At 39.5% G+C, this 69,103-nt stretch overlaps 4 protein-coding genes across 9 annotated transcripts in view; 3 read left to right on the forward strand and 1 right to left on the reverse strand.

The window, feature by feature from the left end:
- anxa6 (annexin A6) overlaps positions 1-2,541 on the forward strand; it is a 25,964-nt gene extending 23,423 nt beyond the window's left edge. The window contains exons 25-26 of one of the 2 annotated variants that reach the window (XM_089020625.1): positions 1,180-1,317; positions 2,232-2,541. In XM_089020625.1, the coding sequence (XP_088876751.1) occupies positions 1,180-1,317; positions 2,232-2,291 (198 nt within the window). In that variant the 3' untranslated portion in view covers positions 2,292-2,541. The remainder of the gene's footprint in view (positions 1-1,179; positions 1,318-2,231) is intronic. The other variant, XM_089020633.1, reaches the window with a different exon arrangement.
- A 3,787-nt stretch (positions 2,542-6,328) lies between these two features.
- Positions 6,329-25,087, forward strand: tnip1 (TNFAIP3 interacting protein 1). 4 transcript variants are annotated; one of them, XM_089020727.1, is made up of 18 exons: positions 6,329-6,435; positions 7,126-7,305; positions 8,285-8,428; positions 8,505-8,590; positions 8,700-8,759; positions 11,777-11,986; positions 13,629-13,723; positions 14,760-14,961; positions 15,504-15,596; positions 15,698-15,763; positions 17,178-17,309; positions 17,380-17,508; positions 19,048-19,170; positions 19,257-19,382; positions 19,457-19,540; positions 19,979-20,194; positions 20,710-20,797; positions 21,680-25,087. In XM_089020727.1, exons 2-18 carry the CDS (start codon positions 7,155-7,157, stop codon positions 21,793-21,795), a joined length of 2,121 nt encoding a protein of 706 aa, XP_088876853.1. In that variant the 5' UTR covers positions 6,329-6,435; positions 7,126-7,154; the 3' UTR covers positions 21,796-25,087. The 4 variants fall into 4 exon arrangements, with proteins under 4 accessions (XP_088876853.1, XP_088876870.1, XP_088876860.1 ...); XM_089020744.1 differs by having other exon boundaries at positions 20,069-20,194; XM_089020734.1 differs by having other exon boundaries at positions 14,760-14,925.
- Positions 25,088-27,240: 2,153 nt separating this feature from the next.
- On the reverse strand, positions 27,241-36,753 carry gpx3 (glutathione peroxidase 3). The gene is made up of 5 exons (XM_089020788.1): positions 36,628-36,753; positions 32,903-33,053; positions 32,691-32,808; positions 31,322-31,421; positions 27,241-27,714 (listed from the first exon to the last, which is right to left on the reverse strand). Exons 1-5 carry the CDS (start codon positions 36,712-36,714, stop codon positions 27,493-27,495), a joined length of 678 nt encoding a protein of 225 aa, XP_088876914.1. The 5' UTR covers positions 36,715-36,753; the 3' UTR covers positions 27,241-27,492.
- Positions 36,754-40,120: 3,367 nt separating this feature from the next.
- On the forward strand, positions 40,121-58,131 carry dctn4 (dynactin 4). 2 transcript variants are annotated; one of them, XM_089020766.1, is made up of 14 exons: positions 40,121-40,315; positions 40,933-41,003; positions 41,111-41,289; positions 41,377-41,420; positions 42,216-42,323; positions 45,357-45,377; positions 47,514-47,587; positions 48,672-48,784; positions 50,290-50,399; positions 50,502-50,575; positions 51,863-51,917; positions 52,064-52,171; positions 55,454-55,551; positions 57,742-58,131. In XM_089020766.1, exons 1-14 carry the CDS (start codon positions 40,181-40,183, stop codon positions 57,959-57,961), a joined length of 1,410 nt encoding a protein of 469 aa, XP_088876892.1. In that variant the 5' UTR covers positions 40,121-40,180; the 3' UTR covers positions 57,962-58,131. The 2 variants fall into 2 exon arrangements, with proteins under 2 accessions (XP_088876892.1, XP_088876901.1); XM_089020775.1 differs by lacking the exon at positions 45,357-45,377 and having other exon boundaries at positions 40,126-40,315.
- Positions 58,132-69,103: the final 10,972 nt, after the last annotated feature.

The raw sequence follows: 69,103 nt of genomic DNA on the forward strand, positions 1-69,103 counted from the left end.
AGATAGGATATTGAATATTTAAATTTGAATGTAATACTTCCAAATTAAAAATTCCAAAAAAGCAGGGAAAGTAAATAGAAAAGGATAGCAAACTTGAGGAAGACTTTGAAAAAAAATATGAATACAGTGATACCTCAGCCTACGAACTTAATTGGTTCCCATAAAGTGTGTGTAAGGCGAAAAGTTCGTCTGCCAAACATTTATTTCCCATAAGAAACCATTAAAATGAGAATAATCTGTTCCCAGGTCCCCATAAAATATAATTTTGTACTAAATAAGACTTAAAACTACACAAAATATACCTTATTTTATGTATAGTAAATGTGCTATTGTATTGTAATTAAAGAAATAAAATGTACTGTATAATAAAGTCATTTTATTTACCTTTGTGATGGTCGTTGATGAAGTTGCCTCTTGATGATATCCGAGTGAAGTTGTCCTTGCTTTCTCAGCGATAATACCCTCACTCACAATGTCCCCTGCTAGCTGCTTTTCATTAATCCAAATCAACATATTTGTTTCAACCTCTTCTATTGCCTGAGACCGTTGCTTAGACAACACAGAAACATCCTTAGCCACACGTAGCAATGGTCGACTTAGCGTATTGGTACTGGGACGCTCAGTCACACAAACGCATACCCGGTTGGTGTTTTTTGATGATCTCCTTCTGCTGCTCGACCGTAATTTTCTTTTGTGCCCTCTTCGGTTTAACACTAGCCTGTGGTGGGGTCTTTTTCGGCCCCATAATAGCAAAAGTACTCCACTCGATAACAAACCACGTCTGCACTCAAAGGGGGTGGGGAAAACTAGTCCGCCAGGCACTGTGGCGCTGTTCGACCGTGTGGTTTAGTGTTCATCCGCCGAAAACTAGTCCGCCAGACACCGTGGCGCTGCGTGGTTTAGTTCGTCCGCCGAAAATTAGTTTGTATTCTTGCGAATTTAATGTTCGTGAAGCGAAAAGTTCGGGAACTAAAGTTGACGTATAACAACATGGAAAAAAACATCTAGTTGATTTAGGTCTTATTTCTCCCTTCTTGCCTCTATTACTCCCTGGTGCTTTCTACTATCTTTGTGACTGCTTTATTTCCTATATAGGAAATTATATACAGTATGTGTATCTGTACATAGCTGATTTGAATCAAATTTGACGTCTGTTCTGTTGTAATTGTTTCTCTGCAGGGTCTCGGCACGGACGACAGAGCGTTGATCCGCATCATGGTGTCCCGTAGCGAGGTCGACCTTTTCAACATCCGTAAAGAGTTCAAAGAAACGCAAGACACATCGTTGCATGAATTCATCAAGGTAGAGACAATGATCGTAAGTCTGCATGATGTCCACTAACATGCCTGCTTGGTTTTTACGTTTCTCTTTCTTTTGTTTTGTTGCATTGTGTTGTTATGTTGTCTTAATGCTAAGTCCATGGAGCCACGGTAACCAATAGGTTCCTTGTGGTGGACTGTCGGTCTGTGGCTTCTGCACAGCTGTTTAGGAATTTCCCTTGGGTGCTCAACTTCCTTTCTGTAGCTATTGCATGATTGGCTGCGGGTCTACAGACAGGAAGTACCCAGTTACATATGTATTATGACTTCTTACCCCGTAACATATCTATTATAGGTTCCACATGAAATGACTGTTAATAAACGCATCATTTCCAGTGATGAATGCACTTTCAGATTCCGCGACGTATATACAGTAAAGTCTCGTTATATCGATATTCAAGGGAGTCCGAAAAAATATCGATATAACAGGGACTATCGATATATCCGACCCTGTTTGCGTGTAATTTTCTCCGTGCGTGCATAGAAATAGTATCGATATAACCGGGACTATCGATATATCCGATATCGATATAACGAGACTTTACTGTATATACTTTGCTATAAAACGTTTTTCTGATGTCAGTTAGGTAACAAAAAAATGGTGTCGGTTGTCCTTTAATGTCGCAATTAGTTTTTAAGCATAAACAGTAAAAAACGTTATTCACCATGGAAGGGGAACATTTTCAAGTCTTTCAAGTCTCCATACAAATTGCGTTCAAATCAATATTTTTTACCCTTTTTGTAACAGTTTTGAACTGTTGTTTTTTAAAAATGGCTTGTTTTTAAATTTTGCATGGTGTTTCAGATGAAATGCTTTGACCATGACTAACATGATTTTTTTTTTGAAAATACTCAACAAGAATTTAGATTTATAATTAAAAATAAGTATCTGTATGTCTATTGTGTACTCAGGGTGACTCATCAGGAGATTACCGCAAAACCCTGCTGGTGCTCTGCGGAGGGGAGGATTGAAGATCTCCATATCCTCTCAAAGTGAAAATGTAGTGGTCAATACCAGTTGTCAGCACACAAAATATTTGCTGCTCGTCTGCCACAATTAACTTTATGTCGTCATATTTTCAAGATCCTTTATCAGGACATTAATTTTTTTTTATCACAAAGCCAAGCCAATTTGAAGGCAAATCATACATTTTCCCATAATAAAATGCCATTGAAAGCATCACTGCGATTATCCAAAACTAAATAAAAGTCATTCACATGTGCTGTCTTTCATGATTCATATACCCAAACGTATACGACAAATGTTTTCAGATCTCCCTGTATGTGTATTCTATTTTCACCACTTCCTATGTGAACAAAAACAAAGCATTCAAAATTTGCAACTTCGCAGTCAGTTCATTAAAAAGAACAACCGACGTCCCCGGACAAGTTGTGTCCATAATTTGTAAAATGGCTTCAAATGACTTCGACTGAGCGTATTTTACAAAGATTCCACCGAAAAAAAAAAATATATATATATATATATATATATATATATATATATATATATATATATATATATATATATATATATATATATATATATATATATATATATATATATATATATATATATATATATATATATACAGTAACGTCTCGTTATATCGATATTCAAGGGAGTCTGAAAAAATATCGATATAACCGGGACTATCGATATATCCGACCCTGTTTGCATGTAATTTTCTCCGTGCGTGCATAGAAATAGTATCGATATAACCGGGATTATCGATATATCCGATATCGATATAACGAGACTTTACTGTATATATATATATATATATATATATATGTGTGTGTGTGTGTGTGTGTGTGTGTGTGTGTGTGTGTGTGTGTGTGTGTGTGTGTGTGTGTGTGTGTGTGTGTGTGTGTGTGTGTGGAAAAAAAATTGACCCAACAACAACAGTTTATAATAAAATAAATAACAATTATAATACCATAGCACATGTATTATTATTATTATTATTGTTATTGTTATTATTATTATTATTATTATTATTATTATTATTAATATTATTATTTAAGGCTTATAGAAAGTAGAAATTTATGTTTTAGGGATACCCGGGAACGGATTATTCTCATTTTAATGGTTTCCTATGGGAAATTAATTTTGGGGATACACACTTTTCGCCTTACACACTCTGTCTGTGAACCAATTAAGTTGGTAAGCCAAGGTATCACTGTAAAACCAAATATTTGTTTATTTTCAGTATGTGTTTCCTCACTGCCCAAAAAGTAGGAACTCAAAAATTGGTGGCATGATAAATTGTCTAAACACTGAAGGCGACTGTGTCAGGCCATTTCGCTCGGCTATGGGAATTCCCCAAGTCGCAGAGTGAAATTGCTTCCCCCGCTATTCACCAGTTTCCTTAAAAGAAAAAGTGCATGCCTCTCCGACACAAGCCAAACGAGTGGGTGAGTTGTTTACGCCGGTTGAATATTTTTAAACACTTTAGCATGTTTTCTAATTCATGTTTGTAATCTGTAATATTTTGTGCTGTCTTCGGAGTTCTTCACACGTGGCAAGAACTCACATGCTGTTGATTTTTTTTACTCTTTTCTTTCACATATGATGCATACGGTAGAACAATGTGTTAAGGAAATACTGTATGTCCTTACCGTTTGTTGTACTTCATTAGAAAGCTTACAATTGAATTGTATTCATTTTTTTAATAGATACAGTGAGGCCTCAACTTACGAACTTAATTGGCTCCCAGACAGAGTGTGTAAGGTGAAAAGTGTGTATCTCAAAAAAAAATATCCCATAGGAAACCATTAAAATGGGAATAATCCGTTCCCGGGTTTCCATAAAATATACTTTTCAACTAAATAAGCCTTAAAACTACACACAACATACCTTATTCTATGTATAATAAATGTGCTATTGTATTGTAATGAAAGAAATACACTCCATTGTATCATAAAGTCACTTTATTTACATTTGTGATGGTCATTTATGACTTGATGGAATGGCATTGGAGGTCGAAAGTCAAAGGGAATTGCTGTTTAGAAAGAGAGGTGCATTACATCTCATCTCATTTTCCGTACCGCTTATTCCTCATTAGGGTCGCGGGGGTTGCTGGAGCCTATCTCAGCTGTCTTCGGGCACGAGGCGGGGGACACCCTGAATTGGTTGCCAGCCAATCGCAGGGCACACAAAGACATACAACAGTCACTCTCACACTCACTCCTAGGGACAATTTGGAGTGGTCAATCCGCCTGCCATGCATGTTTTTGGAGTGTGGGAGGAAACCGGAGGACCCGGAGAAAACCCACGCGGGTCCGGGGAGAACATGCAAACTCCACACAGGGAGGTCAGACCGGGACGCGAACCGGCGACCTCTGCACGGTGAAGCCGGTGTGCTAACCACTCGACTACCGGGCCGCCCAGGTGCATTACATGACGACTGTAATTAAAGAAATAAGGACTGTTGGTAACTTAACCTCTGGTGCTGTTCGGTCGTGTGCTTCCACCGAAGATCACTCCGCCAGCCGTGGTGGGTGTGTATTATGAAAATAGTGCTTATATAAGGTTTACTATTATTATTGTTATAAAAATAATAATGAATTCTATTTAATAATAATAATAATAATAATTATTATTATTATTATTATATTTATGAACAAAATGATAAAAACCCAAGGTAGTGAAAACAACATTAAGAGAAAAATCTGCAGATAAATAAAAGTTCTTATCCCGTGATTGTAAAGTGTCCTTGAGAGTTTTGAAAGGCACTTAGAAATTAAATATATTATTATTATTATTATTATTATTATTATTATTAGTAGTAGTAGTAGTAGTAGTAGTATTTAATATTATTATTATTATAAAATGGTGGCACCAGAAACAAGAACGTGAAGGTCAACTGTAGTTGTACATTGGACAGTGTTGAAGATTGAATGACTGTCTGTGTCTTTTGTATTATGTCAAATTATTTGTTCTTTGTTGTTGTGTTTTTGACTACAAGATGGCGCCGCGAGATTGGCTGCTGCTCCTGTATTTTGTTTCTTCCTTTATCCTTCCGTCTTACTTTCACAAATTTCCATTTGAAAACGTGAAACAGTACTGTATTTACATCTGTTTAAAATTGCATGCACAGTTTAGTTTAATCAGCTTTTTTATTATTTATCATTTTATTGCACAATGTCAATTTCTTCACTGCGGGACTAATAAAGGCTAATCCGATCCAATCCAACGAACTCCATTTCAAGAACCGTAACTCCCATAACCAACTTCCACACATTATGACAAAATGATGGCGGCGGTGGGAATCTTGAAAATTTGGTGACGTTGACCATAATGCCGTAATAATACAATACTGTACAATATCTCGCAATCGCTATCTGGCTGGCTGGCTGGCTATTAGCTATGCTCTTTTTCTTACTATTCTACTTGACTTACTTCCGGGTTGAGCGAAAGGTGGTGTGTCTGGCTGCCGCTGCTCACCCGCAGAAAAACTTATCCTGTGATTGTAAAGTGACCTTGAAAGTTTTCAAAGGCGCTTATGAATGAAATGTATAATAATAATAATGATAATTATTATTATTATTATTATTATTATTATTATTATTATTATTATTTTTATTATTATTATTGTTCTGTTGTTTATTGTTCTTTTAATTGTGAAGTCCCATTCAGTGCTTTGAAAGGCGCTTGTAAATGAAATGTATTATTATTATTATTATTATTATTATTATTATTATTATTATTATTATTATTACATGCGGATCAAACCTCTAAAGATGGAGGACACTGATTTGCTGTGGCGACACCTTGAAGGGAAAAGCCTAAAGGAAAAGATTATCATTATTATTATTACGTATTATTATTATTAGTAGTAGTAGTAGTAGTAGTAGTATTAATAGTATTATTATTAGTAGTATTATTAGTATTATTAGTATTAGTATTAGTATTAGTATTAGTATTATTAGTATTACAACCGAAGGCTAGTTGGCTCCACCTTTATGCTCACTGATTGGTCGCTTTGACTGTCTATCACCGCTGTTTACATCAAACGTTGCAAGGTGGAATTTCCCATGTTACGGCAGCGAGCAACAAACCACTTCCGCAGTAGATGTCTAAGTACAGGAACGGGAGGCCGCTGCTAGCGGAAAGGTATATTCAGTCTAATGACATCGCTTTATTTTGTGCTTTTTGTCGGTTATCCCTACGCTTTCTGACGAACGGAGTACTAGGGCAAAAGAGTATGTGTTGAGGGATTTAGAAACAAAACGATAGCTATCTGCTTCCTGTCTCCCATTGTTATCTAGCGTTAGCTAGCCGATAGCTAAATGTTGCTACATTTGCATGACAACAACGAAAACTAACAATAGCCTTCTTTAACAACCAACGTCGCTATCACTTAGTTATTCTGTTTCGGGACTCTTTGGGGTATGTTCTTTTGGAGCTATTTGTATAATATAGAAGTAGGTATTTTTGTAGTCAATATCCTTCGCCGTGAATGCTGTTGTGCTCCTTTGTATTAAGAAACAATGCTTACAGTGCTACCTTCGCATTGCGTAATGTAAATACTGTAGTGCAAACAATTTCAAAAGTATATATCAATGATAACTAAAAATACTGCTCCCAATGCCTTTAAAGTTGCCCCAGTTGCAATGAACAACATTTTTGTACATTGTTTTTCATCGTGATTATACATAACAGTCACACACAAAAAGTGAATTAATCCACTCGTGTATTTTATGCCAAAGGAATGGACAAACGTTGTTTTATTTAGTCATTTATTCTACTCTGTACACATTGAGTTATTATTTAAATACTTTTTTTTAATCTATCTCTTTTAAGTTTGGAAGATCATGTTTAGCAAGTGAACAATGATGGAAGGAAAAGGACCGTACCGCATTTACGATCCGGGTGGGAGTGATGTCAAGTCCAGGGATGAAGCTGCAGGAGGAAGCAGCTATCGACAGCTCCTGGAGGAGAATAGCATGCTGAGAGAGAGGATGAAAGGTCTTAAGAGCCTCGGTAAGGTTCTATAAGTATCTACTATGGATGTCTACTGCTCATTGATATCTGCTGTACTTGGATGGGCCATTCAAATTAATTGAATATTTACAATTAGCGCTTTTTTTAACAACTGATTTAAGTTATTTCTTTACTCGTTTAAATCCAGACAGTGCTGACTAATTTAGCCTTAAAGGACAACTGACGCCTCTGGACAAGTTGTGTCCATAATTTGTAAAATCACTTCAAATGAATTCTACTGAGCGTATTTTACAAAGATTCCATGGCATATAGCTATATTTTACGTTTTAAGACTCGCGCTGAATATTCAGCAAGTCTTGTTTTTGAGTTGGTGACGATACCTAACGTGACATCACGGTAGGTATCGTCACTGACCGAGAAAGCGACACACAATGCATTTTGCAGTACAGTACTTTACTTTGTTTGGTCTGAAAACTTCGTGTTGATCCGTGTTGATGGCGAAATTAGAAGGAAAACACATAAATAACGCGATGGTGAATCGGTGTGTGTTGCACCAAGACTACTATTTGATACTACTTGACACAAATTCCCAGCAGACAAATCAGGCCATTTCCAACGGAGCTTGGGCGCCATCTTGTGCATTTTCTGGGACGCTACATTGGTGTCATTGACGGCTCGAATAGATATGGGAGGACTTTTTGGGTGAGAGATTTTCCCCCAATGTTGCCTCAAAATGGCCCAAATAAATTCTTTAATCGATTGCAAACATTTATGCTTTCCTCTTCAGAACTATTTGAACAGATTATCTCATGTTGAAATGATGGAGCGACTGATATGCAGCACGTAAAAAAAATGCAGCAAAACCTGAACACGGCTAGTTTGTGACTAATTTGTGACTCATGTTAGGAGTGTTCCTTGTCTTCAAAGCATCATATTCTAGTCATTACTCACTGTGACATACTTCAAAGCTGGCTGCAATGTCCCTTTATTGAAAACTAAGCAACCATCTCTCTACCAGGCGACTTACTCGAAGAGTCTCAATTAGAAGCGTCGAGGCTTCGTCAACGCGTCGAGGAACTTGTGAGAGACAACGAAGCCCTCAAATCCTCCAGTTTTGCTGCCAGTCTGTGCGCGGGTGTACATGCTCAGACGGAAACGCAAAGTAGGTGTCATTTATTTTCACATTTGTGGATGACTATAGCTATTTTTACACAACAATGGTGTTCCCCTTTGCTAAGGTAAACATTGTTTGCATCCCACCGCTGAGCCGAAAGAAGCAGATGCAAGCTGTTTAGCAAGGGCCATGCAAGCCAACAGACTTAACGTAAGTGTGAACTTTTGTGACCGTTGCAACGTTACATTTCGACCGGTGGGAGTTTTTTATTGATGGGGTGCGTCGGCCAGTGTTACCTAACGCGATGACTTTTTGACAGGACGCCTTATCAGAGTTCGAAGCGGTCAATATGGAAAGGAGGACGTCAGATGCCTTGACTGTATGTACCACTCTTTCTTTGACGCTTCCATTTTAGGAGTAGAATTTAAAGCTCCGATAAATGTGTCATCTACTTTACGCTATACTTACATCCCTTTCGAAATATCAATTTTTCCAAGAATAGAAACCTGTCCTGGTGAAGTAACCTGATAAGTCATTCAATCCTGGCAGTTTTAGGTCTGAGTCAACCAGGGAAAGTCCAACGATCATGATTGACATGAATCACACATGATTCAGTCACATGTTGTATCCTAAGGAATGCAGTCATTAGATACTGGACCAGAATACAGTGATACCTTGGCTTACGAACTTAATTGGTTGCCAGACAGAGTGTGTAAGGCGAACAGTGTGTATCCCAAAAATTAATTTCCCATAGGAAACCATTAAAGTGAGAATAATCCGTTCCCAGGTCCCCATAAAACAATGTTCTACTTTCTAATTTTCTAAGCCTTAAAACTACACAAAATGTACCTTATTTTATGTATAATAAATGTACTGTGGTATTATAATTAAAGAAATAAACTGTACTGTACAATAAAGTGGTTTTATTTACCTTTGTGATGGTCGTTGATGGCTTGGTGGAATGGAGTGGCCGGTTTCATCAGCATTAAACACTTGATGAGGAAAGTAGCCTTCTTTCACCATCTTGAGGAATGATCCCTTGTAGGTGCTTTCTCTGCGATAATTTGACCTAGTTCCTCATCAATTGTGTTCTGTTTAGCTGGGTTGATAGCTTTTTGCATCAAATGTACAGATGGCTTGTGCAGGTTATTTGTGGAGCCTGATTAATGGGAATTTTAACCTTGCAGTCTACACTTTGCCTTTGAACTCTCAATGTTGAAACGAGTCCAAATGTCACTGTTTTCTATCCATTTTGTCACTCTCCCTCTGTCGTCTGCCTGTCTCTTGAATGTCTAAACCACCTCCCCTCACTGCTGCGTTCTTGACCAATCACGTGGCTTTAAAACGACGACTGGGGGCGGGGAATTGAGGACCAAAACAAGCCGGCTGCCATTTTATTGTTAGGAGAACGGGCTTGTTCGCGGACGACACATCACTCATTGTAGCAGCTCCGTGTGGATCCCGAAAAATAGTTCGTATGCCAAGGTAAAATTGTCATAAATTTAACGTTCGTTAACCGAAAAGTTCGTGAGCCAAGGGGTTCGTAAACCGAGGTATCACTGTACTATTGAATGTCAATGTGGTCGTATTTGGAAAAAAAAACAGACGACCACATGTGATCTGTGTATTTGTGGTTCGATTGTAAGTCACTATCTCTGGTCATCTTCCATTATCTGTTTTTTTTCTCCCAGGCTAGCTCCACTGGTTTAACCAAAGTTGTAGCACAATGATTCCTACAGTGTGATAATTTTTAAACAATCTTATCCCCTGACTGTAAAGTGTCCTTGAGAGTTTTGAAAGGCCCTTCGAAATAAAATGTCCAGACACTTCCCACCTTAATAAATGGGATATGTTCCGAACGCTCATTCGTAAGGTGAATTTGATCGTAAGTTGCCTTCAGTGCTATATTTTGTATGGAATGTATGTTTAAGTTAAATACTGAATGGCGAAGCATAAAACGCAGACACTCCGACAGTCAAAATAAATTCACACCTACTGTCGTACGACGCCATATATCCTTGGGTCTTCAGTAAGCCATTATTGATGCTGCTGGCACGTAATTCAGTAATTACGTGCCAGCAGCCATTACTTTTTAATGTGCATTGCATCCTCCTGGAGCGTTAACTGGAAAGAGGGATTTCCTCCCCGCCCAATCTTCAGCATACATCCAGGCGGCTATTGGTCAGCCTTGGTGTCCGTCGCGTAAACATCTAGCATTTGAAACCTCTAATGTGTCTGGGAGGCACAGTACGCAGCCAATCGTAAGATAGCACGGCCCGAAAAAGGCGCTCAATACAAAATCTAACTTAGAGATCTCTGTCCATCTTCATTTTTCGACATACTGTACCTGCAAAATGTTCGTATGTACCGTTATTTGTAACTCGAATGTTCGTAAGTTGGGGAGCGTCTGTATTATTATTATGATTATTATTATTAGTACAAGATGGCACCCGAGTAGGCAGCCTCAGCAAGTGCTCTCATGAGCCTTGCTTTTTTTTGTCTTGTTTTGTGTTTTCTTTTGTCACTTTGTGGAACGGATACAGATTGTTTTTCAGCATTTTTGACCACGACATTCATCAAGGAGGAGACTGTGCTGAGCGGTTGCGCCTTTTCGGCAGCATGAATATGCCAGTACTGTTTTTGAATGGGAGGAATGTCGGTGCCATTCGACTGCCATCGCTGGACACCAAAGGGGCCATTGTGCTTTTTTTGCGCCTGTAATGGGCAGCATCTTCACAGCCCCGCTTTGTTTAGCGGAAAGGTCAGTGCTGTTGGACAGTCTGCGGCTGGATGGATGTGGAGCGCGGATGCGTATGTGGAACCGTTGCGGCTTGGAATTGAAGCAGATTTATGTGGGACAGGAGATGTGAGACAATCTCTTTTTGTCAATGGATGCTACAGCTGCGTGTTTGTTTTCAACATTTAGCTTGTAGTCGACGTGCACATTCCACCATGATGTCCCTGATCCACTGGTGGAAAGACGCTTTGATCCTCTCCTCTTTCATCTAGAACTGCTTCATGTCATCACAAAGAGGGTACAGCAAGTCCTGAAGAATGAATGTCTCTCTGTGTCTGTGTTTTGTCATATTGTCTCTATGCTGTCATATTATTTGTTATTTAGTTTTTTTTTTGTTCTTTTGACTTCAAGACGGCGCCGGGAGAGTGGCTGCCTTTCCAGCAGCTCATGTATTTTGTTTTTCTACTTTCATTCCTTTCATCACTTTGCTGCTGTGAAATGTAAATTTCTCCACTGTGAGACTAATAAAGGCAAATCCAATCCGATTATTGTTGTTGTTGTTATGATGATAATGATGATTATTATTATACATACTGATTCACCTTGAAAGACAAGTTTGATTGACTAACTGTTAACAGGGTAGATGTGTTTAATTTCAGGCCCGGTCTGCAATAGGAGTCGTCCCTCACTTGCCTCAGGAGAACGTCGAGCTAGCCAGCCAGCTGAGGAAATTGGAAAGTTCCTTCAGCATATTCGCAGAAGAGTCCAATCCAAACCAGCTTTTAGCTCATCTGGGTCGAATGGCTGTCGAATTTCACCATCTTTCCTCGAAGGTCCAAAAGAATGAACTGAGAACATCCCTCCTACAGGTATGTGACCGGTTTGAATTGGGACAAGTATCATAAATACAGGTGTTTTTTTTTGTGTCAAAGATGAGAATTTGCATGCTGAGCGAGCACCAACATTAAGCTTCAAGAAAAAAAAATGTGGCTCATATTCTCACTGGAAACGTTTGATTGGTTTGGAAATCCTGTTTTAAATGGCACCAACATGGCAAGAGTATATCTGACAGTTTTCTGCTTTCTAAGGTACGAATTAAAGCCAAAACAAAAGACAGGATGTCACCTGTCTATAAAGGGTGAGGAGTTTAATCGTCAACATTCAAACAAATTGCTCCTTAGATGCAACACCCTCTGCGGCATTTGCCTATGATGTCTGTAACGTTTTAACCATCCTTTGTGATCCTCATGGATTTTTCTTTGTTTGGCATTTTGGCGAAAGACGAGGACAGCACGGTTACTTTAAAATCCAATAAAATTAGTTTGATAGGTTAATCATAGGCAAATCAAGCATTAATTCACGTGAAATACTTCAGTTAGAGTTGTTCCTGAAATATTTGCTGTGTTTTCAGTGCTGAATGTGGCAACTTGATAGAGAATAGACAGAATAGAATTATCATATTTAAAAGTTTCATGCTTCGAAGGCCTACAATGGAAGCACAGGAAATCTGGGGTCGATCTGTCCTGAGACTAATTTAAGACTTGGTAAACTCCTTCACAGGAAGAGGTCGTTAGCCAGGTTACAAAGCTATCAGTTTATGGAAAGGACAACCAATTAAAATGTCTATGTTGTGTTGTTGGTGCTTGGCACGTCCAGGGGCGTGATATTCAAATCAAGAAGACTTGCTTTACTAATGTCTCACTGAAATTTGCATGTAGTCTCAATAAATAGCTTGGCTGCAGAAGTTGGCCGTCGGTCATGAATTGCTACTTCCCCTGCCGGCAGTAAAAGATAATCTTCCTGTGTTCGAGCCTTTGTTCACAGTGTCCCAACAAACATCTCTGACACAACTACACAAAATTCTACCATCCATAAATATAAGCCAATGCATTGTAAATGACAAGTTACAAGAATACTGCAAACTAATCTGTGGCTTTATAACTTTAACTTTTGAATGTTTCATGAAACTGAAATGGGTAAACATGTAAACTATATGTAGACTATTGAGAGAAAAAAACGACCAACCGACTAAAATTAAACACATTTCCCAAATCTGAACATGTGCGTTATAATTCTCCTACATTGCTATATATTAATTTGAATTTGAAACCCATAACTGTTTCGCCTTACTTAGGATGTCTTTTTCTTTTGTGAATACATTTTTGGGACAGATAGTCAAAACTATTAGATTGGCTGATTCCATATTTTTTTTTCTTGTGGCAAGATTCATCCTGTAATTTTTTTTTCAGTGCTTCATACTGCAGTTCTACACCGTTTGCTTTTTTTATGATTGCACAATGGATTTAGCTTGGCTATGCAAATTAGAGAGGTAAAAAAAGAAATTCCACGTCACATAGGAAGGTTGGTGTTTGCACTTATATGTACTTTATAAGACTAGGTGGCATTTCTTTATTCTGTTCCCATTCACCGAAACAGCCATCTCTTAGAGTGTTGGCAATGAGATGACATCAAATTTATTTACACTGAATGTAAGCTCTTTTTTTCATGCAGACTCTCTGTGAACAGCTCAGAGAGGAGAACAATGAGCTGCGGAAGAAAATGGAAGAGGATCATCATATCAGGAATCGAGACTTGGAACAGCTGAGGTAATATTTTTATTTACAGTAAAGTCTCGTTATATCGATAGTCCCGGTTATATCGATACTATTTCTATGCACGCACGGATAAAATTACATGCAAACAGGGTCGGATATATCGATAGTCTCGGTTATATCGATATTTTTTCGGACTCCCTTGAATATCGATATAACGAGACTTTACTGTATTTATCCTTTTGCCTTTACACACAAACCCATCCCTGATTTGATTCTTGGTAATTTTCTTTCATACACTGGCCTTAAAAGACAACCGACGTCTCCGGACAAGTTGTGTCCTTAATTTATAAAATGACTTCAAATGACTTCTACTGAGCGTTTTTAATAAGATTCCACCGCATATAGCTATATTTTACGTTTTAAGACTCGCTCTGAATATTCAGGAAGTCTTGTTTTTGAGTTGGTGACGAGTCCGTACGTGACGTCACGAAAGGACCGCCCCCTAACCGAAAAATGACACATTGTAGCAGTCCTTCCATCACGTCAATGTATTTTGCTGTACATGTTTGGTCTGAGAACCATGTTGCACCCAAAAGTCGCCAGAAGAGGGTGTCCAAGCTCCATATAAGGAATTTATCAGCCTGTGTGTCAGTTAAAAAACAAAAAAGTGACGTCAGTTGTCCTTTAACTCATCGTCATTTTAAAAATCAATGATGAAAATAATTCTCAAGGTATTATGTAGGTATTGAATTGTAATTTGTACAGCCACCCCCATTTCAGACTCGGATAATTCCAGACCCTTATACATTCAGAGTTATGTTTTTTTACTGATGCAATAAGAGAGTCTAAGGTTTCTAACGCTGTATTGAATGTTGATGTAGTCCTAAAACTCAATATTCTGTGGGTTCTGGAATTTGAGTCACAATGACAAAAACCCTGGCACTGGAGTCGACACATTTTTGTTCATCGTCTGGCAGTGAATGGGTTAATGATGGTGTTGAACTGCCCTTTGACATTAAGGCCTTTCTTGACAGATATTGTTAGCAGGTCCTGCTCAATAAAATGTTCATTCTGCTGGTGCTGTCAGGCAGGAAAATCAGAAGTTGAAGGAACTTGTGACAGGTGGCGCAGCAGCGGCGTCAACATTAGCAGCGGCAGCTGCAGGCTCATCGTCATCATCGTCATCTGCGGCAGCGTCTGACACTGAAGCTCCCAACACCAAAGATGAGACGGTTAAAGAGGAATGTACCACGGTGAGATCGAAGATCGAAGCCTCTACCCCTCGGAAGGTAGCTAAAATGAAATAATCAAGCTGTATTTTTTCTTCCTTTGAAATTGCATGAAGCCACTTTGTGTGCGCTTCTTTGACCGACGCCTAACGTCTACAGCCCTCTGCCAAACTATTTATTGAGCATATATGCCTATTTAAGTGATATATTAGTAAAACACATTCTTCTTGATTTGAATACCACGCCACTGGATGTCCCTTGGTACATGCACCAACATCCATAAACCAATAGAACATAGTCATTTTAAAGGGTTGTCTTTCCATGAATTGATAGATTTGTAACCTGGCTAATGGTCTCTTCCTGTGAAGGAGTTTACATCGTCGTCAATTAGTCTCCAAGGCCAGATCTCCTACATGAAGATGACAGTTTAACAGGCTGTGTCTATTCACCTCAGATTGACCGCAGATTTTCTGTGCTTACATTGCGGGCCTTGTGTTCAGCCAACTAAGCATACAACAGAATAAACATTTTGAATATGATAACTTCTATTCTCTGTCAGTGGTGTACTGTATGTAATGTAAGAATGTTCGGTGTGTCTCCAGAGCGGAAAAGCCGCCGAAAAAAGTCCAAACAAACCATGTGACGTTGACGTTTATGAAAAGAAGATAAAGCTCCTCGAGAAGCAAAGAAAAGATGTACGTTTTTTTTCCTCTTCTTGATACCAGTCGTACTATTTGATAGTGCATTCAATGACTTTCTTATATGACCATTTGTTTTGCCTCATGTTTCTACACAGGTACTGGAGGTGAATAAGCAGTGGGACGTTCAGTGGAACTCAATGAAGTCCCAGTTTGAACAGAAGGTGCAGTCATGACTTCAGAATACGTACTATGAGAGTGAAATGAAACATTACTGTGCCCTCAAGTTGGAGCCTGTAACAGCACGTCCATTTTCATTTTACCACAGCCCAAGTAGTAACACACTAAAATTCGCCTTTATGCCCTAATTACAAAATATTGATTTGTTTACCATAGTCCTTTTGAAACGACAAATTGCGTTGTTGCAGCTTTTGGCTGTGCGCTGTTGAATGGAAAATACGGAGTCTTGCAAGAGCTTGCATATCTGAGCATACTTACCACATGAGCTCTCAGTGAGAATTCCCCTTAACCACTGTTGGATCTGCTGTTATGGTGCAATCAGTGGTGGGAACACACACATACGTTCGCGCACAGGCACATGCTATGATCACACCTTCAATCACAAACAAACTTGCCGCTTCTTTGTACCAACATACTATCATTGTTCCACATCCATTTGCGTCAATCTGCATCCTGCGATTTCACAAACAAAGGTGTCGGACATTTCGCTTCTTATCCAAGATGCTTCTTCAGCGAACTAAAGTCTTGCTGGTAGTATCGGCCCTATATATATACAGTAAAGTCTCGTTATATCGATATTCAAGGGAGTCCGAAAAAATATCGATATAACCGGGACTATCGATATATCCGACCCTGTTTGCATGTAATTGTCTCTGTGCGTGCACAGAAATAGCATCGATATAACCGGGACTATCGATATATCCGATATCGATATAACGAGACTTTACTGTATATCCCTAATGTCCAGACATGGCGGCGCCGCACACTGCTAAGATAGGTCCCTACTCTCAGGTTGGGGGGAGCAGAGGACCACTCCCTACGGCCCCACCGATTGCTCCTACATTCCTGACTACATTCAGGCCAGTCGTTAGTCAGGAACGCTCATCCACATAACTAAGCCTATGTTGCCTAAGAAGTTGGTTGTAGGAACGATCCAAATTGAACCTCACCCCAACATGGCGATTTAGTGAAGGGTTTTTGCTTTTTTTTATGTAAGTAGCTTCTTTTACTCCCCTTTCAAACCATCAATTTTCTTTTGCTAAGATTTTAACCCCATTGTCGTCAAATGAGTGATTGCTAGCTTTTACGTGCTTATGTACTGCAGAATGAGGCCCGCTAGTATTATCCCTGCGATGTTGATGAAGTCTATTTTTGAGAATTTTTTTTTAGTCAAATAGTTTTTTTTAATTTGCAATTTAGAAATATTGTGCTCCAATGAATGTATTTTGGTTTATTTGAATCAGGTTTGTATACTTTGGCATTGTAGTTAAATCGGGCCCATTGATTTTAGAATTTGGCCCCCTTTTCAGACACAAGGGCACCCTTTTTAATTTCCCAGATGCATCCCTGTGGATATTATGACAGTCCCTGAAAATGCTTTTCACTTAAACAATGCAGATCACCGACCTCAGGCAGAGGCTAGCCGATTCTCAGAAAACCGTGCTTGAACTGGAAGCGGAGCGAGAGCAAAGGCAGCGCGACTACGACAAAAAACTGCTGCTGGCAAAGTCCAAAATTGAAAATGTACAGGTGAGCAGAATTGGTTTCAAAATGCAAATTCAAATAAGAGGACGCTTATTTTGACAAACTGTTGTTTCAGGGTGAGAAGGAGTGTCTTAACACGGAGACGACGGAGTTGAAACAGAAGGTTCGCTACTTGCAGGACCAGCTTTTGCCTCTCAGCAAACAACGGGAGTACCAGGAGAAAGAAATTCAACGTCTCAACAGGGTCAGTCAGTGCAAGGGACATCAAAAAGGGTCGTCTGGAAGTTTTTTGGGGCTCAATAATTTTGAATTTTAATCCAATTAATCCCGCAATATACAATTCGTTTTTCACGGTCCTCTTCACATTTTTTTTTAACAAATGCAAGCAGTAAATTAATCTGTTTTAAAATAATATCTGATTTATAACATGTAAATGCTTTGGTTTTGACAATTATGCTAAAATAAAGGCTAACAAACCACAAATTCATATGAGAGACAATTTGTGCACTTCAATTCGAGTCAATTTACAAAACAGTTTGACTTTCAGTTGCAGTCTTTTAATTGAGACAACTTGAGAAGAGTCTACCCAACAAATGAAGCGTAAACATTGCAAGTCATGAACAATTTGGTTTCATGGACTTATTTAGGGACTATAAAAATAAATATAGAAGAAAATAATAGTTCAGGTCTTTTTTTAGAAAACATGAAAAACGGAACCACATACTGACCGATTTATTGATTTCATCGTTTCATTTCGAGATGGATTTAATCTATTGAGCAAATCTGGAGCTGATGGTAGCAGCCATTTACAGCAAAAAAACTATATTTTTTGGGGGGTTAAAATACGACTGAGGCCATTATTTTGAGGGTCATCCTATGCACGCTCTGTAAATAAACACGCCCCTCCTTACGAACATTCAAGTTACGAACAACGGAATATACAAACATTCTTGTAGTAACATGTAGTATTCTCTCCAGTTGTACATGTACATATCTTTATAGAGCATATATTTTATGATTTTTTTTTTCTCACTACAGACCAATACAGGTTACTTATACAAACCGTAAACATACTTATATAAGCCTTAAACATACATTCCATGCAAAATATAGCACTGAAGCAACTTATGAACGGATTCACCTTACGATTGACAGTTCGGAAGGTACAAACGCTCCCCAATTTAAGAACGAGATACGTTCCGAACGGTCGTTCGTAAGGTGAATTTGTTCGTAAGTTGAAATTGGTCATAAGCTGAATTCGCTCGGAAGTTGCTTCAGTGCTATATTTTGTATGGAATGTATGTTTTAAGGCTTATGTAAGTATGTTTAAGGTTTATATAGATACGTTTAACGCATGTATAAGTAACCTGTATTGGTTTGTACTGAAAAATAAACTTTTAATAAAATATATGCTCGATAAAGATATGTACATGTACAACTGGAGAGAGTACTCCATATGTTACTACAAAAATGTTCGTATGTACCCCGTTGTTCCTAACTCGAATGTTTGTACGTAGGGGATCATCTGTGTCTCGTATCAAATTCACCTTACGAACGACCGTTCGGAACATATCTCGTTCGTAAGTTGGGGAGGGTCTGTAACAAATAAAGCCTACCAGCAGATAGAAATGAAACACTTGTTTTTGTCCTCCATATTGCAGCCTTTGCATTTTTGAACGTTTGTATTCCAAAACATTCCAATGTCAATTTGAATTTGGTAAATTGTTTAACCCGAGTGTGAATTTTACAAACGGGGAAAAAAATGATGTTTTCATTTTCCCAGGCATTAGAAGACGCCTTAAATTTACATGCTCCATCATCCTCGCAACAACAACCTGGCCAGGATGCTGCCAATAACCTGAAGAAGCAAGAACTACTCACCCAAATTGCTGTTCTAAAAGAACAGGTCGGACAAAAAAAGCATTTCAAAATAAAATGTTGCTGCAGTTATGCACTCAACTCCTCATCCACTGTAATTCCGGTATAAACCAGGTGAAAATTTTTGAAGAAGACTTCAGAAAAGAACGCAGTGACAGGGAACGAATGAATGAAGAAAAAGAAGACCTGAGGCGGCAGGTGGAGCGACTCCAGATTCAGATTACCAATTTGACCAATCAGGTAAGAGACTCCATGATGACTTCTTGAATGAGAGTTGACCGCCTGATTTGGTGCGTCCTTTGTGTGTCCTACAGCTGCATCAGGCGCAGAACGAATGTCAGCGAGAGCACACGGAGCGATGCAAACTGGAAAGACTTCAGATGCAGCATCACAAGCAGGTAGCGTGTAAAGTCAAAGTCAGCTTTATTGTCAAATACGCTAATATGCATGACATACAACACAGGTGAAATTACTGTCCTTTCGGACCCAGCGTGCAAGGCACTTATAATTACTTTTAACAAACATAATAAACACGAAAATGCCAATTTGCCGGGGGAGAGAGGTTACAAACAAATGTAACCGTTTCGGTGTGCATGGAAAAAGCTTGCACAGGATAGCGGATTTTATGCCTACAAACTTAGTGCCCAGTTGCGACCAGTCGGAAGTCACTCTCATCTTAAGAGCCTGACTCCACTTCTCATGTTTGTCAGTGCATCCGGGCAGGGGGGGTCAGCGGTTAGCCACGCCTTAACCGAGGCCCACGTCTTGCGCTCGCTCCGTTTTCACATCCGTGCACTGATCATGGGGATCACATGTGTACTTGTGATCCCTCGTAGGGGCAGCAGCAGGAAAGACGTACCTCAGACCCCACGTCGGGCTCAGTGAACGGCCCGCTGAGCCCCCCCTACTGTGGTCCCTTTGTGCAGGTGGCACCGCAGGGCATTGACGGCTGGCCCGCGCACTTCCATCCCCGGATGCCTAATGCAGGAGGTGCCACGGCAGCAACCGCCACAGCTCCGCCCCCCATAAGAGACTTCCAGCCTGTTACGTCGGTAAGGGTCCTCAAAGGGTCCCTACGTCTGTCTCACTGACAGAACCAGGCTCTCTCCTTGAAATGACGGATTTACCATATTTTCTGGTGTGTAAGGCGCACCCAAAAGCCTTGATTTTCTTCAAAAGATGACGCTGCGCCTTATACGCAGGTGCGCCTTGTAGACGTCTTGCCGTGACACCACGAACATGGGGGCGGGACCTTCTGAAACTGGCCACTTCCGGTTTCAAATTGAAGTACTTTTTAGACACTTTAAGTCATTTTTATTGATGTTTTGCATTTGACTAAAAATATCATACTGCGTGGTTTGGGTATTTTAGATGCTATAAAACGTTTTTCTGATGTCAGTTAGGAAACAAAAAAGTGACGTCGGTTGTCCTTTAAATAGTACTTAGTGACGAGGCTCTGCAGACTGTTACTACATTACGACAAAAGACATTTTGGACTACTTGTTTGCGGTAAACTTTTTTTTTCCTATATATATAGTCGCTTGAATGAGATGTCGTTGTCTTCCAGGGTTTTCCTTGGCAGTCCTCGTCATTTCTACAGCCCAGAGGACCCAGAGCGGTGGGGGAAAGTTCACGACCAGCGCCAGAAAATCCAGGTAAAACAGTGGAGCACAACTGTAACTAAATGCGCATCCAATCCGCAAATGTAAATACATTAAGATTCAGTTGCGAGTTTGTTTCATAACTTGTCAGAAAATAAGTAATAATAACATATCAGGAGAGCACTCACAAACTGTGGTTACCGTGTGTTACCAGTGGTCTTTTAACAAATGTCAAAAGGAAAAAATAGGGAATGAAACCAACAATTCTGAAGATACTAAAAAGAGAGGAGTAGCAGTACTTTGCATTGCAGGAAATTACATTACCTTATACAGTAAAGTCTCGTTATATCGATATTCTCGGGAGTTCGAAAAATATCGATATAACCGGGACTATCGATATATCCGACCCTGTGCGCATGTAATTTTCTCCTTGCGTACATAAAAATAGTATCGTAATAAGCGGGACTATCGATATAACCGATATCGATATAACGAGACTTTACTGTATTTGGAAAACTTTTATATACAGTGATACCTCAGCTTACAAACTTAATTGGTTCCCAGAAAATGTGTGTAAGGTGAAAAGTTCTTCTTCCAAACATTTATTTCCCATAAGAAACCATTAAAATGAGAATAATCCGTTCCCAGGTCCCCATAAAACTTACTTTTCTACTAAATAAGCCTTAGAACTACACAAAATATACCTTATTTTATGTATAATAAATGTGCTATTGCATTATAAAAAAAGAAATAACCTGTACTTTATTAAAGTCGTTATATTTACCTTTGTGATGATAATTGTCAATGGATGGTAGCAATGGTCGACTTCGCGTAATGTTACTGAGACAGCTAAGTCACACAAACGCACCATTGCTGTCAGGAGGAAAATGCACTGAAGCTTTTTGGCAGTACTATTTCTTATATCTGTTTTTCCAGAGCAGTCCACGGCGGCGGCGGCAGCAGCAGGAGGAGGAGCGGTAGCTGGAGCAGGAGCGGCAGGGGGAGGATTTGGAAAAAGAGAGCGTCCCAATATAGATCCCGGAAAGCATTAAAGTGTCAGCGCATAACGGAACTTGGGCCGTAGCATGAAATCAGTTAGTTTTGCTTTTTTTGGAAGGGTGTGATTTGATCTATCATTTTTCCTACTGAACTGTAGATATCCTATTGTAATGTTGTTTATACTTGCGTTTTATAAGGCTATTTGTGGAACACTTGGCTTTTCTGAATATAAACATGAACAATTTCAAATTTTTTTTTAATCATTGCATCTTTTGTTCACTTTTTTTTGAGAAAATTACATTTTTGCGTTGTAATCTACAAGAATTTGACTTGGCAATTTGTATGCTTACAGCAAACAGTTTCCTTGATGAGCAAAACTACAGTGATACCTCGGCTTACGAACGCTTTAGCTAACAAGCATTTCACTTTACAAACGTTAAATTTGAGACAATATAACCTTGGCATACGAACTATTTTTCGGGAAACACACGAAGCGCCACAATGAGTGATGTCATTCGCGAACGAGCCGGTTCTTGGAGCTCCTGAAATGGCATCTGGCTTTTTTTCCCCCTCTATTCCCCGTCCCCAGTCTTCGGTTAAAACCGCATGTGATTGGTCAAGATCCGTGGTAGAGGAGGGAGGAGACACACGCAGCAGTGAGTGGGGGGAGGGGTTACAGAAACAGAAACACACACACGAAAGAGAGGCGACAGAGCTTGAAACAAAAAAACAAAATTGAACAAAAACAAAAGTGAAATCGTGAGAAAATGTATAGAAAACACAGTGAAATTTGGACACGTTTCAACTTTATTGATAGTTCAAAGGCAGAGTCTAGACTGCAAGGTTAAAATATCCCATCAATCAGCATCCACAAATAACCCACACAAGTCATCTGTACAATTTGAAGAGAACATACAAGCAAGGAATCCAGTTATGAATGAAATTTCCAGTGTGTCTGCCTGCACCTGTTGCTCTTGCAAGATCACAACTTCTAAGATTTACAACCCAGAGCTCCTTGAGACACTTTATGCAAAAAGCTATCCATTCAAACAAGCCATCAACGACTATCACAAAGGTAAATAAAACGACTTTATTATACTGTAGTTTATTTCTTTAATTACAATACCATAACCCATTTATTATACATAAAATAAGGTATGTTGTGTGTAGTTTTAAGGCTTATTTATTTGGAAAATTATGTTTTATGGGGACCTGGGAACAGATTATTCTCATTTTAATGGTTTCCTATGGGGAATTAATGTTTGGAATACACTTTTTGCCTTACACTTTCTGGGAACCGATTAAGTTCGTAAGCCAAGGTATCACTGTATTTTCATTCCAACAAACAACAAAACGTAACGTGACAAAACGTAGGTGAATTCAATCACTGAATTTACAAAGTAAAATGTTCAATTGACCTGAGAAGACTTCCACAGTACATTGATGTTGATAGAAACGTGTAACCCGGTCAAAATGTGGTTGTTGCATCCAAATGTTTTTTTTTTTTTTTTTTTTTTTTGGGGGGGGGGGGCTGTTGATGGAATTTTGACGTATCATACCAAAAAAAACATATTTGTGATTGATAATTTATTTATAACCTGCTGTTTTGATAGGTGCATTGACTAAGTGTGAATCATTTGTCTTTCCGTACTGCTGCTTAATGTTGTGAATGTATTCCTGATATATTGTAGCTTTCAGTGACGTGCGGTGAGGTTCATGGCTGGTGAGGCGCTGATGTCATCACAGTCAGATTTACAAACATATGAACTCTACAGAGTACCTTATTCACCATTTGATTGGCAACAGTTAACGTGTTTTGTTTAAAATGTCATGTCAGCATTCTTTATATAAACTGTAGCATAGCAAAAAATAATTTTAAAAAAAACTTTATCGTGTTACCTTTACAGTGAGACCTCAACTTACGAACTTTATTGGTTCCCACACAGAGTGTGTAAGGCGAAAAGTGTGTATCTCAAAAAAAAAATCCCATAGGAAACCATTAAAATGGGAATAATCTGTTCCCGGGTTTCCATAAAATATACTTTCAACTAAATAAGCCTTAAAACTACACACAACATACCTTATTCTATGTATAATAAATGTGCTATTGTATTGTAATGAAAGAAATACACTGCATTGTATCATAAAGTCACTTTATTTATATTTGTGATGGTCATTTATGGCTTGATGGAATGGCGTTGGAGGTCGATGGTCAAAGGGAATTGCTGTTTGGAAGGAGAGGCGCATTAAATGAGGACTATAATTAAAGAAATAAACTGTGCTGTAAAGTAAAGTTTTATTTACCTTTTTGATGGTCGTTGATGGCTTATGGAAGAAGAGTCACCTTCCATAAGGACTGTTGGTAACTTAACCTCTGGTGCTGTTCGGTCGTGTGCTCCCGCCGAAGATCACTCCGCCAGCCGTGGTGGGTGTGTAGTATGAAAATAGTGCTTATTATAAGGTTTAATGTTCATAAATTTGACGTTTGTAAGACGAAAAGTTTGTAAGATAAGGTGTTTGTAAGTTGAGGTCTCACTGTACTTATAAATGAAGTACATGTGCCGCTCCTTCTGAAGAAATGCCTTCTTTGTAGAAACCTTCCTTATCTTTTTTCAATTTTAAAAGTATCTCTATTTCTTTCAATTTCGATATGTAATCCTCCATTCTGAAAATAAGGCCAAGCAACACGAAAAAATGACAGGATGGTTGCACTTGCTAACTGTTTACTGTCGCTTGAGTCTCACTAATTCTATTATTCTGCAGCCGAGGAGGCGCAAGAAGAATCTCTGTAATCATCAGCGCCCCCTGTCATGAGGCAGGAGAACTGTGTGCCTCACCTATGCACAGTTTTGATAAAAATAAAATAAACACTGTTGTACAGTGTTTATAATGTAAAGCGACTCTACATTATATACACCAGCTAAACTAATTTAAATTTAGTTCGTATACTAAAAGTGTTTGAACATTTTAATAGCGATATGCAGAGGGACAGCAATGCGGTCTCACTGCAGAGCAAGCAAGCACAGTTAGCATAGTCATTGTCTCTACTTAGTATTTGAACGGTAAATGTGAAAATTTAGCGATTTTGAGAAAAAAATCCAGTTAAATAAAAAAACATTAAAGTACAAATCACTAAATAAATATAACTGTTTAATTTATTTTTTCATTTGATATTTCCATGATGACAGGTGAGGCACGGCCTCACCTGCCTCCCCTGACTGCACGTCACTGGTCGCTTTGGACATTTGTGTCAGACACAACATAACATACACCCAAGCCTTTCTTTTTTCACCATGATGATGGACCTAATCTCATTAAACAACACTTTATGTGACTTTATTTGAATTTTGTGTCACTATCTTACCTTGTGCGCATTCTTTTTTTCAATACACGGTTAAAGGACAACCGACGCCTCCGGTCAAGTTGTGTCCATAATTTGTGAAATCACTTCAAATGACTACTACTACTACGAAAATATTTTGCTGGTAGTTTTGGCCCTATAAATGCCAGAAGCACATGTTCAGTCATTTAGTAGAGACCAAGGTATGTGATAGAGAATAGAAGCTATCATGTTTAAAAGACAACCGACACCATTTTTTTTGTTTCCTAACTGACATCAGAAAAATGTTGTATAGCATCTAAAATACCCAAAACGTGCAGGCTGATATCTTTAGTCAAATGCAAAACTTGACTTGTCCATCCGCGAAGTGATGAAAATCCGCAAAGTACTGTGGGGCCTCGGTTTACGAACACCATGCCTTAGGAAGTTTTCGGTTTACGGACGTTAAAATTAGGAAAATTAAACCTTGGATTAAGCACTACTTTTCACGATACACACCCCTCCATCATGGCGGAGTAATCTTCGGTGGAAGAACACCAAAGCACACGACCGTACAGCGCCCCAGCCGGCCTACCTTTCCCCACCTCCTTTCTATGAGCACACGTCGATCGTCTTCAACGATACTTTTGCTGTTATGGGACCGAAAAAGACCCCACCACAGACTCGTGTTCAGTGTTTATATATACAGTAAAGTCTCGTTATATCGTTATATTCTCTGGAGTCAGAAAAAATATCGATATAACCAGACTATCGATATATCCGATCCTGCGGCATGTAAATTTTCTCCTTGCATTCATAGAAATAGTATCGTAATACGCAGTACTATCGATATAACCAGACTTTACTGTATATATATATATATACAGTAAAGTCTGGTTATATCGATATCGGATATATCGATAGTCCCGGTTATATCGATATTTTTTCGGACTCCCTTGAATATCGATATAACGAGACTTTACTATATATATATATATATATATATCGGGCCGAAACTACCAGTAAGACTTTAGTTTGAAATAGATACATAGATAAATACATATAGATATCTAGCTAGCTAGCGCTAGAAAGCTAGCTAAAAAGATCTCTGGCTTGCTATATTGTCTATCTGGCTAGCTATCTATTAGCTAACTAGCTTTGTCTGGCTATATAGCTTTTTTAGCTCACTGGCTAGCTATCTAGCTCACTGGCTATTAGCTGGCTGGCTAGCTATTTGAGTTACCAGTAAGACTTTAGTTTGCTGACGAAGCTTCTTGGATGGGAAGCGAAACGTCCGAAACCTTCAAAGAAGTACAGATGACGGCTGAAGAAACCTTTTCATCGATGGACCATTCCTGTACGACTGAGCGCTTACACAGACAAACATGATGAATGATAATGTGATGCCTCAGTTTCGTAAGACCTTAAAAGTCAGAAACCAATAGGTGTCAATTAAGAGCCATCAACAACCATCACAAATGTAAATAAAGTGACTTTATTATACAGTGCAGTGTATTTCTTTCATTACAATACAATAGCACATTATTATACATAGAATAAGGTATGTTGTGTGTAGTTTTAAGGCTTATTTAGTTGAAAAGTATATTTTATGGAGACCTGGGAACGGATTATTCTCATTTTAATGGTTTCCTATGGGAAATTAATTTTCGCTGTAGTTATATTACCTTTCATGTTCACATATTAAAATAACTAGCAAAAATGTTTTCTAAATTTGACGTAGCAAAAAAAGACAATTTCACTAAATAGTGAAATAGATACATAGATAAATACATAGATATAGATATCTAGCTAGCTAGCGCTAGAAAGCTAGCTAAAAAGATCTCTGGCTTGCTATATTGTCTATCTGGCTAGCTATCTATTAGCTAACTAGCTTTGTAGCTCACTGGCTAGCTATCTAGCTCACTGGCTATTAGCTGGCTGGCTAGCTATTTGAGTTACTTCCGTGTTGAGTGAACGCTGCCATGTGTTTTGCTGCCGCTGCTCACCCACAGTAAAAAAAAATATCCTGTGACTGTAAAGTGACCTTGAGAGTTTTGAAAGGCTCTTATGAAATGAAATGTATTATTATTATTATTCATTTCATGTAGAAAGATGCCATCATTCCCACACACCCTTCACAGATGATCTGCATTCCAGTCAAAGATTCCAAACAAGTACATAGTTGCCATTCGTTTATTAGAAGTAGTTGACATTTAGACTGTAAATGCCAGCAGGTTCCCGTTTGCGAAGATAACATGTTGCTGTGAGATATCGCAAGACAGCTTGAATGCACTAAAAAGCTGTCGTTGAATCTCAGGATTCCAAAGAGGCTCCACAGACATTGTTTTCAAACCTCTTCTTCATTTAGCATGCTACCTTCAAGTTAAGAGGAAACTGCAAGATTTACAAACGTCACGACATATTGGACAACTTAGTTGATAACCTCCTCTGTGTAACGCAGGAGTAGGTATTGGCGGATATCAGCTCGCACCTGGGAAACATTGACAGACGGGTGCCATCTCATCACGGGTTTTCCATCCGGGCCAACCAGGAACTTTTCAAAGTTCCACTTGATATCGCTGACTTTCAACGGATCCCAAAAAAGCCTATTGGTGGGGTTACCAAAGTCTTCCGAGACCGGAGGGCAGGAGCTCTATTGAGAGGTCATACAGTACAGATAGGTGAGGAATAAAGGCGTTCTTCATTGACAAAAATATTACTTCTGTTTTGTTTTGGTTCTGAAGGAAAATCTGGGTTATTGGGAGAGAATAGATAGAACAGAAGTTATCATATTTAAAAGTTTCATGAACACAAGGCCCACAATGGAAGCACAGAAAATCTGGGGCCAATCTGAGGTGAACTGCCTGTTAAACTGCCATGTAGGAGATCTGGCTTTGGACTAATTTAGGACTTGGTACCTATTAAAATGTCTACATTCTGTTGGTTTATGGATGTTGATGCTTGGGACGTCCAGGTGGACTATGTATTACTAATGTATCACTTAAAGGACAACCGACACCATTTTTTTTTTTGTTTCCTAACTGACATCAGAAAACGTTTTATAGCATTTAAAATACCCAAAACATGCAGGCTGATATTTTTAGTCAAATGCAAAACACCAAGAAAAATGACTTAAAGTGTCCCACAACGCCTTCAAAATGACCCCGAAAAATGGCGAGTTTCAGAAGGTCCCGCCCCCTTGTTCGTGACGTTACGCAAGGACGTCTTCCCTTGCTCTAAAATCAAAACAATGGCTTCAGATTCGGAGAAGATTCTTTCTTGTTACTCATCCAGTTATGAATATGATTCAAATAGTTCTGAAGAGGAAAGCATACATGTTTGCAATCGATTAAAGAAGTCTTTCTGCATCAATTTGTTTGATTTACCTTTGTGATGGTAGTTATCAATGGATGACGAACTTCCAGGTTGCCTCTTGATCATATCCGAGTGAAGTTGCCGTGCTTTCTCAGCAATAATACCCTCACTCACAATGTCCCCTGCTAGCTCCTTTTCGTTAATCCAAATCAACAGAAGTTTCAACCTCTTCTATTGCCTGAGACCGTTGTTTAGACAACACAGAAACACCCTTAGCCACACGTAGCAATGATCGACATAGCATACTGGTACTGGGACGCTAAGTCACACAAACGCACACCTAGTTCGTGTTTTTCGATGATCTTCTTCTCGACCGTAATTTTCTTTTGTGTCCTCTTCGGCTGAACACAAGCCTGTGGTGGGGTCTTTTTCGGTCCCATAATAGCAAAAGTATCCTCGATAACAAACCACGTCTGTACTCAAGAAAGGGGGTGACGAAAACTACTCCGCCAGCCACCGTGGCGCTGTTCAATCGTGTGGTTTGGTGTTCTTCCGCCGAAAACTAGTTTGTATGCCAAGATTATACTCTTGCGAATTTAATGTTCGGAAGGCGAAAAGTTCGTAAACTAAAGCATTCGTAAGATGAGGTATCACTGTACATCACAGGTGTGAAAGTCAAGGCCCGCGGGCCAAATTTGGCCCGCCACATCATTTTTTTCGGCCCGCGAAAGCAAATCAAACTTGTTAAATTCCATGATGATTGCTAAAATCTGAGCTAAAATTTCATATTTTTGGATGTCAACCACAATAAAAGTCATTATTCTTGACTTCAGAGTTGAAAATGAGTTATTCATTAATTTGCTGTGTGCTCTATATGTAATATTTGAAGGGATTTAAACATTCTAATGGGTTCCCCAAATTCATAACGGCCCTCGAGAGGAAACCATAACTACAATGTGGCCCACAGCAAAAAATGACTGACACCACTGTTATAAAGTATTGAAGACGATTTTAAGAAAAACACACAAAGGTTTGCATAGAAACGTTAAACATTTCTACAGAACAACAAGAAATAAATTATATTTTTGTTGTCATGGCAAATGTCAGAGATATGACAGTCAGACATTGTGGACAAAGAGCCATTCATGACAGACGTCTGAATTCCGCAGCCCTCTGCCAAGCTATTTATTGAGAGTATATGCAAATTTCAAGGACAACCGACGTCTCCGGAGTTGTTGTGTCCATAATTTGTAAAATGGCTTCAAATGACTTCTACTGAGCGTATTTTACAAAGATTCCAACGCATATAGCTATATTTTACGTTTTAAGACTAGTGCTGAATATTCCGGAAGTCTTGTTTTTGAGTTGGTGACGAGTCCGTACGTGACGTCACTGAAGGAACGCCCCTGACCGAAAAAAAGGACACATTGTAGCAGTCCTTCCATCACATCAATGCTTGTTTGGTCTGAAAACCTCATGTTGCACCAATAAAGAGCCAGAAGAGGGCGTCCAAGCTCCATGCAAGGAATTTATCAGACTGTGGAAACAGTGGCCATTTTCTGCCTCTTTTTGGGTGAGACATTTCCCCCCAATGTTGCCTCAAAATAGCACGGAATAAATTCTTTAATCGATTGCAAACATGTATGCTTTCCTCTTCAGAACTATTTGAATCATATTCATGACTGGATGTGTAACAAGAAGGCATATTCTCCGAATCTGAAGCCATTGTTTTGATTCTCCAGCAATGCAGGATGTCTTGGCGTGACGTCACGAAATGGGGGCGGGACTTTCTGAAAATGCCCAATTCGCAGCTCAATTTTTTGCAGATTTTGGACACTTTAAGTCATTTTTATTGGTGTTTTGAATAAAAAAAAATCATACTGCGTGTTTTGGGTATTTTAGATGCTAGAAAACTTTTTTCTGATGTCAGTTAGGAAACAAAAAAGTGAAGTCGGTTGTCCTTTAAGTGATATATGAGTAAAACATAGTTTTCTTGATTAGAATACCACGCCGCTGGAACGTTCTGAGCCCCAAAAGCTGTAAGCAATAAAACATTGTCTTTTCCATGAGCTGATAAATTTGTAAACTGGCTAATGAGCTCTTCCTGTGTAGGATGTTCAATTCGTAAATAACTTCGGTGATAAAGGAGTATCCAAAGTACTAAATTGTGTGCAAGGCCAGATCTCCTAGATCACAGGTGTCAAAGTCAAGGCCCGCGGGCCAAATCCGGCCCGCCACATCGATTTTTTCGGCCCGCGAAAGCAAATCAAACTTGTAAAATTCCATGATGCTTGCTAAATTCTTAACCAAAATTTTGTATTTTTGGATATAAACCACAATAACAGTCATTATTCTTGACTTCAGATTTGATAACTAGTTATTCATTCATTTGTTGTGTGCTCTATATGTAATATGTGGATCGGATTAAACATTCTAATGTCTTCCCCAAATTCATAACGGCCCTCGGGAGGAAACCATACCTACAATGTGGCCCGCGGCAAAAAATGACTTTGACACCCCAGCCCTAAATGAAGCTGACAGTTTAACTTGCTGTGTCTGTTGACCTGATTGACCCCAGGTTGTTTGTGCTTCAATTGTATATTTAGTCTCACGTGTTGGCTAAGCATATAACAGCATGAAACTTTTAAATATGATAATTTCTTATTCTGTCTAATCTCTATCAGCAACCAATGACAATATACCCGTCAGTTACAGTCAGTTTCTCCACAAACATATTAGGCACGTTCATTCTAATTGTCTGTTGAAAGAAGTTGTTGGTATTTAATTCGGAGTATGACAAGTTTATCAAGAAGAGCAAATAAGGTTTGTTGTGGTTCTTGATATAAGGAAAGTCAAGTCTCGCATTAACCAACTCTTAAAATTAATAATTCATTGCTGTGAGAAACACAGGATACATTTTAGCAAGTTGCAAAAAAAAAACTCACCTTGAGGAACGTATAGACGCCGTGCTCGTCTTTGCCATTCACATCACCTTTCTCAAACAGCAGAAAGTTTGGAACAAACTCATTCCCGGGTCTGACATACCTGGAATTCAAACAAGGGAAGCTTATCAGTGGTGAGTCTTTCAACACCCTTGGTAGTTGGCCTGAATTCCTCTCCTAGCTGCAGTCCGCTAAAGAGGACATGTCCTCGCTATGAGATGACTGAGCTGCGAATTCTCCAGTGACAGGTCATCAAAACAATGACCAATTGTAAGCAGGCAGATTAAATAAAGTTTTGCTGACTGACGGGATTTATAGTTACAGAGAACCAGAGAACCTTACATTCCAAAAAAAGAATACGTTTGTGTAGGCTCTCAGTCGTATAGGAGTGGTCCATCGAGGAAAAGGTTTCTTCAGCCGTCACCCGTCGTATTTGAAGGTGTCAGACGTCTCGTTACTCATCCGAAGAGCTTCGTCAGCAAACTAAAGTTTTGCTGGTAACCCTGCCCTGACAGTATATCCCTAATGGACAGAGATGGCAGTGCAAGACCCCTGCACTGATAGGTCCCTGCTGTAAGGTTGGGACCACTCCCTGAAGCCAATCTGACCTCTATTGTTCAATCCCTGGCTCTGGTCTCACCTCATTAGCTAATCCTGGCCCTATATCCTTCATGGACAGAGGTGGCTATGCCAGATCTATAATCTGATAGGTCAGTGGCAACCCTGTCCCTCTATTTAGACTGTGCTTACAACAGACTTCTTTGATATATGCCACATAGGTTTAGTCATGCTAATGAGGTGAAACCAGAGCCAGGGATAGAACATTATAAACCGATTGGTTTCAGGGAGTGGTCCTTTGCTCCCCCAACTTCAGAGCAGGGACCAATCAGAGCAGGGGTCCGACACAGGGACCAATCAGAGCAGGGGTCCGACACAGGGACCAATAAGATCAGAAGGATAACCATGATGATTCATGAACACCGTGAAGGATATAGGGCCAGGGTTAGCCAATGAGGTGAAACCAGAGCCAGGGATCGAAAAATAGAGGTAATCAGATTGGCTTCAGGGAGTGGACCCAATCTGAGCGCAGGGACCGATCAGAGCGGGGGTCTGGCACTGCCATCTCTGTCCATTAGGGATACACTGTAGGGGCAGGGTTACCAGTACAACTTTAGTTCGCTGACGAAGCTCTTCGGATGAGGAGCGAAATGTCCGACACCTTCAAAGAAGTACAGATGACGCCTGAAGAAATCTTTTCCAATAATTATTTTTCAACATAATACTCTGCTATAGAATTAAACCTGTTTTTCGTGCAAATGTAAATTTGGCAAGATGTACAGACATGAGCCTAATTCCAAATTTTAGATCTTACTTTAAACCTGGCAGGATTTCATAATTTTCCCCTGGTTCCTGCTTATGAAATTGATTGCAAGGGAAACCAAGAATGATGAATCCGTGAACATTCATCTCCTCTTGAAGTGCATTCAGCTCTGCGCAAAGACAGGAGATACATTTCCACACAGTTAAAATATCATCCTTTATATCTTCCGCGCTCGCATTTTATTTGCGTGAATGGTCACTTACCGACATACTGAAAAGTGTACCCTCAGTACGTAGCCACGTTGACAAAAAGGACGGTCTTCCCCAAAAAACGACTGAAATTAATCGGGTCACTGCCGTTTAGGGGCCTGGCCTGGTATTTGTAGATGGTGCCATTTATGGATGGGTAGCACCGCTAGGAGGTAACACAAATGTTAATTAATACTGATTGACGAAGGGCGTGCGTAGAGCAGAATAATTCCAAGCCGAAAAACACACAATTCATGACAAAAAGACAAAATAGAGTGTAATTTGTACAGTATTTTCGTGAAATATGATGAGGAATGGGAGGAAAAGGCCATGATTTTTTTTATAATGGCAGTATTGATCTTGGGAGGAGGCAGAGTCGCAATCTGTTGGCTATTAGCTATCTACTAGCTGGACCTAGATAGCCTGCCACCCAGATAGCTATATAGATAATAGATAGCTACATAGACAGTAACAGATAGCTTATAAATAGCCAACAGATAGCTAGCCAGATTTCTAGCCACCTAGATAGCCATATAGCCAATAGAAAGATAAATAGAGAGAAAGCTAGCAGATAGCTAATAGATAGCTAGCCAGCTAGTAGATAGCAAACAGATAGCTAGCCAGATTGCTAGCCACCTAGATAGCCATTTAGCCAATCGAAAGCTAAATAGAGAGAAAGCTAGCTAGCCAGCTAGTAGATAGTTATAGATAGCCAACAGACAGCCAACAGATAGCTAGCCAGATTGCTAGCCACCTACATAGCCATATAGCCAATAGAAAGCTAAATAGAGAGAAAGCTAGCTAGCCAGATAGTAGATAGCTCACAGATAGGTGGCCAGCTAGTAGATAGCTAACAGATAGCTAGCCAGATTGCTAGCCACCTAGATAGCCATTTAGCCAATAGAAAGCTAACTAGAGAGAAAGCTAGCTAGCCAGCTAGTAGATAGCTTATAGATAGCCAACAGATAGCTGGCCAGATTGCGAGCCACCTAGTTAGCCATATAGCCAATAGAAAGCTAAATAGAAAGAAAGCTAGCTAGCCAGCTAGTAGATAGCTAGCCAGATTGCTAGCCACCTAGATAGCCATATAGCCAATAGAAAGCTAAATAGAGAGAAAGCTAGATAGCCAGCTAGTTGATAGCTAAAAGATAGCCAAGAGATAACGAGCCAGATTGCCAGCCACCTAGATTGCCATATAGCCAATAGAAAGCTAAATAGAGAGAAGCTATGTGTTGGCTATCTATTAGCTATCTACTGTTTGGCTAGCTAGCTTACTATCTATTTACGTACTTCCGGGTTGAAGGAATGCTGGCGCGTGTGGCTGCTGCTGCTCACACACAGAAAAACTGATCCTGTGACTGTAAAGTGACCTTGAGAGTTTTGAAAGGCGCTTAGAAATGAAATGTATTATTACTATTATTATTATTAGTAGTAGTTTTTTTTGAGAATTGTTACAGCCACTTTCTATTTTTAGCGCTTTAGTCTTATCGACTTCCACCTCTTTCTCAAGTGTCTTAAAAAGTGACAAGAACATTTTCATTCTGTTGAACTAATCCACGTTCCAGACGATACATTTTGATTCCATTTGTGAAGCAATGAATCACAATTTCTGTTCGAGCGAAGACACATTGAAAGTACAGCACGGCGACATTATTCTAAAAAATATGGTTTGGAGTTATTATCTGGTCTGACTCTTAAACCAGAACTAGATGGTTGTTGCTTTATCGTCATTCTGTTCAAGACGATACATCGGTATTTTATTGCTTGTCGCTTTGCTCAATTGATCTGAGAAAGGAATGAATCAGTTGCTGAATAAACCTTTTTAGGGGTGATGTGGGGGCTAATCTGATGTATGAATCTGAATATTTTTCAGGGTACTTACACTGCTGCACAGCACGTACTGGTATATGAACATCTCACGATATATATTGGTATATATGTTACTGAAAGGACAACCGACGCCGCTGGACAACTTGTGTCCATAATTTGTAAAATCACTTCAAATGACTTCTACTGAGCGAATATTCCACGGCATAGAGCTATATTTTACGTTTTACGACTTGCGCTGAATATTCAGGAAGTCTTGTTTTCGAGTTGATGACTATACCCCATGTGACGTCACGTTTGGACTGCCCCTGACCGAGAAAGCGACACACAATGCATTTTGGGTACAGTCGGGCCTCGGTTTACGAACACCTTGCCTTACGAAGTTTTCGGTTTACGAACGTTAAATTTATGAAAATTAAACCTTGGATTAAGCACTACTTTTCGGGATACACACAGAGCGCCGCCCCATCACGGCTGGCGGAGTAATCTTGGGCGGAAGAAGACCAAAACATAGGACCGAACAGCGCCCCAGACGGCCTATCTTTCCACACCCCTTTTCTGTCAGTGCACACATCGAACGTCTCCACTGATTATTTTACAGATACTTTTGCTGTTATTGGATCGAAAAAGACCCCAGCACAGGCTCGTGTTCAGGCGAAGAAGCCACAAAACAAAATTACAGTCGAGGAGAAGAAGGAGATCATTGAAAAACACTAACGAGTTGTGCGTTTGTATAATTTAGCGGGCCAGTACGGATATGCTAAGTCCACCAATGCTACCATCCTTCGCAACAGAGAAGCTATTAAAGGTGCGTGTGTTGCATGTTAAATTCACTCTGATATCGTCATGCGGCAACCTGGAAGTTCGCCATTTAGTGATTATTTTAAAGCGAGCAACAGATTATTACTCGTCATGGTGAGACAGCCAGTTCTGATGCCGAAGCCTACAAGGGATCATTCCTCGAAATGGTGAAAGAAGAATGCTACGTACCTCAGCAAGTATTTCATGCAGATGAGCCTTTTTTGGAAAAAGATGCCTAACCGGACTTTCGTGACACAGGAAGAGAAGTCTGAACCCCATTCCATCAAGCCATAAACGACCATCACAAAGGTCAATAAAACGACTTTACAGTGCAATGAATTTCTTTCATTACAATACAATATCACATTTATTATTTATAAAATAAGGTATATTGTTTGTAGTTTTAAGGCTTATTTAGTTGAACATTATATTTCATGGAGACCTGGAAACGGATTATACTCATTTTAATGGTTTCCTATGGGATATTAATTTTTGGGATACACACTTTTCGCCTTACACACTCTGTCTGGGAACCAATTAAGTTCATAAGCCAAGGCCCCACTGTACTTAACTGTATTTAACTTTTGAGTGTAATTGATTTGCAATTCTTTTTATAATTCTATCTGTGGTTTTATTTATGTGCCTGTTTTGTTATTGTAAAGTGTACTTGAGAGGTTTGAAAGGCGCTTATAAATGTAATGTATTACTGTATTGTCATTATAATTCATAGGTAAAGTGTATACATGTAATTATTTTAAGAATAAAGCGTATGCCTCGTTTATTAGTGAACGCTTTTACCTCCTCCGCCTCATTATAATGTTGGTCACGAACGTGCTACTTGCGTATTTTTATTAGGTCGTACAGTACCGCATAAAAAAACACATCGCTGTTACTGGGTATACAACAATGAAGAGAAGTACTGTTTAAATCATGTTATTGTATTTGTGATACAGGGCGATGGTTTTCCTGGCTTGGATAAATGTTATATTCAAAAAGTGCCATGTGACATTGCTGATTATCCCGACGCAGGTCGTTTTAATTAACACTGGAAAGTCGCCCACACTTCAAATCCGTTAAGGAGTCACACTAATGCAACATTTACCAGAAAGTACCTGAGTGAGCGGGATTCCATCGGCGTTGCAAGGCAACTGCGGTTTAAGAAGCAGCAAAAACAATAACGGAGACAGCGGCTGCCACATCGCGTCCACCTGCACGCTGGGGAAATTCAGAGTACGGGAGGAGGGAGAGGCATTAAGTAATGGGATGAGGACGCCCTTTTATGACGTCATTGACTAGGACGAAGCGCAAATATCAATTATTTGAAGTTGATTTTAATTATTAATGAACATTGTTAGGTTAAAATATTACAGGTTAATATTAGCATTTTGAAGTTATCTTTAAAATTGTAAATATCATGAACGGAATTAAATATTTACCTTATTGCTCATTGCTGGAAAGCAAAATGGCGGCCAGGCAACCACCTCCAAAAACTTTGGATTTTCAAGTATGTGCGTGTGGTTCTGTGTTCCCACGCCATATTAGCATATTTAATTAGTCTGTACTTTGCCCATTTTACGGTAAGATCAGAGCATTGTCATCAAATTGTGAGTATAAATGGTGAGTTTTTGCTTTTTTGAATGTTGCTGTGCCGATGACCATTTTGTGTTCAGGAGCCTTGTTCTGTAGCCACAAAGGGACATATATCTTCTTGTGCCGGTCCCAAGCCCGGATAAATACAGAAGGTTGTGTCAGGAAGAGCATACGACGTAAAAGCTTGGCCAAAACAAACATGCGGATCAAACCTCTAAAGATGGAGGACACTGATTTTCTGTGGTGACCCCTGGAAGGGAAAAGCCGACAGGAAAAGAAGAAGTTGTGAGAGAGATTGTGGCGTCACGCGGAAGTGTGCCTTTCAACCCTTTGATGTTAAAATCTTATCGAAAAAACATAGATGGTTTGAAAGGGGAGTAAAAGAAGCAATTTTCATAAAACAACTAAATCCTTCAAAAAACCAATAATCAAATCAATAGCCTGCTAGGGGCAACATAGGATTAGTAATACTGATGAGGTGATACCGGTCGAAATGGGGCAATCAGGCCAGTCGTTAGTCAGAACGACAGGAACTATCAGTGGAGCAGCTGCAGTGGGTAGTCCTCTGCTCCCCCCAACCTGAGAGCAGGGACCTATCATAGCAAAGTCCGGCACCGCCATGTCTGGACAGTAGGGATATATATATACAGGGCCTAAACTACCAGTAAGACTTTAGTTTGCTGACAAAGTTTCTTGGATAAGAAGCGAAATGTCCGACACCTTCAAAGAAGTACAGATGACGGCTGAAGAAACCTTCTCATTGATGGACCACTCCTGTACAACTGAGAGCTTACACAGACGTATCTTCTCCCAACATTTGGCAACAAGAAAAATGTGGTGTTGTGGCACAGTGAGGCTCATTCGATTGGTCCGCAAGCTAAAAGAAATTGAGGTTCTTTTCCCTCTGATGTTATTCGGTTTGATAGGTGCAACAGGTGCAAGCATGGCACATGCTCAGGGAAAACTAATATGTACTGCAAATAATGTAATGTAAATCTTTGTTTGAATCATCACAAGAACTGCTTTGCATTATTCCATGGTTATTAGCTAGTTGTCTTATCTGTAAAGGAACTATGTATTTTATGTAAATATTTTAAATAAATATTTATGTAAATTATGTATGTATTTCATATGAATATTTCATGTATTTTTTATGTAACTAAAAAAACTGTCATATGGTAAAAGTCTAGACTTTGAAGTTGCATTTGACATATGTTCCAAAAAAAGGCACCCACTCAATTAGGCACATTATCAAATTTTCTTTATTTTTGGAAAATACAAAAAAAAATTAAGCTACTAGTATGTTTTTATATCCATCAATAACCATAAAAACTGAACACATTTTTTAACTAGAAAATAATTCAGGCAGTAAAGGGTTAAACAAGCACGCTGTAAGCAAAGAAAAAAGTGAAAAGGTGAGAAAATGGATAGAAAACAATGACATTTGGACTCATTTCAACTTTATTGATACAGTAAAGTCTCGTTATATCGATATTCTCGGGAGTCGGAAAAAATATCAATATAACCAGACTATCAATACAGTGAGACCTCAACTTACGAACTTAATTGGTTCCCAGACAAAGTGTGTAAGGCGAAAAGTGTGTATCTAAAAAAAAAAATCCCATAGGAAACCATTAAAATGGGAATAATCCGTTCCCGGGTTTCCATAAAATATACTTTTCAACTGAATAAAATGGCACACTCGCGTCTAACAATCACCTCGTGCAAAGCAAACACTTGAAGCACAAGCAAACATTTGGAGCACAAGACGTAGCGATGCACTTTCGTCGTAATCATGTCACTGGTGAGGTGACAGTGACTCGACTCAACTTGATATCACGAGACTTTACTGTAGTTCAAAGGCAGAGTGTAGACTGCAAGATTAACATATCCCATCAATCAGGCTCCACAAATAACCCGCACAAGCCATCTGTACAATTTGGCTCCCTATTAAGCGGCTCCCTATTAATATCCGACTCCAGTCGTTCACTTCAAGTAACCGGCTCTTAAAGGCGTTTTTTTCGCAAACGACACATCGGGTACAACACAGTAGTGATGGGAATTCCGGCTCTTTTTAGAGAGCCAGTTTGTTTGGCTAGACTCACTAAAAAGAGCCGGCTCTTTGGCTCCCAAATGTCTCTTTCATTTTTTTTTGCTTACACATTAATTAATGACCAAAAACCATGTACAATCATGTGAAAAACGAATTACTCATATAAAAAAATACACTATATCAAACATTTTTATTTATATGGCTTGATGTATATGTGCACAGAGAGCATTCACTGACATTTGTCACAATCTGATTGGCGACCAACGGGTAGCGCTGTCGGCCCTATCTGCAGCCGTGCAGGTGTTGGTCGTTCCAATCAGTCCAGTCAACAGGACTCCTGGCACGACCATTCGGTGTCGGGTCATTGCATTGTGTAGTGTGTATGTGTTTGCTGCACCCTGTCATGTTTGTTTCATCTTGGCAGATTTTTACTCATGGTTTTCTTTGATACTTTGTATTTTTCTGTTCGGATGATTTTGATGTTTTAGATTTTGTTCCTGCTGATTTTATTTGAATACGATTTATCAAATACAACCTCCTGCTCCCCCCTGTCTGCCCTTTGGGATCCACCACGAACGTCACCTTGCAAACCGTGACAACTTTCACTTTCCCTGTGGTTACTTTGGTCTGATGATCAGCTGTCACTAATTTGCTTTTCATATTAATAATGCCATCATACATATACTACAATATAATAATAACAACAGCATAATGTTTACATTATTATTATTAATATAATTATTATTACATTATTGCATAATAATTACATTTGTCCACCTGTCTACCCTAATCCCCCTTCTCCTCACTTCTGTGTGTGTCTGTAATTCTCCCCTCCCTCTTCTACCACGCATATCGACAAATCACGTGCGGCTTTAACTGAAGACTTGTGGCGGGGAATAAAGGGAAAAAAGTCAGCTCCCATTTCCGGCTCCTTGTTCAGAATCGCATTCTGTTGGTTCACTTCAGAGATCCGGCTCTAAAAACCGGCTCATTTGCGAACGACACACCACTACAACACACAGATGGCGTCGCTTCTGCAGCCAGATAGAGTCGTCTATCTGGTTCGGGGAGAGAAAAAGATCCGGGCTCCTCTATCCCAGCTGTATTATTGTCGTTATTGCAGTGAGCTACGATCCCTAGAATGTGTATCTCACGAGGTACGTTGTCTGGTTTTCTTTAGTTTTCATTGGTTTTGGCTTTAGCATCGTACCATCCTTATTCTGGCTACTGTCGTTAGCTTGCTTGCTAACTAGTATGACTAATAGGTGGGCTCAAGGGGTGCTATCTCGTATTTGGATTGGTTCTTCATACTGCCAGTCAGGACGTGTCAAACTATCCTTTCATTTCATTGGTTGTTTGTGTGCGGTTTAACTTCCGTATATGTTCTGAGTGCTCGCGTTGATGGGCGTTTTAAGCTAATTAGCCTTCCGTTTGCTAACTGTTCATCGTTGATGAGTTTATTAAATATCGTGACCGAATGGTTTCAGTAAACATTTATTTTACTGCATTATAATTTATCATACACCCTGGTTCTCTTCGATTTGTCCACGAAACCTGTTAATTTCCGCACCGATAACAAACACCACACCCAGAAACGCCAACATTGTGCTCCCCTAAATTTGAGAATTTCTGAAGTGACTTTTGCTGTCACCGGCTTGATATCTTTGCGCTTTTATAACAAAACTCCAAAATATGCATTGGTGTGTGCCGATATATTATATAATTGATCTCGTTTTTCTTCATTTCTAACCCCAACCAACCACTCTCTAATCAGGTGGACTCCCACTATTGTCCAAGCTGCTTGGAAAACATGCCATCTGCAGAGGCTAAACTAAAAAAGAACAGGTTAAGTTAATTTGACATTGACCTCTACATATCTCCACAGTAGATATTACAATTGATCTTTTTGTAACAGTCAGTTGATTTACTTTCTTCCAATATTGTTGCGGCAGGTGTGCCAACTGTTTTGACTGCCCATGTTGCATGCACACCCTGTCGACTCGGGCCACTAACATCCCGGCTCCTCTTCCTGATGACCCTACCAAGACTACAATGAAAAAGGCGTACTACCTGGCCTGTGGCTTCTGCCGTTGGACCTCTAGAGATGTAGGAATGGCTGACAAGTCAGTGGGTGAGTGCTGATTTGTCACATGTGGTACATGTGACTATTCTCATGTTGAAAGATAATTTTCTTTTGTTTTGTTTATGTTCATTGCAGCCAGCGGTGGGTGGCAGGAGCCAGAGAACTGTCATAATCAACGGGTATGCCTCTCCCCTTCTGTTGGCAGTTATTTACATTGCCTTGGGTGATCACAATTTTTCATGTGCTGAATAGATGTCTCTGACGGGATCCTTGGAACAGTCAGCAGCTCAGAGTGTATTTTTGTACAGTGGAACATGTGTGGTTGAGCATAATCTGCTATATAATGAAATTGCAATGTACTCAGCCTTTCAAATATAAATTTATATATTTATAATATAGATGAAGATAGCGTGTAGTAGGGATGTGTGAGTGGTACTACTGTGTGTCCTGTATGGCAGTGTTTTTTAATCTTTTTCGATCCAAGGCACGTTTCTTTCATTGAAAAAAAATCCCGCAGTATAAACCATGACCTGAAAATGTGAACTCTAACAATTGATTGTCAAATTGTCACTATGAACATTTTTGAACATTAACATAGTATTAGAACACCTTGATTAGCAATCAAATCATCATCAATCCAATATTTAGTGTGTTTATTTTAATCGCAATTAAAATATGGCCAATTAGAACTTTAACTTATTTTTTTCTGTGTGACCATCGGTTCTTTTCCTCCAGTAATATTGTATCAATCCGTTTTTCCATTTTGAGTCTTTCAATAATTCCAACATCCCTCAAATGACTTTTCTGATGAATGTGTCAATTTAGGTAGTCGATCTTCCATTTGGTCTATATTTTTCCATCAGAAAATTTACTTACAGCTTAAGCTTTGCTGAATATTTGGCTGAGCAGATCATTCTCACAAGAACATGTCATTTTTCGAACTGAACATTAAAAAGTGTATCTCTCTGCCTCAGATAAACAAGTTATTGGAGTATTACCAGCAGCTGGCTCACAAAGAGAAGCAGGAGCGTGACAGGAAGAAGCTGGCCAGGAGACGACAGTGCGCGCCTCTGGCTTTCTCGGTACGCACTTTCCGCTGAGACAAACAAAAAAAGCCATTTAAAAAAATCACAGTATTTTTGGGGAAATGTTAGCAAAAAAAATTCTTGCGACAAGGAATGAGGAGATTGATTCCACACATTGCTCACAAATATGGCTTCGGCCATTATTTTTCTAGTACAGAGTGACAATGTACAGGTAACATCCAAGTTACGACCGGGTCCCATTCCGACAAAACGGTCATAAATCAAACGGTCGTAAGTCGAAATCCATTCAAAATGACCGACGTGATGTTTACACGACAGGATAGTATATGATGTCAATCTGTTGTTTTTAAGCAACATTTTCGACTAAATACTATTATATACCAAACTGTTCATTTATAACTTTTAGTGTCATTTTTATCATTTTATATTTTGTATTATGAATTTTTATTACTGTATAACTACCTGAAATGTATGCAAAACTATTTACTGTACAGTTCATTTATAAATTTTATACTTACCGTTTAGTGTCGTTTTTATCATTTTATATTTCATTTTATCAATTTTTATTACTGTACCTGTAAAGTGTACAAAACTGTTTATTGTACTGTTCATTTATAAATGTTATACTTACCCTGCTCTCCCTGCTAACGGCCAGAAGAGGTCGCCCGACACACACACTCGGACTCAGGCGGACGCCCCGAAGGAGGAAAAAAAAAGCAGTGCAGAGGAGTACTACAGGAGATAATAATAATAATAATAATAATAATAATACATTTAATTTCTAAGCGCCTTTCAAAACTCTCAAGGACACTTTACATTCACAGTATAAGAACTTTTTTTTGCACGGGTGAGCAGCGGCAGCTATTCCCGCCAGCGTTCACACTACCCGGAAGTAACACAGCAGCAAAGTTATGAAAGGAAGAGGAAAGAAAGAAGTAGAAAAACAAAATACAGTTTATTCGGGAATTTAAAATTTGACGTGAAGATGTTGCCGAGACGGTATCTGCATTGTATAACTACTGTAGTGAGTGTAGTCACGCTTTGCTGTGCAAGTGTGTGACATGCTGGCTGGCCAAAATTGTAGTACGCGTTGCCGGCTGCTTGCGCGTTGCGGTGCTAGGTGTAGAATTAAAAAAAAAAGGGTCGGGCCGTCATGGTCGTAAGTATGGGTGGTCGTAACTCACGCCGGTCGTAACTCGGATGTTACCTGTATAATAAATATATAAAAAGTTTAAAAGCAAGTATTTTGTGACAACTGCTTTACATTTTGTTACATGCTGTGCCCAACAAATTCTCTGGGTGACCATCCAATGTTAAAAAAATATTTAAATTATTTGGTTCTACAATAATTTTCCATTATATACTGAAAAAACACAATTTATAAAAGTGACATTATTCCTCAGAGTTGAATTGCTTGTTGAGTTTGACTTCTCAGACAAGCCCAGTCCACTGTGTCAAATTTGGGGGATAAAAAGGTGAATTCAGTGAGATGTTTCTCATTAGTCACTGTGAAACTTGGAGAGCTCCCTAAAATTCGAAGAATACGCATCAGAGCAAATGATGATGCTGAATGGTCTCTTGCATGCAAATTCATCATGCATTTTAGTTGTGTATGACACATTCTCTCATATCCCATCACATAATGCTACACAAGTTAACTTTTTCATGTCTTGACGCATGGTTAATGGGCAACCGACGTCACTTTTTTGTGTTTTAACTGACATCAGAAAAATGTTTTATAGCATCTAAAATACCCAAAACACACAGTATGATATTTTTATTCAAATGCAAAACACCCATAAAAATGACTTAAAGTGTCCAGTTATGAATATGATTCAAATAGTTCTGAAGAGGAAAGCATACATGTTTGCAATCGATTAAAGAATTTATTCCATGTCATTTTGAGGCAAATGGGCGGGGGTGGGGGATGTCTCACCCAAAAAGAGGCAATAAAATGGCCACCGATCTGTGAGGAATGAATCAGCCCGTTTCCACAGGCTGATACATTCCTTCCATGGAGCTCGACTCCCTCTGCTGGCGGCTTTTGGATGTAACACAAGGGTTTAAAAAACAGTACAACAAAATGCATTGACGTGATGGAAAGATGCTACAATGCGTCTTTTTTACGGTCAGGAGGCGGTCCTTTTCTGACGTCACGTGAGGACTCATCACCAACTCAAAAACAAGACTGCCTGAATGTTCAGAGCGAGTCTTAAAATGTAAAATATAGCTATATGCGGTGGAATATTATTAAAATACGCCCAGTAGAAGTTATTTGAAGCCATTTTACAAATTATGGACACAACTTGTCCGGAGACGTCGGTTGTCCTTTCAAGGACAATCGACCGCGTAAGCGACACACAATGCGTTACATTGTGTTGATCCGTGTTAATGGCAAAATTAGAAGGAATACACATAAATAATGCTTTGGTGAATCGTTGTGTGTTGCACCAAGACAAATCAGCCCATTTCCAACGGAGCTTGGGCGCCATCTTGTGCATTTTCTGGGCGCTACATTCGAGTCCAGACGCCTCAAAATGATACGGAAGGACTTCTTTAATTGATTGCAAACATTTATGCTTTCCTCTTCAGAACTATTTGAATCATATTCATAACTGGATGAGTAACACGAAAGCATCTTCTCCAACTCTGAAGCCATTGTTTTGATTCTTCAGCAAGGCAAGACATCCTGGCGTGACGTCACGAACAAGGGGGCGGGACCTTCTGAAACTCACCAATTCCGGGGTCATTTTGAAGTAGTTTTGGGACATTAAGTAATTTCTATTGGTGTTTTGCATTTGACTAAAACTATCGGCCCGCATGTTTTTTTTTTTTTTTTTTTTTTTTTTTTTTAGATGCTATAAAACATTTTTCTGATGTCAGTTAGGAAACAAAAAAAATGGTGTCGGTTGTCCTTTAAATTGTGATATCCTCCATTCCAATCCAGAAGTTGCACTGTTTATTGCTGTTGCACGTCAACTTATGTTTGCCCAACCTCTTCATGCATCTTTATTCTCTCCCTTTTCATTTGCTAATGCATCCCGGTATTTTGCTTTTGACCCACACCAGCAACACACTATTCATGTGGTGGTGAGTTATATTTGCCTATTTGCTCTTTAGTGTGCCACGCCGACTTCTCATTAGTTAGTGTGTGACCTCTCTGATCACATGAATGCCCCTGTGGGGGAATCATAGCCACACAGCAGAGTCTTTTTGTGTCTGGTTAGCAGGGGAGAAGAGCCATTTTAGTGTGTTATGAAATGTAACGTCGAAAACAAAGTGCTTATCAACATTCCAACAACCTATTCTGTATCAATTTTCCCCCCCTTATTTCACAAAGCCTCAGTTCAATTTCATCGAATTTCCCGAAAATTTGCAGATGACGCTACAATACAATACAGAATGATTTATATAGTGCTTTAACCACAGTTGAAGCTGTAACAAAGCGCTTAACATGGACAACTATCGTATACAGGAAATAAAGCAGTCACAAAGATAGTAGAAACATACCTGTCAACCGGGTGTATTCTGTACGATTTTTGCACATTTTTAGACATTTTTAGAAAATTTGTACGGGAAACTGAAAAATTCTTAAATATAATTTTGAGATTCTTTCAATTCCGTTTTCATCATTAAATATTAGCAGTAATGTTAATTATAACAAGTATTGCTACTCGTAAAAAGCAAAGGCGACAACTGAGAAAACAAGTCCATGCGAAAAGTCTCGAAGAAACAAAGGTTTGGAGAAGACAAGTTCCGGATAAGTGGAATTTCGATTTTGAAATCAGTTAAATTAAAAATTTGACCTTGTTTTTTGCCATTATATCATTAATATTTTTTAATCAACATTATACATCGTAAGAACACAAATACAAATTCATTTTTTTCTGTGGTCCACGGCAAAAAAAAGCTACAATGCTCTACAACACAGGTGTCGAAGTCAAGGCCCGCGGGCCAAATCTGGCCCGACACATCATTTTTTTTCGGCCCGCGAAAGCAAATCAAACTTGTTAAATTCCATGATGATTGCTAAAATCTGAGCTAAAATTTCATATTTTTGGATGTCAACCACAATAAAAGTCATTATTCTTATCTTCAAATTCATAACGGCCCTCGAGAGGAAACCATAACTACAATGTGGCCCGCGGCAAAAAATGACTTTGACACCCCTGCGGTGCAACAAAGAACGTACTTGATTATTGCTAGAAATATGTTATAACTTGTTTACATGTGAAATTTTGTTCATAAAATTGCGCGATGAAATATTACATACGCATGTTTTTTTTTCTCGGTAAGTAAGGAAAAAATTAGCCGTTTGTAAGGTCGCAGTGTCTCGCAGGTTAACAGGTATGGTAGAAAGCACAAGGGACATACAGTATATCTTGTTCAAACTTATGAGAATTGAACTGAGATTTGTTCCGAAGATGACATAACGCTGAATAAAAATCAACACAGTGTTCAACACAAAATGTATGTGTTAATTCTCTCCTGCTTATCCTAATCTGAAGCATTTTTGTTTCATCATATAAATTCATTGCTTCAGAGTCTTGACATAGTCGTCTTGCTACAGTTGTTTCTCCATCTTGTCCATTTTATTTCACGCTGCACACGTCGCCTTCCGTTAAAAGTAGCCTTTAGAACAGGGGTCTCAAACTCAATTTACCCGGGGGCCGCTGGAGGCAGAGTCTGGGTTTTCCACAAGAAAATCACAGATAAAACATTCCAATGTTCTCAAAAGCTTTATTTTTAACACACAAAAAATTAATTAAACAAATAAATGGAAAAATGAATAAAAAAATAAATGAACCAGTAATAAATAAATAAAATAATGATCGTAAGGCAGTTACAGACGACTGAAAAAAAAACCACAGTAAAACTAATTATTGTAATGAAGTTTCAAATGTCTGTATTCATAGTTCTTTAATCTTTAACTTTCTTAACATAAAGAAAATATTGAACATTAACTGTCCTAAACATTGCTTATCTTGCCTACATGTTCAGCTCCACACACAAGTTTCATTCATATCAATCATGCGGGCCGCACTAACATTAATCTTTCATATCAAGGCGGGCCGCAAAATATTATTTCGGGGGCCGCATTTGGCCCGCGGGCCGTGAGTTTGAGACCCCTGCTTTAGAAGGAAACGAAAAAAAAAGTCGCTGTAGAATAGGTAGCCTTACTTGTGTTGAATACCTAAAAAAATATCTGTATATAATCTTGTGCAGGAAAAATACGGCCTGGGGACACGACTGCAGAGACAGAGGTCTGGAATGCCCATTTCTACCCTGGCAAGGCTTTCGTGAGTTACATTTTTGCATCATATACCGAAACAAACCTTTTTTTATTAACTCATTCACTGTCATTCATGAATTTATTCAGCGATTGAAAGTATGATGTAGAGCACCATTCCCGAATTTGTTCGGGTTTTGTTTTTTCATGCTTCGGCACCGATAAAGCACTGGCCATGGTCTCTGGCAATGTTTTTTTTTTCTTTTCCACTAGGGGGCAGCATTGTTCCTGCTTCAGCTGTTATTAAAGGGCTATATAAACCAATACAATAATAATATCATCACCATAACCATAATCATAATAACCACAATTATAATCATAATAATAATAATACATTTGATATCTAAGCTCCTTTCAAAAATCTCAAGGTCACTTTACAGTCACGGGATAAGTTTTTTTTTCTGTGGCTGAGCAGTGGCAGCCACACTCAACCCCGAAGTAACTCAAATAGATAGGAAGCCAGCTATCTAGCGAATAGATAGCTAATAGCTGGCGAATAGATAGCTATTAGCTAGCGAATAGATAGCTAATAGGTAGTGAATATATAGCTATTAGCTTGTGAATAGCTAGCGAATAGATAGTCAAAATACAATACATATTGATTTATATAGCGCTTTATCAACATGTATGTTTTGTATTGTATTTTGGACAGCCGCCTTCATTTCAATCTCATATAACTCCAGACCCATATAATTTAGGAATTAACTTTTTTTTTTCTGATGAAAGAAGATAGTCCAAAGTTTATAACACTGTATTGAATGTTTATATAGTCCTAAAACTCGAAATTGTGTGGGCCTGGAATTCGAGTGATAATGACAAAAACCCTGGCACTGGAGTGGACACTTTTTTGCACATGTCTGGCAGTGAATGAGTTAAAATGCACGATTGTAAGGCATCGTGGATACTTTAGGTTAACTGGTAAAAGACAATTTGTTTTTGCAAGAAATATGTAATAATAATAACACTAAATTTTATTTATAAGCGCCTTTCAAACCTACACACTCCATGTTCAAAGTCTGCTGAAATAGACTCGTAATGATTGAAAAGGTGTTGGATGGATTTGACTCTTGATTGCTGGACATGTTTCTTTGCAGACTTAAAGAGGGGGAGGACCAGCGAGAGATCAGTATTGAGCCTGCTCAGGCTCTTGATGAGGTAGAGCCTCTGCCTGAAGATTGCTACACAAGGCCTGTCTGCTTGCCAGAGGGTAAAACTTTCCACTCTTTAATGTTTGCACACTTCGCTGATGTGTTAGTTGCACTAATTGGAACCAATAGTTGTGCAAGACCGGACTTTTCTTGTATTCATCAAAGACATCATTTAAAAAAAAAAGATGATTATTCCTACATGCTGCAAGTCATCTGGGTTTGAATGGAACATTTGGGATTTTTCAGAACAATGAAAGCAGTCTTCATTGTTCTGAAAAATCCCCAAGCCTGCAAAAGATGCTTCCAAAGCACACAAATGTGGTTGAGAAGGAAAAACGGTTTCATGTTTAAATGAATCAGCAGAGTCTTGATCTCTATCCCAGTGAAAAAGCTAAAATCTGCCATGTGTGAAAGAAACCAGGCAAGCATTCAAGTGCTTTACTGCAATTCAAGGCTGGGGATAAAATATCGTCTGACAGGTGCAAGAAGGTTTGCTTGTGAAGAAAGTTTGCAGGCACTCATTCGTATTAAATTGTTAGCTGCAAAACATTGATTCATATCCAAGAATTTGATTACCGGTACATTCAATCCATTAATTAGTAATAATAATAATACATTCCATTTACAAGCACCTTTCAAAACTCTCAAGGTCACTTTACAGTCACAGGATACGTTTTTCTGTGGGTGAGCAGCGGCAGCCACACGCACCGATGTTCACTCAATCCGGAATAACTCTTATAGATAGAAAGCTAGCTAGCTAGCTAGATAATAGATAGCTAATTGATAGATAGCTAGCCAGCTAGATAGATATATAGCTAATAGATAGCTAGACAGCTAATAGATAGCAAATTGATAACCAGCTAGGTAGCCAGCTAGGTAGGGAGCTAGGTAGCTAGCTAGGTAGCCAACCAGGCAGCTAGATAGCCAGCTTGGTAGGTAGCTAGGTGGACAGCTTGGTAGGTAGCTAGGTGGACAGCTAGGTGGACAGCTAGGTGGGTAGCTAGGTAGCTATCTACTTAGCCAGCTAGCTAGGTAGCCAGCTAGGTAGCTGTCTACATAGCTAACAAGATAGATAGCTGGATAGCGAGCTAAATAAAAAGAAGCAAAGCGAGGAAAAAAGAAATAAGAATAAAGTCATGAGGAAAAGACAAAAAAAAGCTAAATGGGATGAAAGAAAAGCTGAACTAAAGAGTGAAAAAAGAAAAAAAAGGCACATTTGAAGAGCGCGACAAAATGGCCGCCACGGGAAAAAAGGAAGAGCAGCGCCTCCACCAAGAGTGTTCGTCGAGCAGTCGGTCGTATTCCAGCATCAAGTTGCCGGCTTGTTTCTTCATGGCCAAAACGTTGCCTTCGCCTTAGCATGTTAGCTACGCTAGTTAGGATCGTTTTGCTTACGGAGCTCGTTTGTTCCAAAGGAGTCTGTCTGCACACGCTCACAGAACTTGTATGTTTCGCAGCACACCAGCGCAGGCACGTTGAAGGCTTTGGCCACCAGAGCGATTTGTAGGGATGATTATAATAAGTTACTTCATAATTTAAGGGGGTGGGGGGGTTCTCTTTGTAGTGACCCGTCTGCGCCAGCGCCTCCTGCAGCCTGATTTCCAGCCCGCGGGAGCCTCGCAGCTGCACCCGCGGCACAAACACCTCCTAATGAAGCGCTCACTCCGCTGCAGGGTCTGTCAGTGACGTGCCGGTTTAATAATTAATATAGATGCCATCTTTTGATTGATTTGAATTTCATGTTAATGCCTCTGTTCGTTTTTTTCTTCCCCTTAGAAATGTGAGCACAACGTGAGCAAACCTGAATTCAATCCAACCTCAATCAAGTTTAAACTTCAACTGGTGGCTGTGTGAGTGACGAGTATCTCACATATACTGTACATTGAACACGCATTTAATTGTCGGTTGCAACGTTTAGCCCCAACTTCTGCCATTCAGTTAACACAATGTTAACAAGTTGCCCGATTTATACTTGTTTATGTGCAGCAGTGACTATCTTTCAGTGTCATTTCAGCATACTACAGTATAATGGAACATTTTGGACAAATGTTTAAAGAAAAAGTATATACAGACGCTCCCCACCTTACGAACGAGATACCGTCCGAGCGGTTGTTCGTGAGGTGAATTTGGTCGTAAATTGCTTCAGTACTATATTTTGTACGGATTGTATGTTTAAGTCAAACACTGAACGGGGAAGTATAAAACACAGATGCTCTAACAGTCGGAAAATAAATTCACACCAACTGTATCGTACCTCGACATATATCTTTGGGTCTTTAGTAAGCCATTACTGAAGCTGCTGGCACGTCATTACTGAATGACGTGCCAGCTGCCATTACTTTTTGTTATGCATCGCCATTCGCGTCCTCCTGTAGCGTCAACTGGCAAGAGGGATCTCTTTTCCGCCCACACACTCTACGCAGCCAATCGTAAGCGACCATGGCGAATCGGTGCCTGAACCCGTTTGACAACACTTCAACATAGCGCTGATTGGTCAGCCTTGTTGTCCGTCGCATCAACATCCAGCCCTTGAAACCTCTAATGCAGGGGTGTCAAAGTCATTTTTTGCCGCGGGCCACATTGTAGTTATGGTTTCCTCTCGAGGGCCGTTATGAATTTGGGGAACCCAATAGAATGTTTAAATCCCTTCAAATATTACATATAGAGCACACAGCAAATTAATGAATAACTCGTTTTCAAATCTGAAGTCAAGAATAATGACTTTCATTGTGGTTGACATCCAAAAATATGAAATTTTGGCTCAGATTTTGACAATCATCATGGAATTTAACAAGTTTGATTTGCTTTCGCGGGCCGAAAAAAATGATGTGGCGGGCCGGATTTGGCCCGCGGGCCTAGACTTTGACACCTGTGCTCTAATGTGTCTGTGTGCGTGAAGCACAGTGCGTAGCCAATCACAAGCGAGCTGGGCCGAAAAAAGACGGCAATACAAAATCTAACTTACAGCATCTCTGTCCAAATATTTTTTGACATACTGTACCCGCAAAAATGTTCGTATGTGCCGTTAGTCGTAACTCCAATGTTTGTAAATTGGGGAGCGTCTGTAATCGGAAATTACTAGGGCTTTTCTTTCGTTGTCGAGGAGTTTAACTGTCGTTCTACCTTTCCTTCTGTAGGAGTTACATCCCTGAAGTTCGAATTATGTCAATTCCCAATCTGCGCTACATGAAGGTAAGCCTGTCTAATTAGACTTTGGAAAAGTTGTAAACATTTTACTCAGTTGCATTTGTGTATTTTTATCTGGCATTGGAAATTGTGGCTGGTTCCATAAAGTAGCAGCGATGTAAACTGGACGCTTCATTCTCTTGTCACTGTAGGAGAGCCAAGTGCTGCTGACTCTGACCAACCCGGTGGAGAACATCACCCATGTTACGCTGGTTTCTTGTGATGAGGAAGATCCTGATGACATCAACAGCACTGCGGAGGTAATACAGCCGTGCCTCACCTCAGGTCCTCTTTGAATCCTGATTGTTGATTTGAATGTCATGAGTTCTTCCAAAAAGGTAAAATGGCCTCCCGTTATTTTTTTTTTTTTGTAGCACTTGTTCACTATACGCAATTAACTTGGTTTATATAAATTATTATTATTATTGTTATTTATGGCATTGTATTTGTGATTATATTTTCTTTATTATAGTACCTATACTCGTCTGTGGCTTTTAAGTGTCCTTGAGCGCTTTGACAGGCGCTTAAAATGTAATGTATTATTATGATTAAATTCAGAAAAACAAAATGGAGCGCAGTATCCCGTAATGGTTGTCAGTTAACTTAACCCCACTTTTCAAGTGAATTTGATGTATGATTAACAAAAAAAAGACACATTTGGGGATTTGAAAACTGCTTTGAATTTCAGCCAGGTGGGCAGCACTGCCATCTTTTCCTTCGGCCATCTGAACCTGGCAGTGTTTGTCTCATAATGGACTCAGATCCAGTTTGACTTCCATTTGTCATCTGGAATAACGACCATTTGATCAGCGACGCGATTCCATTCGATTACAGTCCGCTAAGCCCGACATGTTACCGTCAGCCGCTCCGAGGCTTGGCCTGGCCGGCCGGGCCCACTGCGACAGCCTGTTTGTCTTGGGCCCCTTTCAATGATGAAGTCACAGACTCTGACTGGATTAGTCAGAGCTTCTGGACAAAGCGAGAGCTTGACCCATTTTGAGACGCATTGCGGCTCAAAATAAGTGTGCAGTTGTCCTTCTGCTTCGTTTGATATTCAAACACCTGGAAGGCCTTGTGCTCGACTGCTTACGTTGACCAGCTCTTCCAAAAATAAAGGTTAAGGAGGTGGCTTGGCTCACCTCTAGGTGTGACATGATTTCGCTGAACCGTGCAGTTGACTAATTTGCTCATGACTCAATGGGTGAAATGCTCATTTTTGCACATATTATGCCGGGAGGTGACATCAGTCATGTCATGAACTTGCAGACTCCATTTGAGGTCAATGTTGGGATATGATTTTTACAATTACCGTATGAGTGAGTTGCTAGTTCTGTAGCCACAAAGGGACATAAGTCTTCTTGTGCCGGTCCCAAGCATACAGAGGGTTGTGTCAGGAAGGGTATCCGACGTAAAAGCTTAGCCAAAACAAACAGGCGGATCAAACCTCTAAAGATGGAGGACACCGATTTGCTGTGGCGACCCCTTGAAGGGAAAAGCCAAAAGGAAAAGAAGATTCGAGTATAACGCGCACATGTGTATAACGTGCACCCGTGTATAGTGCGCACCCCTAATGTTCAATTAAAAATCCGTATAAAATTTGGATTCACTTTTTCTCAGCTCAGACCAAGCATTGTGATAAAAATCATTTATTGACAATGTAGACACTGAATCGAAACTCTATATTACACTAAACTCGATATTGGTAATTGTGCAAAACAGCAATGCTTAACTCGCGTTTCAGTGTGGGCGAGGAAAGGAAATGAAGCGTAGCTAAAGAAATAGTAAACAACAATAAAAAAAAAAGGAATGCATGTGATCCAGGTCTTTCCGAGAATCGCAACTGAAGGGCGAGAATAGCCATGCAAATGCTGCCCCCTCTTGGAAGCAATAAAGCATTAAGTATATGAGATTTTTTTCCCCCTAGTCCTTGTTTATAACGCGCACCCAAACTGAGTTCTTTTTTAGGTAGAAAATTTTGCGCGTTATACTCGAATAAATCCGGTAGTTTGAATTTATTGTTGCATCATACACCTCCAAAACTATATTGTATTAGATTAACTGACACTTTATTTGTCTAACAGTGGAGACATTTACATTTCACAGCAGCAAAAACAAAATAATGGAGCTGCTGTAAAGACAGCCACTCACGTGACGCCATCTTGAAGCAAAAAACAAACAAATAATGTGACAACACATATGACACAAACAGTCATTCAATCGTAAGCACTTTCTGCACCCTTTTTGTCACATTTAGCAGTTCTAGATGAAAGAGGAGAGGATAAAAGTGTCCTTTTCACCAGTGGATCAGGGACGTCATGGTGGAATGAGCACGTCTGCTACAAGCTAAATGTTGAAAGTATACACGAAGCTGTAGCATTCATTGACAAAAAGAGCTTGTTTCACATCTCTTGTCCCACGTAAATCTGCTTCAATTCCAAGCCGCGGCAGTTCCACATACGCATTGGCGTGACTTAATTCACCTTACAAACAACAGTTTGGAACATATAGACGCTCCCCAACTTATGAACGAATATGTTTCGAACGGTCGTTTGTAAGGTGAATTTGTTCGTAAGTTGATTCAGTGTTATATTTTGTATCGAACGTATGTTTAAGGCTTGTATAAGTAACCTTTATAGGTTTGTACCGAAAAATAAACATTTAATAAAATATATGCTCTATAGAGATATGTACAACTGGAGAGAATACAGTGAGACCTCAACTTACGAACTTCCCAGACAGAGTGTGTAAGGCGAAAAGTGTGTATCTCAAAAAAAAATTCCCATAGGAAACCATTAAAATGGGAATAATCCGTTCCCGGGTTTCCATAAAATATACTTTTCAACTAAATAAGCCTTAAAACTACACACAACATACCTTATTCTATGTATAATAAATGTGCAATTGTATTCTAATGAAAGAAATACACTGCATTGTATCATAGTCACTTTATTTACATTTGTGATGGTCATTTATGGCTTGATGGAATGGCGTTGGAGGTCGAAGGTCAAAGGGAATTGCTGTTTGGAAAGAGAGGCCCATTACATGACGACTGTAATTAAAGAAATAAACTGCTGTAAAATAAAGTTTTATTTACCTTTTTGATGGTCGTTGATGGCTTATGGAAGGAGAGTCACCTTCCATAAGTTTTAATTTTCATAAATTTGATGTTTGTAAGACAAAAAGTTTGTAAGTTGAGGTCTCACTGTACTACATATGTTACTATAAAAATGTTTGTATTTACTGTTGTTTGTAACTTGAATGTTCGTAAGTCGGGGCGTGTCTGTATCTCGTTCGTAAGTTGGGGAGCGTCTGTAAATTGAAAGGAGGTTGTCAAGAGGTCTTTTTGCCTGTGGAGGTGCTCGATATGCAATTAAACTGCGCTGCTCTTCTTGCAACACAATAATCGATATGAATTCAACTAAAAATGTCAAGACTGTAGTTATATTTGTGAGTCAATTGAGTCAAGACCACAATTGTGAGGCTCCCGGGTGACCTCGTGCAAGAGGAAAGGATTAACCATTTGGCTGATGTTTATTTTGAAGGTCATCGTGCCCCGCAAGGAGCTAGTGTTGGCAGGAAAGGATGCCGCCGCTGAGTATGATGAATTGGCCGAAGCTCAAGACTTTCAGGATGACCCGGAGTAAGTGTCTCACTTGTACTAATTCAATCCAACTATGAATCAGCTCTGACGCCTTGTCAGAGATGTTCGGTTGGGCACTGTAAACAAAGGCTCGAACATAGGAAGATTATCTTTTACTGCCGGCAGGGGACGCAGCTGTTCATGACCGACGCCCACCTTCTGCAGCCTTCTGCCAAACTATTTATTGAGAGTATTTGCAAATTTAAAGGACAACCGACGTCTCCGGACAAGTTGTGTCCATAATTTGTAAAATGGCTTCAAATGACTTCTACTGAGCGTATTTTACAAAGATTCCCCCGCATATAACTATATTTTACGTTTTAAGACTCGCACTGAATTTTCCGGAAGTCTTGTTTTTGAGTTGATGACGAGTCCTCACCCTACGTCACTGAAGGAACGCCCCTGACTGAAAAAAAGGACACAGTGTAGCAGGCCTTCCATCACGTCAATGCATTTTGCTGTACTTTGGTCTGAAAATGTCATGTAGGACCAAAAAGAGGCAGAAGAGGGCGACAAAGCTCCATGTAAGGAATTAGTCAGCCTGTGGAAACGGGCTAATTAATTCCTTACACGGCTTTGTCGCCATTTTCTGCATCTTTTGGGTGCGACATTTCCCACCCCTGATGCCTCAAAATGGCACGGAATAAATTCTTTAATCGATTGCAAACATGTATGCTTTCTTCTTCAGAACTATTTGAATCATATTCATAAATGGATGAGTAACAAGAAAGCATCTTCTCCGAATCTGAAGCCATTGTTTTGATTCTCCAGAAAGGCAAGACGTCTTGGGGTGACATCACGAACAAGGGGGCGGGACCTTCCGAAACTGGCCACTTCCGGTTTCAAATTTAAGTACTTTTTAGACACTTTAAGTCATTTTTATTGGTGTTTTGCATTTGACTAAAATATCATACTGCATGGTTTGGGTATTTTAGATGCTATAAAACGTTTTTCTGATGTCAGTTAGGAAACAAAAAAGTGACGTCGGTTGTCCTTTAAGTGATACATTAGTAAAACACACTCTTCTTGATTTGAATACCACACCCCTGGACATCCCAAGCACCAAAAACTATAAAACAACAGAACATTGACATTTTAATTGGTTGTCCTTTCCATGAACTGATAGATGTGTAACCTGGTTAATGACCCTTCCTATGAAGGAGTTTACCAAATCCTAAATTAGTCCAAGGCCAGATCTCCTACATGAAGATGACAGTTTAACAGGCTGTGTCTGTTCACCTCAGATTGACCCCAGATTTTCTGTGCTTCCAGTGTGGGCCTTGTGTACGACGGCATGAAACATTAAAAGGACAACCGACACCATTTTTGTTTCCTGACATCAGAAAAACTTTTATAGCATCTAAAATACCCAAAACACGCAGGCTGATATTTTTAGTCAAATGCAAAACATCAATAAAAATGAGTTAGTGTCCCAAAACTACTTCAAACTCGCCTCGGAGATGGCGAGTTTCAGAAGGTCCCGCCCCCTTGTTCGTGACGTCACGGCAGGACGTCTTGCCTTGCTCTAGAATCAAAACAATGGCTTCAGATTTGGAGACGATGCTTTCTTGTTACTCATCCAGTTATGAATATGATTCAAATAGTTCTGAAGAGGAAAGCATCAATGTTTGCAATCGATTAAAGAAGTCCCTCCTGATCAATTTGAGCCGTTAGGACTCCAATGTAGCGTCCCAGAAAATGCACAAGATGGTGCCCAAGCTTCGTTGGAAATTGGCTGATTTGTGTGCTGGGAATTTGTGTCAACTAGTAACAAATAGTAGTCTTGGTGCAACACACAACGATTAACCATCGCGTTATTTATATTTCGCGTTATTTATATTTTCCTTCTAATTCGTGTTGATGGCGAATCAACACGAAGTTTTCAGACCAAACAAAGTACCCAAAATGCATTATGTGTCGCTTTCTCGGTCAGGGGCGTTCCTGATGTGACGTCACGTCAGTAATCGTCACCAACTCGAAAACAAGACTTCCTGAATATTCATCGCGAGTCTTAAAACGTACAATTTAGCTATATGCCGTGGAATCTTTGTAAAATACACTCAGTAGAAGTCATTTGAAGTGATTTTACAAATTATGGACACAACTTGTCCGGAGGCGTCGGTTATGCTTTAAATATGATAATTCTATTCTATCTATTCTCTATCACACCTCTTCTGGTTTCTTCCCCAGTGTTGTTGCCTTCAGGAAATCCAACAAGATTGGTTTCTTCATCAAAGTGATCCCCCGCAAAGAGGACGACGCTGATGTCACCGCGTCATTTAAAATCCGACACGACTTCCAGGATCACACCGATCCCATCAGGCCGAGCGAGGAGGGTGTTGATGTCACCACCAAAACTATTTGGTTGACGCACCACGTCGAGCTGAGGCTGGGGCCACTCGCGCCCTAAATACCCATAAACGGGCTTGCTTGCCTTCCAAATCTAGTTTCCAATTGTTTCTTATTGCGCTTAATGAAGGTTTCAAATTGGCAGCAAATATATTTCTTTGTCAGTTTGCACCAATCGATGTGGAATTATGGGATACATTTTGCAAAGAATTAATTGGAATTGGCTTTTCACTATAATTGAGCGGTCGCCTATCTGTAGCTTGCATGTAAGTCAATTTTTTGGCAGCAAACGGACACCCCCAAAAAAACTGAAACTAAATAAAATCATAACGAGACAAAGTTTGGTCTTGTATCATGTTCTATTTGGATTATGGTAAAATAATGTATATTTTCCGCTGTATAAGGCGCACCGGAGTATAAGGCGCACCCTCAATCATTTGTGTATTTTCAAACTTTTTCCATATATAAGACGAACTGGAGTATAATGCGCACATTCAATGAATGAAAAAAGTTTTCAAAATATAACCAATATATAAAACTTCCAAATATAAGCAGTGTTTGAAATAACGTCTGCCCGGATGCCCTGGGCGTGCAACTTTTATGTCGGGCGTACAACTTACAAAACGTCTCAGCCCAGGTGGCCGACAACTTCTTCAAGAAAAAAAAAATTCAAATCAAAAGTTTGCTTTGTTTCAATAAAGCAAACGTTTGAATGAAGATTTCAAAATCAGAATAAATTATTCTAATTTCGAAATCTTCGTTCGGTTTGGAAAGTTTGGAATTTCGGTTCGTTTGGCAATTTGCATCCTCGGCTCGGCAGCCAATCGGAAGCCTGCTTTGTGGTTCCGTACTTTTTCCAAAGTACAGTGAGACCTCGGCTTACGAACCCCTTGAACTCTTCGGTTTACGAACGTTACATTTATGAAAATTTTACCTTGTCAGACAAACTATTTTTCGGGATACACACGGAGCTGCCACAATGTGTGATGTGTCGTGTGTCGTGAACGAGCCCATTCTCCCAACAAGAAAATGGTGGCCACCCCAGTCTTCGGTTAAAGCCACGTGATTGGTCAAGAACGCAGCAGTGGGTGATCGGGTTACAGACAGAGCGAGAGTGAGGCCGTTGTCCAAAAAACAAAATGCCGTCTTCGGTTAAAGCCATGTGATTGGTCAATAACTCAGCAGTGGGGGGCGGGTGGGTGGGGGGGTTAAACATTAAAGAGACAGGCAGACAGAGAGAGTGAGAAAACACACACACACACATGAAAGGGAGATGACAGAGCTTGAAACAAAAAAAACAAGTGATACAATTATCACAGCGAAAGCACCTATAAGGGATCATTCCTCAAGATGGTGAAAGAAGCCTATGTTCCTCATCAAGTGTTTAATTCTGAGGAAACAGGACACTCCATTCCATCAAGCCATTAACGACGTTCACAAAGGTAAATAAAATGACTTTTATGGTCGTTGATGGCTTATGGAAGGAGAGTCACCTTCCATATGGACTGTTGGTAACTTAACCTCTGGCGCTGTTCGGTCGTGTGCTTCCGCCGAAGATCACTCTGCCAGCCGTGGTGGGTGTGTATTATGAAAATAATGCTTATTATAAGGTTTAATTTTCATAAATTTGACGTTTGTAAGACAAAAAGTTTGTAAGATAAGGTGTTTGTAAGTTGAGGTCTCACTGTATATATGTATTGCATTGGATTTTGGACAGCCGCCCCCATTTCAAGCTCAGATGACTCCAGACCCATATCATTTAGGAATTCACTTTTTTTTCTGATGAAAGAACAGAGTGCAAGTTTTCTAAAGCTGTATGGAATGTTTATGTAGTCCTAAAACTCAGTATTCTGTGAGTCCTGGAACTCAAGTGACAATGACAAAAACCCTGGCATTGGAGTGGTCACTTACACGCCTGGTAGCGAATGAGTGACACGCAACCGTTTGTCCTAACACTGCTCTCTCCTGCACAAACACAAACATGCGAGCGCCTGCCGTAACTTCCTCAGACAGGAGCAACGTACTAACCCGCACGGATCATCTATAATAAATATTACAACTGTCAATGCACACACGCTGCTGTACTCTGCTTTGTTCTCGGGCAAATAGAGAACAAACTGTTGACACTATCAAAAACTGTACTTGACAGTACCGCTTGTCTTTTGGAGCTGTGCTTTTTTTTTTTTTTGCCGTCAGTGTTGTAAAGCTGCTGTCATTTTCGCTTCCAATCTGTACCCTTGCTAAAACGAAGAGTCAAAATAAACAAATTCTTCTGTCTTGACGAATAAAATGACATCCTGGAAGCAACGGGTGAAAGATGTATTATGTTTATTGGCTTCTACAAATCTTGCGCAAACATACCGTGAGACAACACATTATGAATGGCGGCACAGTATTGAGTGGTTAGCATGTTTTGCAGAGGTTGTGGGTTCGATCCCAGTTGCGGCCTACCTATGTGGGGTTTGCATGTACTGTACTGTATTTTCTGGTGTATAAAGCACACCATAGTATAAAATGCACCCCAAAGCTTTCCATATGCAGTAAAGTCTCGTTATATCGATATTCTCGGGAGTCGGAAAAAATATCAATATAACCGGACTATCGATATATCCGATCCTGCGGCATGTAAATTTTCTCCTTGCGTTCATAGAAATAGTATCGTAATAAGCAGTACTATCGATATAACCGATATCGATAGAACGAGACTTTACTGTACTGTATGAGGCACATCGGAGTATAAGGCACTCCTTCAATTAATGAAAAAAGTTTTCTAAATGTAATACATGTATATAAATACATCAAGGGTTTCAAATATAAGGCACACAACATTATAAGGCGCTATAGTGGAGGCTGGGGTTACGCATAATTTGGATTGGATTGGATTAGACTACAAGCTAAATGTTGAAAGCAAACACGCAGCAGTAGCTGTAACTTCTCCAGGGGGAAATGGAGTCTGTGGCTGCTGACAGTAGTTGCGTGACCTGTTGTGGCTCAATATGACTTCACATATAAGGCGCAGGGTCATCTTTTGAAGAAAATCAAGGCTTTTGGGTGCGCCTTATACACCGGAATATATGGTGTGTGTATATCTATATCTGTTTAGCTAGCTACCTAGCTATCTACAGTATCCATCTAGGTAGCTAGCTGTATGAGAGATGACGGTGTCTTCACATAGTGGAATGGATACAATAGTCCTGGAACATCATACTACAAACTAAAGTGGATTTTTTCAAAGTTCAAATACAGTAAAGTCTCGTTATATCGATATCGGATATATCGATAGTCCCGGTTATATCGATACTATTTCTATGCACGCACGGAGTAAATTACATGCAAACAGGGTCGGATATATCGATAGTCCCGGTTATATCGTTATTTTTTCGGACTCCCTTGAATATCGATATAACGAGACTTTACTGTATAAAGAAATCCAATGGGAATAATAGATCACCTTTTGAAAAAAAAAAATCAAGGCTTTTGGGTGCGCTTTGTACACCGGAAAATACGGTACTCCCCATGCTTATGTGGATTTTCTACGGATCCTCTGGCTTTCTGCCATATTCCTTAAACATGCATGACAGGTGAATTGAAGACTCCAAATTGTCCCTGGGTGTGAGAGAACCCAGAGAGAACCCACGCAGGCCTGAGGAGAACATGCTAATTCCGCATCAGGGAGGCCAGAAGCAGGATTTGAAGTGACGACCTCTTCGGCGTGCAACCCCCACAACTACCGGGTCGCCCGCTGTTAATTATTTACGTTTGGGCTAACTTAATTTGTTTTGACAGTTTATACATTTGTATGCTGCATAATAGCTAAATGTGGATGCATCATGTTTACTTTTAACGCCGGGCTCCCACTAATTGACCTGAGACCTGACTTGAGAATCCCTGTGCGTTTATATTTCATGAGCCTTTCTGTAATGCATTCGGGGACCTTTTCCATTCACTGATTTATAGACCCGTGTCATCCACGGAATGCACTGTTGTTTTAAAGTGCACTAAAACGCAGTTTAAATAAATTTATAAATAACTACATCAATAAATATATACATAAATAAATAACATATGATAGTATTGGTGGCTAAACCAGTCATTTACTATATTTTCCGGTGTACAAGGCGCATCGGAGTATAAGGTGCCCCCCTATGAATAGTCTATGACAGTAGTTGTGAGGCCTGTTGTGGCTCAATATGACTTCGCATATTAGGCACACCTGCGTATAAGAACAAAATTAAGGCTTTTGGGTGTGCCTTATACACTGGAAAATACGGTAATTTGGAACAGAATAAAAGTGTGTGTGTGGGTGGGGTGAAACTAGACAACATGATTATCGTTAAGACGTTTGGTATCATTGCAGAGTTAAATTCGTTTTTATCTAAGGTTTTGTGATCACTCTATTTTGTAAAAACAATATGAGAGCCAGTGTAAAATATTTTAAGCAATAATTCATGATATCTTGGTTCTTATAAGTAAGTCTCGCTCAAACAATAAGCGTTTCAGATGATGGAGGAAGATGGATGTCCACTATAGTAGTGTTTTTCAACCTTTTTGAGTCAGGGCACGTTTTTTTACATTGGAAAACTTTTGCAGCACAACACGAATCAAAAATGCCATAAATAACATTCTGAACAGTATATTTAATAACAATATAATTTATCAATTGATTTACACTTAGTCAGTGTGAAACCAGGGCTTGTTTAGATGACGTGTATTATTCGGTCGTTTGGAGGAATAAGGCAATCAGCTACGTGTTTCCACACGGACGAATATTAAATTACAGTCTTTACTGCCATATGGACACCGGACAATGTCATCATATTTGCAGACAATGTTTAATAAATGTTTTACAAAATTGTAAATGTTAAAAAAAAGTGACATTGGCTAAATTCTCCCGGCACACCTGATGATCTCTCACGGCACGTAAGTGATTTAATGCGTTAATCGTTTGATTACCACTAGGTGTCGCTGCAGGCTGATTCATTTATTTTCACACCTTGTTTCGAGATGGTGAGGCAGTCATGAGAGGACATTTTCCTCATCATCTACTGACTGTGCCTCAACAGATCTGCTTGAATGGCGATCATGATGTTCCTCCCAAGCAGTCAGAGGGCACCACACATCTGCGCCTCAATGTTAACAAGAAGCCAAGCTAGACGAAACGTTATCTGGAAATGAAATATCATCGCCAACACCAAGGTTAGATGGAAAATGCTATTTTATACACACGGGACTTCTTATGGGTAATAAGGCAGTTGGGTTATTCGATGCGTATCTGCTCTGTAAACAGACACTCTCCATCTGTGTAATAAAGCAATGATTTTCTTTTATCTCAAGCAGACATAAACAGCTTAGAAGAGAGGCCATACAACGCCCCTTAAAATGAGGTAATAAAATCGGCACAGAGTGAATCTGTGCCACAGAAACGGCCCCAAAGCACATTAAAAGTCACTAACTGAATTCTAGTGCTCTTCTAAACCTCCAGTGGTTGTTTCCTGGTGAGTGGGATGCCGTATAGTATTGAGAACAGGACACCACCAATCAACTATGCTCAAATATACATAGCCATGGCCACAATTCACTTGAGATCAACATTTATTGGAAATGAGTCACCCTATTGTCAGAAGATCACCTAACAGATCATAAATTTATTAGACTTTCCAAAGAGTGGGAGAGGGTAGCTCCATTATGGCTCCACAGCACACACACCAGTGTTGTATGATCGTTATTCATGTTGGAGATGATGCGATGAGCTCCTAAAACAGATGATTTGTTTTATTTATTTTTTGTCTGACGATCATCTATTTTGTGGTGTAATTCTACTCACGATCACAATTCTACTTTGAGGTTGTGTTAATTTGAAAGGACAACAGAAAGTTATTGTCACAGGCAAATTTAGGCTGAAAATCTTTCTTAATCCTGCTTTTTAAAACTAAAGAATGCGATGGCTTCAGGTTCATTTTATAATGTACATATTTACACATTATTTTGGGTGTCAAGTGTGATAAATGTGTTTATTTTGGGGGCAGGTGGTTGTTAAAAATCAACGTGTATTGTATTGTATTGTATTGTTATTAGTATAGGCCAGTGCGTAGTTTTGTTGAATGTCGTCCACTGCAATGTGTTTGTGTGTGTATGTATGTATGGATGTATGTATGTATGTATGTATGTATGTATGTATGTATGTATGTATGTATGTATGTATGTATGTATGTGTGAGTGTGTATGTATGTATGTATGTATGTATGTATGTATGTATGTATGTATGTATGTATGTATGTATGTATGTGTGTGTGTGTGTGTGTATGTATGTATGTATGTATGTATGTATGTATGTATGTATTTAGGTAGGTATGCATGTATGTATGTATGTGTGTGTGTGCGTGCGTATGTATGTATGTATGTATGTATGTATGTATGTATGTATGTATGTATGTATGTGTGTGTGTGTGTGTGTGTGTGTGTGTGTGTGTGTGTGTATGTATGTATGTATGTATGTATGTATGTGTGTGTGTGTGTGTGTGTGTGTGTGTGTGTGTGTGTATGTATGTATGTATGTATGTATGTATGTATGTATGTATGTATGTATGTATGTATGTATGTATGTTGCTCATTTTGAAATTAAGCATTTAATACTCATTATGTGTTTAAATATACCCCTGCATTTGGTTGGCCATCTTGTCAATTCCAAAGTCAGATGGGCTCGGCTGACCTTAATGAGGACTTGTGCTTCAGAAAATAAACAAGTCATTTTTTCCTCTCGCTGGCACACTTTGAAAAGTGCTGCCTGTGTTTAAAAATCAAACCGGAAAGATTATTTTCATAATCCTCAAATCAAATTTACATAATACTCAAGTGCTTTGTTGCAATGGGTACTTCACACTCAACTTGTTTTCTTCATGTTTACCGTAAAACGGTCTTCGTACATTTGACAGGGATTAGCCATGACTATCAGCGACGATATCACTCTTGAATACATTTATTTCATTTGTCTCATCATTCTACCTCTGTGCTCCTTCAAGGACAATCGACGCCATTTTTTTGCTTTCTAACTGACATCAGAAAAACGTTTTATAGCATCTAAAATACCCAAAACACGCAGGCTGATATTTTTAGTCAAATGCAAAACACCAATAAAAATGCCTTAAAGTGTCCCCAAACTACTTCAAAATGACATCAGAAAGTTTCAGAAGGTCCCGCCCCCTTGTTTGTGACGTCACGCCAGGACGTCTTGCCTTGCTCGAAAAGATGCTTTCTTGTTACTCAGCCAGTTGAATAGTTCTAAAGAGGAAAGCATAAATGTTTGCAATCGATTAAAGAAGTCCTTCCGTCTCATTTTGAGGCGTCTGGACTCCAATGTAGCGCCCAGAAAATGCACAAGATGGTGCCCAAGCTCAGTTGAAAATGGGCTTATTTGTCCGCTGGGAATTTGGGTCAACTAGTATCAAATAGTAGTCTTGGTGCAACGCACAACGATTCACCATCGTGTTATTTATGTGTATTCCTTCTAATTTCGCCATCAACCCGGACCAACACGAAGTTTTCAGACCAAACACTCTTCTTTTCCTTTCGGCTTTTCCCCTCAGGGGTCGCCACAGCGAATCAATGTCCTCCATCTATCCCGGTTTGGTGCATCCTCTTCTCTCACACCAGCTACCTTCATGTCCTCTTTGACCACATCCATAAACCTCCTCTTCGGTCTTCCTGTCGGTCTCCTGCCTGGCAGTTCAAGACTCAGCATCCAAACAAAGTACCCAAAATGCATTGTGTGTCACTTTCTCGGTCAGGGGCGTTCCAGATGTGACGTCACGTCAGGCATCGTCATCAACTAGGAAACAAGACTTCCTGAATATTCAGCGCGAGTCTTAAAACGTAAAATATAGCTATATGCGGTGGAATCTTTGTAAAATACGCTCAGTAGAAGTCATTTGAAGTGATTTTTCAAATTATGGACACAACTTGTCCGGAGGCGTCGGTTGTCCTTTAAGTTTTATTTAAAAATAAGGAACGAGCCAACCTTAGCCAGATGTTAAATTCCTCGCTGAATCACAAGTGGGACCTTTCCACAATGACATCATAGTCCACACTGCCAGGAATTCAACCACAGGAGAAGAATGACACCGGTTGGAAAAAGAAAGGGAGGGAAAAAAAATCCGTAGCCCTAGAGAGGCCTCGAGACAAGTTGTGTCCATAATTTGTAAAATGGCTTCAAATGACTTCTACTGAGCGTATTTGACAACTATTCCACTGCATATAGCTATGTTTTACGTTTTAAGACTCGCGCTGAATATTCCGGAAGTCTTGTTTTTGAGTTGGTGACGAGTTCTCACCCTACGTCACTGAAGGAACGCCCCTCACCGAGAAAGGACATACCTTGCATCACCTCAATGCATTTTGCGGTACTTTGTTTGGTCTGAAAACTTCGTGTCGATCCGTGTTGATGGCGAAATTAGAAGGAAAACACATACATAACACATTGGTGAATGGTTGTATGTTACATCGAGACAACTCTTTGATATCCGTTGACAAAAATTCCAAGGTGAAGAATAAAATTACAGTAAAGTCTCGTTATATCGATATTCAAGGGAGTCCGAAAAAATATCGATATAACCGGGACTATCGATATATCCGACCCGGTTTGCATGTAATTTTCTCCATGCGTGCATAGAAATAGTATCGATATAACCGGGACTATCGATATATCCGATATCGATATAACGAGACTTTACTGTATTTCCAACGTAGCTCTGCCGCCATCTTCTGCATTTTCTGTGACACTACACCTCAGTCTTGATCACTCAAAATGACCCTGAAGACCTTCTTTAATCGATTGCAAACATGTATGCTTTCCTCTTCAGAACTATGTGAATCATATTCATAACTGAATGTGTAACAAGAAAGCATATTCTCCGAATCTGAAGCCATTGTTTTGATTCTCCAGCAATGCAAGACGTCGTGGCGTGACGTCACGACTGGGGGCGGGACTTTCTGAAAATGCCCAATTCGCAGCTCATTTTTTTGCATATTTTGGACACTTTAAGTCATTTTTATTGGTGTTTTGCATTTGAATAAAAATATCATACTGCGTGTTTTGGGTATTTTAGATGCTATAAAATGTTTTTCTGATGACCGTTAAGAAACAAAAAAGTGACGTTGGTTGTCTTCTAAGCCTCCATTTTATTCCCTCCCCCCATTTTTTTTCAATCTGTACACATGTGGATACACTCATGCACATTGTTCGTTACATTTAGAGTAGTAGAAAAAGCAAATACGCAAAAGCTGCGAGCTGATTAATATACTCAGTAGACCATCATTTGCTTGATTACAGTTGATTATTAAAGACGTTAACCACTTTCCCTCTCACTTTCACCCGAGCAAAACATTCCCCAAGCTGGGGATTTGTTTGGAATGTTGACTTTGGACTCCCAGTCGTAAAAAAAGATCACAACCCCTGCGATTGCTGGCCGGGCCTCCAACGGCGACGAGACCCAGACTGCGCACTCGCCTTGGGCTGCCTTTTTGTTATTTGCTCAATTGATTACCAAGTCGAATTATGCGTGATGTGACCATTTCGATTTGGGGGGCCTCACTGTGTCACTGGAGGGACGAGATTGTGCCTGTTTGCAATCATCATCGCTCTTTTTTTGAGAAATGCAAATTGGAAATGGAAACGCTGATCTTGGGTGTGAGGCAAATTTAGAATTGCGCAATTTCGGACTTATCACGACAGTGGTTATCGTATTTTCTGCGCTATAAGGCACATATAAAAGATTTTTTTTTTCCAAAAAATAACCACGCGCCTTATAATGTGGTGCACCTTATATCAGTGTTTGAAATAACGTCTGCCCGGAGGCCCGGGGCGTACAACTTTTACGTCGGGCGTACAACTTTCAAAACGTCTCGGCCCATGTGGCCGACAACTTCTTCAAGAAAAAAAACAAAACAAAACAATAAAATCAAACATTTGTTTTAGTCAATAAAGCAAAAATCACAAGCAAACCGCTACAAGCCATGTGGACTCCTTTTTCTAAGCGCCTTTCAAAACTCTCAAGTACACTTTACAGTCACGGTATAGTCCGAAGCACGACACAGGCTTCTGATTAGCTGCATTTGCGGTAGGTACTTCCTTAGTTAAAATAAAATCCTTTATACTTCGCAACAATGTTTTTTTTGCGATTAGTCGTCTTATTTTGTTTCAAGTTGTGAAAAATGGGGCAGGCAACTTTATGGCCGGGCAGGCAACTTTATGGCCTGGCAGGCAACTTTTCAGAGTTGTCTGCCCTGGTGTCCGCTAACTTTTTGTCATGAGTTTCAGACACTCCTTATATATATTGAAAACGTTTTAAAATATGTCGTTTGTTGAAGGTGCCCATTTACAATGCGGTGCACCTGATGAATTGAAAAGGTTTTTAAATATGGCGTTTGTTGATGGTGCGCCTTATATTCCAGAAAATACGTTACTTGAGTCTTTGGCTAAATCTAAATCACATCTTTGACCATTTTTCTTGGTCAAAATTTTGAGGGCACCCCCAAAAAGTGATTATACAGACTTTGCAGCCAATGTAGTATTAACAAAAAAAAAACGAAACTTCCATGCCGACCGACATCATATCTGACAAAAGTTGTGGTATGCTTTGGATCAGAAACTGTCCTGTTAAGCCATATTCAAATTGTGGCAGGAAGATAAATACATCTAGATACAGTGATACCTTGGCTTACGAACTTAATTGTTTCCCAGACAGAGTGTAAGGTGAAAAGTGTGTATCCCAAACATTAATTTCCCATAGGAAACCATTAAAACGAGAGTAATCTGTTTCCAGGTCACCTTAAAACATATTTCGCACAAATTTCGGCAAAGCAATCCTGCAGCAAATCTTATAATTGTGTAGCCACATTTTTTTGTTTGGTTTGGTGGGGTCACTGTTGGTTTGGCTTTCCCTCTCTTCATTTTCATTGGGACAAAACCCAGCGGTGCTTCGCCGGCCAGCAACCTCCCAGCTCCACCACCTCTAAGGAAATATTTGGCTCCAGAGCAATTTTAAAGGACAACCGACGTCTCCGGACAAGTTGTGTCCATAATTTGTAAAATAGCTTCAAATGACTTCTACTGAGCGTATTTTAGTAATATTCCACCGCTTATAGCTATATTTTACGTTTTAAGACTCGCGCTGAATATTCAGGAAGTCTTGTTTTTGAGTTGGTGACG

This window comes from Hippocampus bargibanti, linkage group LG02, assembly GCF_051943395.1.
Source record: "Hippocampus bargibanti isolate YZ-2025 linkage group LG02, ASM5194339v1, whole genome shotgun sequence".
Taxonomy (NCBI): domain Eukaryota; kingdom Metazoa; phylum Chordata; class Actinopteri; order Syngnathiformes; family Syngnathidae; genus Hippocampus; species Hippocampus bargibanti.

Bases quoted from the DNA above. Each gene is read 5' to 3' on its own strand.
- dctn4 (XM_089020766.1), top strand. From the start codon at position 40,181: ATGGCGTCGCTTCTGCAGCCAGATAGAGTCGTCTATCTGGTTCGGGGA. The intron at 48,785-50,289 runs GTAAAACTTTCC...TTCTCTTTGTAG, and splicing joins GCCTGTCTGCTTGCCAGAGG to TGACCCGTCTGCGCCAGCGC. The intron at 51,918-52,063 runs GTAAGCCTGTCT...TTGTCACTGTAG, and splicing joins CCAATCTGCGCTACATGAAG to GAGAGCCAAGTGCTGCTGAC.
- tnip1 (XM_089020727.1), top strand. From the start codon at position 7,155: ATGATGGAAGGAAAAGGACCGTACCGCATTTACGATCCGGGTGGGAGT. The intron at 15,764-17,177 runs GTGCAGTCATGA...TAAACAATGCAG, and splicing joins AGTCCCAGTTTGAACAGAAG to ATCACCGACCTCAGGCAGAG. The intron at 20,798-21,679 runs GTAAAACAGTGG...CTGTTTTTCCAG, and splicing joins ACCAGCGCCAGAAAATCCAG to AGCAGTCCACGGCGGCGGCG.